We start from the raw sequence: 67493 nt of genomic DNA on the forward strand, positions 1-67493 counted from the left end.
ATATATATATATATATATTAAAATTATGTTTCCAAAAACTGTCTGCTGTTTTCTGCTGCACAGTTCAACTGGATTTGTTTTTTTCTTTTTGTTAGTTTTACTTTATAAACAATCGATAGCAGCATGCAAAAAATGCAAAAAAAAAAACCAAAAAACAAAGGAGCAGCTTTACTGCAAAATAAAATATTTCACTACATGCAGGACCATTATATTTTCTTATATTTCTAAAAGTAAAACAAAAAACCTATCACATAACCTGTAACAGATGAAAGAATTTAGACAGTTTTTCAACTCTCAGTAATGCTGCAGTGATCATTTGACTTAGGGACCTGCAGCGGAGTTTGGGCCCAGACATGGCTAATGACGTCAGACTTAAAGACCGGATTGCCTTCATATTAAATAATTTTTTGAAAAATTATTTTTAAAAATATTTCTTCACATCATTATGCGCCTGCAAGTAGAGGTGACATGGGCCGCGAGATTGAGACACAGGCATTAGAGCCTCTTAATGCGTGTTTTGTCCGGTGTGGAATTACCAAAATATAGATAGGGCGTAGCCTAACATATGAATCAGGAAAAGACCGCCGTGTAATCCATTTATTTCAACAAAGTAACTGTATTCTGAATACCACCTTTTTAAACGGAAACTGTAACTGTAATAGAGTTACTCATATTTTTTATTTTAAATACGTAACGCCGGTACATGTATTCCATTTTTCCCCAACACTGTGTCCACCCTACTGTTATTCATTTTATATTAAGATTTAAAAATCTAGTTGGTATTGGTATGGCGAGTAGCCTTCAGTAATATTAATAAATCACACAGCAGTAATGTAGTTGTAAAAAGCACGATAATATATTACGTAATCTAAAGTATTCAGAATATGTTACTCTCATTGAGTAACGTAATGGAATACGTTACAAAATACATTTTGGGGCCTGTATTCTGTAGTGGAATACATTTTAAAAGTAACCTTCCCAACACTGATAACTTGCATAGTTCATATTTCTGTATAGCTTTAATATTTATATCCTGTTCATAGCCTGCACATAGCTTGTACACTCACTACAGCCTGTACATACTTATGGTTATAGCATATTCATAACATACCTTCATACCGTGCACATTGTAACATGCCCATAATAGACCCATATTTTGTACCCTCATACCTATAACAGACCCATTTCTGTATCTATATATCTATATTATTGCTAATATATATTTTGTAATATATCTATATTATGGCTAAAGCACTTTCTGGATGGATGCAAACTGCATTTCATTGCTTTGTACTTGTGACATGTGCAATGACAATAAAGTAGAATTCTATTCTATTCTACAATAATACATACAGAGAAAAATCCAACAATCATATGACCCCCTATGAGCAAGCACTTTGGTGACAGTGGGAAGGAAAAACTCCCTTTTAACAGGAAGAAACCTCCGGCAGAACCAGGCTCAGGGAGAGGCGGGGCCATCTGCTGCGACTGGTTAATAATAATAATAATAATAATAATAATAATAATAATGGATTGCATTTATATAGCGCTTTTCGGTGCCCTCAAAGCGCTTTACAATTGCACTATTCATCCACTCTCACATTCACACACTGGTGGAGGCAAGCTACAGTTAGCCACAGCTGCCCTGGGGCAGACTGACAGAAGCAAGGCTGCCATATCGCGCCATCGGCCCCTCTGGCCATCACCAGTAGGCAGCAGGTGAAGTGTCTTGCCCAAGGACACAACGACCGAGACTGTCCGAGCTGGGGCTCGAACCGGCAACCTTCCGGTTACAAGACGAACTGCCAACTCTTTGAGCCACGATCGCCCTATGTATGTGGTTGGGGTGAGAGAAGGAAGACAGGATAAAAGACATGCTGTGGAAGAGAGACACAGATTAATAACAAGTTTGATTCAGTGCAGAGAGGTCTATTAACACATAAGGAGTGAATCTAATAAAAGATATGGACACCTCTTCCATCACTGTTATATACCTGTCAGCAGTCTTCTGTCATGCACATACCCACCATACACACTTGTAAAGTCCAATTAGAAATCTGGTTTCTCACAAATACTGTAGAGAAATCCACCTGGGAAATCAGATTTCTTTAATCCTCTATTTCCATTACGGTAACAAGGTTTGTTGTTTACGTGGCAGGAATAAGCTGGAAAGCTGGAGTAGTCCGGTTCCTTAAGGGCATGTAAATACAGCAAATGTTAGTCTGATCAATAATGTTGATTGACGAATGTTTGTTGAACAATTTGACCAGCTGAAACAAAGCACATTTGGTCACTGCTGGGACATTTAAGATTCTCATCAAACTCCAGAAATCAATCAGGAAGCCTGCAATCAATGCAGCACGCCGACGATCCAGAACAGTGGAAGTGCCCTTTAATGGATCTGGACCCTAATTCATTGTGGCAGTGGCAAATGGACGGGCGGGTCTGATTGTCTCTCAGCACACAGCTGGCCTTCACCAGCACACACACACACACACACACACCTACATACACCTTGTCTGAAAGCATTAGTTTCTGGATAGATTGATTAGCATGCTGGAGCACATCTGAGCTCTCTGATGAAATAGAGGAGGATCACATTGGGAAAGCTGCTGTTCAGTTAATGAGACAATTGATCAGCGAAACCTGTTTCAGGCTGCGGCTCAATCCTGACACGTTTCACCTCCCATATGTTTAAACTGTTAAGCACATTAAGAAGAGGGCATTATTGAAAGGCTTTTTAGGAGTATGTGAGCATCCTGCTGTGTTTCAGAAGCTGGATTTTTATTTTTTTAATGTGAAGTTAGGAGAGCACAGGCAATGCTTAAATACCTCTACATTTGTCTGTTTAGTCACAATAATGCTGGCTTTAGTCTGAGCAGGCACAGCTGCTCACTCTGTGCCTGGTGATGTCTACAAAATCCATCCAACCTCCATTATCATTCCCATCCCTAAAAAGACTGGCGTAGACAGCCTCAGTGAATACAGACCTACAGCCCTCCCGTCTGTAGTCATGTAAGTTTTGAGCAGGTAACGTCTCAGCACATCGGAGACTGTCTACCCCTACTTTACACTCTGTACACATATAACTGCACACAACCAACCCATCCAACCAACATCATTGTCAAGTATGCCGATAACACCATCGGCTGGCTGGGCTCAACTCTGATGGAGATAAGACAGCGTACAGGGTGGAGGTAGAGAACATGTGCTGCTGGTGCTCAGAAAACAACCTGAAGCTGAATATTCTTAAAACAAAACAACTCATAATGGACTTCAGCAGGCACAGACAGGTCCACTCCCCTCATTATAAATAGAGGATGGGTAGTATCTGTCTCCACCTTCCAATTTCTGGGCACCCACATATCTGCCAACCTCACCTGGACCCACACCACCATCGCCCTGGTAAAGACGGCCCAGCAGCAGCTGCGCTTCCTCCGTGTCCCGAGGAAGAATAACCTGGACCAGAAGCTGCTGCTGGCCTTCTACCACTCCTCAGTGGAGGGCGTGCTCTCCTCCTGCCTGGTGTTTGGTACTCAGGGGCCACGACTGAGAACAGGAAGGCTGTGCAGAGGGTCATTAACACCAGCTGCCCTCTGCCACCCCTGGAGGCCATCACCAGATCCTGCTTTCTCAGGAAAACCAGGGCCATCACAGGTGACCCCTACACCCTGCCCACCACCCGTTGGACTGGCTGCCCCCTGGATGGCACCTCCAGACTCATTAACAGCTTCTTTCCCCTGGGCATTCAGACTGTTAAACATTATCCCCCCACACTCCACTCGTACCCACTCGCCTCATCAATCTGAGCCATGGTCTGAGTAACCCTCATCACTCAGGCCACTCACATACAGACTCTATACTCAGACATGTCTGTTCTTTGCACTACTTCCAAGCACTTTGCAATGACTTTCTCTTGTTTTGTATATACTTCTAATATTTGTTTTTTATTGACTACTATTTATATTTTATTCTGGCACAGTTGGTGTGGAGCACTCAGTTTTTTTGTACAGGTACTATGACAATAAAGGGTTATTCTATTCTATTCTATTTAAGGGGGAGACTGTCCTGACACCAAAGAACCAATCAGCAGGCAAAGTGGTAAACATAGCCGGTAGTGATTAAGTCACACAGGGAGGTTAACAAGCAGTTTTAAGCTGTCAAACAGAATTAGAAGTTCTTATTTGGGCCAAAATAAAATTTTTGCTATTAATATAATTTTTAATGTTGCAGTGGCTGGTGACATTATGGCTCTCTCCCCATTTATTTGAACAAGGGCTTCAAAATAACCTCCCTGATTCTAATATGGCTGTCATGTTGCAGACCTGCTGCCCTTAACGTTGTTGGAAAGCATCTTTGAGATGTTGGAATTGATGTTTTACAGCATGTAGCGGTCGGTAGTTAACGTGAAGGGGACCAGATGACAGAAAAAACAATCACAACAGACTTCAGTCGTTTCCCAGAGCTCTGAATATATTTCTCTTTATAAATACCAAGGTTCAACACACATGAACATCGCAGCCCCCCAAAAAACCTCCTTAAATAGGCACCTCAGACATGGTGAGTGTGTGCTTCACCTTAGCAAGGGAAATGCTACCCTGCACCCTCACACAGTGAAATAAGATTTTTTTTAATTTCCACATTACCTCACTTAAACCCCCATCCCTACCCCCAAATGCAATATTGTGCAAAAGTCATGAGCCACCATCCCCTTGTATTTGCTACCTTTCTTTGCTCTAAAAAAATGCATGTAGTAAAAACTCTAATTTGCTGACTGAACCAGTAACACAACCCTGGGCTGATGTTTACATTTTTAGTGTCTGAATTTATCTAATAACATCAAATATTGTAGATGGCATCATCAGAGCAGGCTCATGTAGGCTGACTCGTTGTCTCATTATACTGAGAGATGAAGAGCAGATATCTAGTATGAGATGTGATGTTACTGCAGATTTGTCCTGCTTGCTTCTCTGCTGTTTACCTCAAATTAATCTAGAGGAAATGACCCAGGCCAGACACAAAGTCTGGCAAAAATCCAATTTGGATTTGACTCTTAACAGTTTCTGTCATTATGTTTAATAAATGTCCAGTGTTGGGAAGGTTGCTTTTAAAATGTATTCCATTACAGATTACAGAATACATGCCCCCAAAATGTATTCTGTAACGTATTCCGTTACGTTACTCAATGACAGTAACGTATTCTGAATACTTTGGATTACTTAATATATTATCATGCTTTTTACAACTACGTGAATGTACTATTGCTGTGATTTATTACTGTTACTGAAGGTCCGAACCGTAGTAAAGGGACCTCTGGCTAATACCTCGGGTTCCATGTCGGGCTGTAGCCGAAAAATAGCTTTACTTTGTTGTGTGGAGAGGCGTTGAAAGGCTGCTCCAACGGAACTTATTGTTTCGGAGGAAAACACGAACACAGTGTACAGTCGAGTCTTAATAGCTTACTTACAACTGGGCTCGTCAGGCACTCTTTTTGGCTGCAGTGGTTATTATTATATTTACATGCTTCCTGCTCCCGTTTCTGCTCGATGACAGCTTGTACTTTTCCACTCGCCTTTTTCTCCCTCCTCGCGCTCACAGACACATAACGAGTATGGCAGTCCATTCTCCCTGCAGCACGGACTACACTGCCCATGATGCTACATTCTTTAGAGAAGTAGCATTCTGACAGCATTCAGCTTAGCACAACAACAACAACAAAAAGACGCTCTCTCACCCAGGAAACACGCAGAGAGAGAGCATCGCCCTGTAACCATGGCAACCGTAACGCTGCCGCCTGGAACAACAGAACATAGCTGTCAAACAAAACCCAAACAGTCCTGACCCACCACAATATGAAACAGGAAAGTACCGCCGTGTAATCCATTTATTTCAACAAAGTAACTGTATTCTAAATACCACCTTTTTAAACGGTAACTGTAACGGAATACAGTTACTCATATTTTGTATTTTAAATACGTAACGGCGGTACATGTATTCCGTTACTCCCCAACACTGTAAATGTCTTACAGGCTTATAACTCCAGCTTTGCTTGCAGCAGCAGCAGCAGCAGGGTTAACAGGGTTAACATCAAAAAGCTGAAATATCAGTGATTTACAGGCCAGTAGTAAATGAAACGGTGAGGCTGCTCCAGGTAGATCAGATATAGCCTGCAGGTGACTATACTTGATTTATTAACTCACGATGCTCACTGGTAATCACAAATATGGATATTGACCACGTTCTTCACAATACTCAGACACAATGAGTAACAGCTGGGATCAGCAGGGACACTGATTGGATGAAACACTCCAGGTTCATGAGTCCAAATTCAATCAAAGGTGCTTGACTTAACTAATTCTTATGTCAGCATCGAAATGAAGATCCTTATAGGATCAGTTTAGCCTGTGCTGGTTTAAATCGCTCATTTGTCTTCACAAAGCAAGGTCCTCACAAAGTTGAGAACATGAAATTGTCCAAAATGTCTTCGCTAAAGCACAAAGAGTTCCTTTCACCTGAACTAACTCCCGGAAAACACCCCCACACCATAATTCCCCCTCCACCGAACTCTACACTTGGCTCAGTGCAGTCAGAGAAGTTCCGTTCTCGTGGCAACCGTCAAACCCAGACTCGTCCATGAGATTGGCAGATGGAGAAGCATGATTGGTCACTCCAGAACATGCTGCTGCTGCTCTAGGGTCCAGTGGTGGTGTGCTTTGCACCGCTGCATCAACACTTTGCATTGAACTTGGTGATGTAAGGCTTGGATGCAGCTGGTCACCATGGAAACACACTATTCTTGAGTTAATCTGAAGGCCATGTGAAGTTTGGAGGTCTGTAGCCTGCATCCACTTTGTTATAATCCCTCTAATACTTAGTAGAATATTTAGAAGTGAGGAAATTTCACAACTGGACCTGTTGCACAGGTGTCATCCACAGTATCACACTAGAACTCATTGAGGTCCCAAGAGCAGCCATTCTTTCAGGTATTTGCAGAAGCAGTCTGCATGCCTAGCTGCTTGATTTTATACACCTGTGGACATGGAACTGACTGGAACACCTGAATTTAATGATTTGGATGAGTGAGTGAATACTTTTGGCTGTTAGTGTATTTATTCTGTTATGATTCATGAGAAGAATATAAACTCAATCACTTGTAGGTGACTGCCATTTGCTTCACCCACACATTGTAAAGATAGTCTATAAATTCACATAAAGAGTACAACCTCACTGTCAGTTAATTTGGAAAAAGCATACAGTAGAGCCACAGATGAAAGGACCCTGCACACATGTTAACAGCTGTACTTCCAAACACAACACGAGCAACCAGTGAGCGTACAGATGAGACTGTGCTGACACATAACTGCCTGCTCCAAAGCAATACTCACACAATATACAGTAAGAGGCACTAAAATACAGCAATGTTTATATATATTAACCTGTTTGTAGCAGTTGTGACATTAGGGTTAGGGTTGTGGGCGGGGGGCACTAATACATGTTTGTTACTCTTGTTTTGCTATATTTCTTTGTATGTATGAAAACGTTTACAACAGTACCTGTTGCATATGAATGCCTCTTAGTATCGCACAGATATAACAAATTGAACTTATAAAATATAAACATATATGAACTATATATATATATATATATATATATATATATATATAATCAAAATGACCTGGTTAAGGTTACAGAACGCCTGCTCAGGTTAAAATATCTTGATTATCTTCATGTTAAACACTGTGGTGGGAGACAAAAGACACACAACATCAAATTCACAAACCTTTAAGTTTCAGTGGTGACACTTCACCACATTGTCTTCTTTGCACAGAAACCTTAAAGGTTTCTAAAAGACTTTAGTGAATGAAGCATTAAAACATTTTCCAGCAAATATTTCTGAATATAAAATAAAAGGTTAATTTAATGCCAGCACAGGCAAGGCAGCAGAGGGCAGCCACTCCACAGGAAGGTTTTTGGGCACATTTCTCATGTGGGGTTGAACCAAATTAAAAGAAATCAAAGCAAGACGGCAGGGTTCCCGTTGACATCCCCGCCAAGATGACAGGAAGCTGCGAGGGGAAAACAACCTGCAGCCTGCTGCTCTCAGGCTCTGGGGACCGGGAGTGACCAGCTGCCACCAGCCTGGGCTGAGGGCCTTAAATTTTTGCTCACACTGTGAACGTATGTCAGGGTGGAGGAAGATAAAGCAGTCACAGGAGGAAAAGACAGGAAGACACTTCTGCTGTCAGCTGATGTCTGTTTTACCCTCGGCAGTGTTAAACCTTATAACGATGGCCTAATTAAAAAATAAAAGGTCTCGTGATGTAGAAATAAAAATGAACTATTTAGGAATAGTGGACATGTAATAAAAGCAGTGAATCAGTCTTTGACTTGAAGGCAAAAGCGAATGGATTTTCTTGGCTTGAGTGTGTTTGTACTTATACAGGGTACAGGTGCAGCTCCTCTTATCTGGTACACCTACCTGGTGTATACCTACAGGCTGCAGGAAGGATATGATGAGTCAACATCCAGTGTCTAAAATCAAATAAAAATAAAAAATCATTTTCATATTTGAACTATAATCACAAGTTCAGCTATCAGAGCTCAAAACAAAAGACTTATAGACAGAGAGCAGCTTTAATATCAAAACACTTTATTTTACATACAAACAGTATCTTACAGCACATTTTTATTCATGTACACAAATGAGGAATGAAGTTAGTTTGTAAAGGAAGCGCTAGGAAAGCAGCACCATCTGCTGGTGGGAGAAGGCTACTGCTGCTTTAGGATCGCGCTCGGCACTGGAGAAGACTCTCTACTTCCATCCTTGGCAAGTTTCGCTCACAGAGTTCAAGCTAAACAAGTCTGAATGCAGAAATGACCTCAGGAGTCATTGGGTAGGCCAAACAGTTTGACGGTGCCCGCCTCCCGGTTGTTGTCGTACTTGCCCTCCTTGTCATCGCAGGCGTAGGCCAGCAGGGGCCTCTTTGGGTGCCAGGCGACTGTGAAGGTTGGAGAGTCACACTGAACTTCCCAAAGCTTCTCTCCTACAACACAAGGAGAAGACGGAGAATGTGTTTAATGCTTAGTAAAAAATATATATATTTCAAATTTACAGCTCCAAACTGTCTCACTGACCCGTTTCCACCTCAGCGATGTCTATGAAGTGATCCTCGGAGGCCGAGGCTAGCATCTTGCCATCGTGGCTGAAGCTCAGAGTCCTCACTGGCCAGTCCAGTCTGCACCGTCAGAGTGATAAAAGAAAGAAACTCTCTGAGATCCAGAATAACCTTAGAGTCATAACGGCACATTTCTATTCCACGATAAAGATGTGATCCATGATGTGTTTTTATTTATTTTTTTAAAAGACCATTACTGTAATTATCTCATGAAACCTAAAACTCTGAAAATAAACAGTCTCTGACCTGGAGAAGCAGCGGACACACACCAGCTCCTCCACGTCCCACAGGCTGACCAACGCATCAGCACTTCCTGTGGCAAAGTACTTCCCTGTGGGGTCAAACTTGATGCAGATGCAGTTGGACGGGTGGGCATTGATGGACTGGATGGGCTTCAACTCGGGATAACTGCGAACAAACCCACCGTTTATTTCATGAGTGCAGATCGTCATTTATATGACGGAGATAATCAGAATACTCTGACACGACTTTGACACCAGTGTTTCAGAGGAGTCCACGTGGCTCGTGCACAGGTGAAGAAAAACGTGAGTCAGTGTAAAATACCTTCAAACCTTTACTTATTATTGACCTGCAGTATTTGCGTGTTCATTTTCAAAGACAGAATTAGGAGCAGATAGAAAACTTCCTCTGTTTTTCTAATAATGCAAAAACACATTTTAAAGCCAAATCACAATGAAGTGGCGACCATTCCCACCAGCTCTGGGATCAGCTTGTAGACATTTTCTCACCTTGATTTGAAAAAAGAAAAATCAAACTCCCCAACCTTTAGTTGTACACTTTCACTCAGCAGCTAGCCTGTGTTAGTGTGTGAGAAGCGACGGAGAACATGACGCTCAGCTTTTCATGAACATGCATGTCAGGAATGAACGTGAGCAGAAATCTGCTCCGTACCTCAGAATATTGATGCAGCCGTTTCCGTTGGTGAGGAAGAACATGTCGTTGTCGTTGTTCCACGAGATCTCATTCACCTCAAACTTGAACTGCTCTTCTGCCTTGGAGCGGTGCGTCTTGGCATCGATGAAAGTCACCACGTCATCTTTGTTCCCCACGGCGATGGTTTGACCATCCGGGCTCCAGCAGATGTTGATGTTTTCACCTTTAGACAAAGATTCAGTTTTGATGACACAGTGATGAGCGAAGTTTAAAGAAGGGTCATGACTCCTGTACGGGTGGGCATTTTGAATGACCGATACAAAAGTGCCCGCTATCATCCCAGCAGACTTTCCTCAGACGGTGAGACTATTGTATCTTTGAATAACCAGAAGGTTTTTTTTATTCATTTAAATTTTGGGGGGCTGACCAGCTGCACAGAGATACGTTGTTTGTTCAAAGAACTGGTTACAACTCGCTGTCTAATGTAACCATGAATGAAGGAATAATTGTATTTTACTATGCTTTACTTATGACTTCATAATCTGGGAAGCTCGACTCAGTAAACATCTTTGCCGCTTTACTGAAATCTATAACTCACAATGGTTTATGTCAGTGTCTTTTCACCATTAGTCACAGTAAGCAGCGCTGCAGCTAAGAGCGCAGGTAGCTCATTCAGCATTAATGCAAGCTGTGTGTTTAGAGGATAACATCAGACAAACAAGCCTTACAGAAGTCTGTATGACAATTATTTTTAATGAGATTTGAAGGATGTTCAAATTACAGAAGCTTCCCGGGAGAAACCACCTGGGAAAAATGAATCAGCAGGTACGGACTCATGAATTCACCATGAACAGGTGACTCTGTAACATTCTGATTAACAAATTTGGATGATGTCATCATACTCGGACTGTTTGCTATTTTCATGATTTTGTTTCATGCTGAACGAACATCCGGTTTAAAGAAGTAGAATCTTTCAAAGCCTTTGAGCATAAGCACTCAAAAATACTTAGGATTACTTTTAATCTTAATCTAAAATCTTCAACTGTCAATAGTAAATGCCCAATTACAATCAAATCAGAGCCTACAATGTTAACAAACTGACATAAATATACAGATGGGGTCATAAAGGATCCCAGTCAGTTACCTGAATCAGTCAGCTTCTATCAGCTACAATAACTCCCAAAGAGAAAATGCAGGCAAACAGCAGCAACCTGAGGTCAGTACTAGCTGCTGACTCTGTTTGCCACAAAAACCAAGAGCCTACCCTTCGTGTTGACGGTGGCGATGCATTTGGTGGTGCGTACATCCCAGATGCGGATGGTTTTGTCTCCGGACGCCGTGACGAACAGATCCGGGTTGGTGGGATGCCAGCAGAGCTGATCCACGCTGTCACTGTGACCTCTGTAGTTGTTCTCTTTCACCTGCAGACAAACATCGCATGTATCAGACATCCATCATGTGCCACTTTACAGAGCACATCCACAAGCAGCCCAGCAAGACGATCACCTGTAAAGTTTTCTCTTAGAAATATGACTCAGATTATCTTGCATACCACACTTTGTGGAAAGGAAAAAAAATTAGCATCCAGCTATGCAAGTTATAATTTAAACTTGAGGGCTGTGACTTTGATCATGTCTCTTTACATAAATATGAAAGTTTATAAATTTGGGCATTTCAGCGATAACAATACTAATCAGTAAATATATACGTAATTAAAATGAATAAAAAATGAAGTAGAAAGCTGGGCTGCAGACGGAGCTTATTGGTTTCTGCTTAATGACGTAAATTCCTAAATAACTACAAGGCTGTTCGGTTAGTGGCAGTTATTGAGTGATAGGGATTATCCAGGGGGGCCGTGTTTTTTGTGACAGTCGGCTCTCTAACGTCAAACATTCATTCATTCACGGTAGCGAGCTAACCAGGCTAACGCTAGCATACTAGCAACATGCCGCTATGTGACTCACCAAACGGTCCTTTTCCAGCACGAAGACGCTCGCTGTTTTATCAAAGGACCCGGAGGCCAGCCTCCTGCCATCACAGCTCCACGCCACCGAGTGAACTTTAGCCGTATGAGCGGGAAATTCGCGGCTTTTGTTGTTATTTTTAAAGCTCTCCTGCATCTCTTGGAAATACTGCGACGCCATCTTGGATTCCTACGTAACAACAGTGGCCGCCGACTGTAGGTGGGTTTAAGGGAGCCTGCGCGCCATCTGGTGGTTCGGAGGGGTCCGACACTTGTTTACTTTGCTCAGACGGTTAACTTTATAAAAGGTCCTGTAACCGTCCTGTAACATAAATACATTCAGAAAACAACAGTAGAAATGAAGTATGTGTAAATCTATCTTATCTGCATTTTTTAATGCAAGGAATAAAATATTTAAATCGTTCTAAATACCAAATGAAAAGGCCTTATTATTGCAGGATATTGCTCATAAGACTGATTAATCAGTCAAATTAGAAACAGAAAAGTTAAAGTTATCCATTTAAAAGAATATATAAGAAATCTCAAACTGTGACATCATTTATTTGAATTGATATGCATTTTCTAATAACTAAAACCAACACAAGAAAAACATAAAGCCAGACTTCACCTTGAAGAAACTTCAGCTGCATAAACCTTATGAATGAATTTAAACAGGTTTCGTTGAGCTTTGGGGAAATGGGCTATTTAAGAAATTTAGAATGAGCATCATCCATCATTTACAAACTGTCAGATCCTCGTTTCTGTATGACAGTAAAATATGAAACAGTTCAGAGCTCAGTCAGTGATCTTCAGTTTAAATCCCAGAAAACAAAAATTACTTCAGCTTTATTGTATTGTTTCCATCATTATTAATAATGTGGAATGCATAACATGACACAACCCATGCACAACACACTGCATGTTTAATAGCTGTCTGGTTTGCAGCCTATATGTGCATTTAATGTGCTACAGCTGATAGAGTTTTATCATACAGTTTAAAGTGGGTTAATCTATACATCAAAGTTTTTTTGTGACTATTTGTGGAAGAACTGGAAAGAAGTGGCACGATTTGCTTTTAGGTAAGTTATTGTGAAATATTTTGCTTTTATTTTCTTCCATTTTTTCCTTCCTTTTGTAAATTCATGCAGAAAAAATGCTTTACTATCTCTCATTTTCTAAAGAAAATACAGCAGTTCTTTGCACATAGGCCTACGTGAACATCAACAGCGTGATAGGTTTGAGTACAAAAATAAATCCACTGATTGTGCAGGGGGAGATTTTTATGCCCTTTGAACTTTACATCATCTTCTCTGACATATATCACATGTTGGTCTATGACTTTAAGATTCAGTGGCAGTAACTCAAAGTAATGCTATATGTTCATATTACCACACATGTGATCTTTGACTCGGCACACATTCATCATATCTTTCAATGATGTAACCACTGCAGGTTTCCAAATTCATTGTTGAAATAAAGACAGAAACCTCTCGTTTTATTTGAATTCCAATTTATTTAAAGTGATGTTTAAAAAAAACCAACACTCCATTTATATCTCAAACACACACAATATCTAGTCACCCCATCTCTGTCAAATATGGTATATCCCTCAGTTAAGAAGCCACTTGGTTACCAACTAAGCAATCGATGCGAGGACCCAAAACCTGCACCATCTGCAGGGGGACTCCCCTGCCATCCGGAGGCCTGTGCAAGGCCTCAATATGCATAATATTCAGGCCTGAGGCAGCTTCTGATGTTGAGTGTGTGGTCCTTTTGCAATAGAGTAAAACACACCGAATGGACGGAACAAAATGCACTTTTTAAATGTGATTCTGTGTTTTAAGAAAAGATGACAAGCAGTGAAAGCGTCACATAAATGTGCCTTGCGTCTTTGCATACTCGTAAAAAATTGTTTTAATGTTGCGGGCACGTGCCAGGAAAGCGGTGTAAAGACAGCAAGCCCTACAAAATAAAAGTCAACTGTTGTGGTGAGGAACGAGGGCGGTGTTTCAGGACACGTGCACACAGGTCTCTGGACTCAGTGCTGATTCAGTGGAGGAAGACATCTCGTCTCTGGTGGACTATGACACGATCTCATGAGTTTTCACGCCACAGACTATAACTCAGGATGTTGAGGTTTAGATGCAGGTGTATGGAGAGGTAGAAAAAGTACACAAGCACCCTAATTCCTACAAAGCACTTCTATTCTTAGCTCATTTAACCAGAAAAACAAAAAAGCGGTCTGTGTCTTTCCTCATCGTTTTCTCACTGAGGCCCCTAAAGTAGGTTTGATGAAGGTCTGACCCATGGACCCTGAGAACATTTCTGTGACATGTATCATTAAAAAGCTTGCGCCGTGTTCCTCTAAACCTGAAATATCAGTCACATGTCACTTCTGTGTTTCCCTCCTTCTCACCTTGCATGACTTATGACGACACACCTGGACTGAAAGGTGTGAGAAGGCAGGAAGCGTTTGTTTTTTTAAACCCTGTCTATAAAAATGACTCCCAGGTGTTTTCATCAGCCTGAGCTCATACTCGGGTAAACGCCTGGACAGGTGGAGCTGCAGGCAACTGCAGGAAGCTGAAAGCAGCACAACAAAACTAAACTGTTCATTTACCTCATCTAGAATTTTCTGAAACATCCAATGCTTTCATCATTGACTAGAACATGTCTGAAAAGAAGCTTCGATTTTAACATCCCCACATTACCAAAAAAACACGCTTTTAAAACTGCAATCATCTGTCTGTTGGTACATTTGGTATTGCTTGGTTTGCCGGAGAACACAGCAGAATCTGTGGTGCACATCTCAAAAGCAACCCATGACAAAGTGTTTCGTTTGTTTGAAAGCAGCAGAAGAAGAGCGTTTCTCCACTATTTGCAACTGCAGGTCATAAACAGAGAAAAACCAGTTATGCTCGCGCCGCTGAGGATGCCAGCACAGGTCTAACTTAACCAGGAGAAAAATTACAGGAGGTGGAGGCAAGGCAGGAGAAGCCAGAGAACTGGGCTCTATAACAGTACAGCGCATTCCTGCTGATGACACAAAGTGACGCTAAGCAGAATCTTTGTGCATCAAATAGAAAAAAATCAACCTAAAGCTTTGCAGTCTTTATACAAGTCAAAGTGTCTGAAGAAAACTGAGTATCTGTGCAAAAATAGTGCAGCTTCCCTTGTACAGTGCAGCCCATCCTTCCTCCTGGATCCACAGGTTTATGTTCAAAAATCATCAGAGAAGCGAGCGGCCGATAAAAGCCGTTGTAGAAAAGCCAACAGTGCACTAACGCTGTTCTTTTGGCTCCTTTGAGACTTTTTGGTGTTTTTAGAAGCAGCTACAAAAATACGAGTGTCAGTTTTATTGAATGTGAGCGCGTTAGCCTCATGTGGTACGTTTGGAGCAGCAGATACAGTCGGTCTTTGTGCCGCTGGAGTTTCTACAATGGCTGATCACCTCCCCTTATCTGAGCCCTGCTTTTTTCAAAAAGTCACCAGTGCATTAGCTCTTACTGCTCTGTTACCTGCGCATCTTCATCTGAGCGAGTTGTTAGTCGGTTAGTGTAAATCCAAAAAAAACATAAATACAAAAGTACAACAAAGTCAACGTTTCCATTTTTGATCTGACACAGTAAACAAAAGGCAAACACTCTGCAAATCATCTGATCTTATCACTCTTTTGTCAATAAACGCACAAACCGAAGATACTCAGAGTCCATCCTAGCACTCTGCGTCTGCGCTGCCGTTGATTGAGCCGGCGGAGAGGGCGGCGTCTGCATCATCACCGGGCACTGCATGGTCGACTCCGTTTGACTTGATTTGATCCTCCTCGACACTGTGGAGCAGAGACAGCAAGCAACATGTCAGAGACCGAGAACAGCCGAGACGCAGCGATCACTGTAATCTGTGGAGACCAGGTCAGCATCAACCTTGTGCTGGAACCTGGACTCTAAAACTGCAGCTATGCTATACATAGCCTCCTTCTTGACTGCATGACTTCAAATATTCTTTTCTGTGTTTGTTTTACACATGCAAAGGTTTTTAGATTAGATACATTAACTTCCAGGGATACTGATGGTGTCTCCACCCGGGTCAGAAAGTATAAGGATGGGATGGAGGGCATGCTTGTGATGAGTGTCGCTCCACCTGTTGATGCAGCCGTTGCTGACTGGAGACTCGGCTGTTTCTTTCTCAGATAGAGAGCTGCAGGACCTCCTCTCCTTGCCCGTGTCCGAGCTCTTCCTCCGGGCTACGACCGGCCCCGAGCCCGACCCCTGTCTCTCTGGGCTAAGCCTGGGCCCTGCTGGGTCAGACGGGGCACTCAGCCAGCCGGGCCCTTCTGGATCTTTGCCGGAGTCGCTGCTGGTTCGCCTTCCATTCAGGCTGTCAGAAGATGAGACGTGGCTCATATGGCCCTCATCTGGTTATCAAAGAGACAGACAAAAACCAAAAAGCAGGTTTTTACATGAGTCTGACTTAAAAAAATGGTATAGAACTTTTATTTAGAAGAAAGAATGTCAGATGTCTGATAATAGAGGGTAGATGTTAGTTTCATCTGTGGCTTTATATTCTCTGACTGCATGTATTGAATTTCTACTCATCTTTATTTTATTTTTATTTGCTTTTTAACACTGTTTTTGTCTTCCTTGAACTTTTTCTCCTACTCAAACTACATCCTACTGCTTACTGCTCGCTCTTCTTTGTGTCAGTTTTTTTTTTTTAGAAATCAGAAGTTTTGTAGATGAATATTTATCCAGCTCAAATACTCTGCACACTTAAAATCAGAAGGTCGTGGCTCTTTTTGCCAAACGGGTCAATCAATGCGAGGAAAGCAGAGCAGAAGTGTTTGTCCTGTGTGCGCAGTGCGCCCTCTGCTGGACACAAACTGACACAGCAGTTTGGAAAGACTTTTGTTCATTAAGCTCTTATTAAGATCTTATATTCATATTATCCTGATTATACTTAAATACTTTTACTTCAGTAAAAAACAACAATAGTACAAAATAATATAGAACTTTTAGTGACAGTATCCTGACCAACACTATGGCGGCTCTTTGAGGTCCTTGTTGGCATTTTTGATAATGATTTTCAATATTTCTAAAGACTAAATATTTTATTGTATGTAATTAATGAAAATAGCTGCAGACGCAACGCTGATGAGCAGCTTGGTGACAGGTTGCTACCTCCTGAGCCGGCCTCGCCCGCCTTGTTGCGTCGGCGTCTCAGGATGACCTCTAGCTCGCTGTCCTTCTTTCCGGGAGGTGACGGTCCCGACTCCTGCGAGCCTCGGCTGGGGCTCCTCTTCACCGTCTCCTGGAGGAGTACACACATTACTGCAGGAAGTACAGTTTTTTAATCTGAAAACAAATTGTTTCCAACCAGCGATGCTACAACTGATCCTACTGCACAATCCTAACTGTCAGGTCCAGAAAACATAAATACTACATTTAGACATTGTTACAGTGTCAGTCAGCTGAACCTGAAACCTCTGTGCTAGTCACAGGTTGCCTTTAACAAACACTTTGTTTGAGCACCAGAGTGTTCATAAGTGCACCCGGCACGATCAGGTGGTGGGGGAAGATGCTCCAGTCTCGACGCACCCAAACGTGTCGTGAGGGTGTGCTGGCAACACGAGGCTGAGACATTGAGTCAGAGTGGATCACACAACTGCTCAGAGCTACAACCTCCTTGGTGGGCTGTTTAGTGTCCCTCCCACTCGAGTGGGAGGGCTGAATGTATTGAATGACATGAGGTCTGTCTCTGGGGGAGTTTTGAATTATCCTTCATGCAGTTACTCGTATTTTCACAGTTAATCTGATGTTTTGCGTTGTTTCCGTGTCTGGCCTCCTCTGCTCTTTGTCTGCTCTGAGCAACTTGGTTCAGCGAAACAGAAACCCGGCACTGTTCGCAGCGATGTGGAACAGAAAACCACGTCCAGATCAATCCTCAAACACCCTGCAGCAGGTCTGATGGAAACAAGCACCATCTTAAGCCTGGCGTATTCGTGGGGTCAGAGCTTACGATGCGCACCGCCCACCAGGGGGCAATGCACTTATTTCTCCTCTTGACATCTCCAGTGTACACAGGAAGATCCATGCAGTTTGTCTGAATATTCTCTTTTCACATTTAACAACATTTAACACGCTGCAGTAAAGCCAACATAAGCCCGTTTTACCAGGATGCCTTTCAGTTCCTCCATGGCGCTCTCCTGCTGTTTCTCCTCACAGGTTGGAGGCTGCTGGAACAAAAACAGAAACATCACACTTGACCTTCATGACCTTCATGTTCCACCGACAGATCTGTGCAGCATCACTAGCAGAGAATCATGGAAAAGGGGAAGAAGCTTCTAGTAACTGAGCAGGCACATGGTGTCCGGGCCATGAAGTGCTTAACAATGGACGTTAAAGTGACATGTTTTAGTGACTGGAAGAGGACCTGCAGTGTGTGTGTGTGTGTGTGTGTGTGTGTGTGTGTGTGTGTGTGTGTTAGTCTCTCTGGAAAGCCCAGAGAGCAACTGTGACTTGACTCACTTTTACTGCTATCCTCTGCAGCAGCACAAAGAAGAAGAAACATGGAGAGGAAAGAGAGGACAGCAATCAGGCAGAGTGCTTTCAGACTGCACGAGAAAAAACAGCCCTGAAAGTATTAACAGACACCCGGATTCATTTTCACATGAACAACAGAGCTGAGATAAAACAGGAAGGATGAATCAGGAAGTACAGATTGATTTTTTACAGCTCATATTTGTGACATTTAATCTGTTACTCTTGTTGAAGGTAAAAAAATCAATGGAAGCTGACAACAAAAGAACCCGTTTGACAATTAGTTTAAAATGGTCATGAGCAAATGCGTCTTCTTATAGAGTGTATGCTTCACTCACATTCTGGAGCATTAAAATACACTATAGTAAATACTGTGATCTTTTTTCTTTACATATTAAGGTGAGCAGGAAATGATAAAAAAATGAACGAGGTTTTCTGTTTTTTCTTATTCTTGGATCAGATTATATGTGGTTCCTGTCAGAGACTTCACCTCACAGCCTTTACCAGCTGATAGATCAAGCTCAGGTGTTTCTACATCCATTTATATATTTGGGAATCAATGGAGGGGTGTCAGTGTTTCTAAAAATACCCACAGAGACAAAAGCCCCAACAACAATGACCCAAGCTTCGTTGTTGGCTTCATATAAGACTAAAGAAGAGACACACAAAGGACACAAAACAACAACAAAGAGAAGAAAACAAGTGACTGAAACGGAGGCAGGTCGACCGCAAAGACACACAAACGCCTGTTATTCCTGACAGGTGACGCATGTCTGTGCCTCGTCATGCTGGAAATGCAGCTCAGCACATTTACTGGTTTAAACTGGAGTTCACATCTGCACTCGTAACTCCAGTCGTGTCCTTGTTTTTCAAATTTAGCTGTGAAAAAAAAGGGTTAGGGTTACGCCTCTCAGCGTGCAGTGCTCCGTCTCACCTTGGTGTCCTGACTCTTGACGGGCCGCAGGACGACGCCATGTTTGATCCGCTCCATCATCTCGTTCACCGCCTTCACTTTCACGTCATCCACACCTTCAGCAGCAGCTGGACAGCCAGAGGGAGACAAACCCAAATTACACCTACTGGATTAACGTAGCGTTATCATTTATTTCTGAGGCTGGCTTTGGCTGAGAACATGCTGTTGACCATAACAATCATGATAAATAATAACAACAACATTCTGTCTATCAATACATGAATATAAAACAGTGTGGTGAAACCCACCAGGAGGCTGCTCAGCCTTCACGGAGGCTTTGGAACCTTTGGAAGATTTCCTCATGATGGCTATCAGAGAGCTGAAGAAACAGGATTCAAAATGAAAAACCAAGAAACAAAAGAAAAATCATGAGGTCAGACTTATGTGCAAATAGTCAAATTTACTTCCTATTACAGCTTCAGCGACATGTTTATCTCACATATGAAAGAAAATCCATATCAGCTTTTTATCAGATTGTTGTTACTCTCAGTATCAGATACGGGAAAATAAATACGTGATTTTAAGTCCTTCTCTTAATATTTATTTATTTATTCATGTGTTTGCCCTCACTGGCAGCCAGGCTTTCTGATTGGCCGAGACAAACGCTGGTCTCTCACCTGAGGGGGTTACATCTGGAGGGGGGAGGCGGAGGTGGAGGGGGAGGGGGAGGAGGAGGGGGTGGCGGTGGCTGTGGAGGAGGGGCGGGAGGCGGCGCGACCCCAGGTGCAGGAGGAGGAGGGTCTGTGCTGGTCGTAATGGCGATTTTTTTCTGGGCCTCCTGGAGCTCGTGAACTGGAGAGGAGAAAACGTGAGCGGTTAAAAATCCTCTCAGCTGCTTCAATGATGAGCTTCAATGATTTTCTTTCATTGAAGCTCCTTCCTAAACTCAGAGAGCAGGATCTGGTCATGTTTTTAACGGTTGTCATTGGTTGCTGGTTTTAGCCCTGACATCATGTGACCCATTTACGAGTATCAGACAGTGTTGTGAGGCTGGAGTCATCCTGTTTCTTTCTGCATCAGCAGAGGAATAAACACAGGAGCCACGAAGCACCGAGACCTGTAACCCTCTTATTTAATCAGCCATCGGGTCAGCTGTTTCCTCCTCACATTATACTACAATAGAAAATCACTAAAAACCGTAAAACATTAACTGTACCATGGATATTTTATTTTTACTTAGTTTTGCTTAATGCGAATTATAAATGTAGATTATTTCTCATTAATCAGTCTGCTGCAGTTCATTTACTTGCTCCTCGTCTTTAGAAGATTCAGGAAAAAGTGCTTGAAAGAGACTCAAAGCTAACATAGAAATTATTGATTATTGATTGAGGATGAATATAAAAGCCAATCGGGGAGCAGGTCAGACAAAAACATAAGTTAAACCAGACTTAAACAGTTAATATTTGTATTATTGTCTCTCATATTCAGCTTCAGTGAGTTTGTGACATTTTACTTGAATATAAGAATTATCTGAACCTCATCTCATGGCACCTGCTTCTGTGTTTAAAAGCTGTGGGGTCTTTCTCTGTATGTCAGAGTGTGGGACCTGATCGGTGCCTCAGATTACCATTCAGCCTGCCTGCTGCTGTATGTTATTCCCTTTTCCTATTTTAACTCATTTTTTCATCTATAATGTGGAAAACTTTCATTCCAGAAGATCACAGTGGGCACAATTCAGTAAATACAGCCTCCCTTTACCTCCAGTGTTCTATACTAGGCACGCAATGATATTAAAGCTTTAATCAACACATAGGGTCAGCTGACAAAATGAGGACTCTGTGGGTGTGCAGAGTTATTGAGTCCACCCCTGCTAATCCTCTGCATATTCATCAGCACGTCCATTTTATTAGGAACAAAAATGGAAAACAGAAGGTTGAAGCGGTCTGATTCTGGTGCAGCTTGATCTGAGCACTAAAACTGGGTCAATTGACACGTGCCACATTGGCTGGAAAAGTATTGGTGCATAAATAACATGTAGCAGCATGAGGCTTCACTGATCCCAGTTTTAACAGGACTCCAGTTTTCATGCAGCTGAAATATTATTCTGTCCTTTGAAAGAAGAGACGCGCCCACAGGTCTGAGAGGACGTGTTTGTTCTATCTTTAGCTTCATCACGTCTTCCTACAAAAGCAACAATCTACTTCACTGTGTTACACTCAGTTTGTTTAGGCGGACTCTTGCCAGCCAATCAGAGATAGTTTTTTTCTGTTGCTATGCTGTGTGTCTCCTGTCTCCTTTTAATGTTAAACTTCTATTTTAATGCTCACCTGAGGACTTGGTGAAGTGCACCTCCTGTATATATTCTCTATGGGACACTCTTAATGTGTGTGCGTCTCCACCTCCACCCACCTTTTTCCTCCAGCTCCTCGTTCTTCTTCAGTGCCTGCTCCAGTCGTCCCTCCGCCTCCTTCTTGTCCACCTCCAGCAGCTCCAGCTGCCTCTGCAGAGCCTCCAGCTGTGTCTTCACACGGTTCTGCTCCAGCTGTTCCTCCAGGTTCTGCACCTACACACAGGCGTAGCACATGATTCAGAACAAGCTACACAGAAGCACCGTTACCAGACTGAAGGCTTTCCAAGCATGCAGCACTGGATGAAAGGCCATCAGACCCATTAAATCACATGACCACCGCATCTCATCAAGGAATAACTAAAAAGTAAAGGACCAGCTTCACCTATGATACCTGCAGAATGTCACCAACTGTTGAAGCAAAACTAAAAATCGAATTACCTGAGTTATTATACTACATGTACCCTTGCTTTGGATTACTGAGGGTTTTATTCACCTCCCAGCACAAGTCGGCTGTTTTAAAACTCAACCTTTAACAACCTTCTTCTTCTTCCAGCTGCTCCCTTTAGGGGTCGCCACAGCTTCCTCCATCACACCCTATCCCAACATCCTCCTCTGTCACACCAACCCTCTGCATGTCCTCCTTCAGTATTTATTTTTCCTTCAGTCAAGGTCATGATGGGACCGGTGTGAAATATGTTACAAGAAATATGTAGTACTGTAGACTGTGTCATTTCAGACTATGTGCATATTTTCTGTTTATTGGGTATATTATTGACTGTCTGATCAACATGCAAACCAAAGAAGAGTATTAGCAAAGAGCAAGCTTCAGTGCTAAACCGATTTAACTCATTTAAAAATCAAAACAAAAATTCCAAAATGTCCAGAAAAGCAGAATCTCCAGGAAGCACCGAGGCAGGACTACAGAAGGAACTGAGAACAGATGGAGCCAATGAGGGTGGAGAAGATCAGAAAAGGAACTAGAGACAAAATGCAAAGCCTGGAAGTGAAACCACAACAAGACACACAAGAAAAATAATATCAATTTTTAATTTAGATATTTAAACTCTTTCAGCACAGCTGAAATATTTCAGCACAGGCACAGCTCTCACTCACCGCTTTGACTGAGAGTATTATTTAACTGCTCTACATGATTTCACAGGTAAACACAACAAAATCACACCTCTGCTATTATCCTTAACCATGCACGATGATCATATTTGCTTGTTTCACGATATCTGCACACAGCTCCAGCAGTAGAAACTCCGCCTTCCTGGCAGTGAAATTAAGGCTGCAGAAGAAGAGGCTTCATATTTTACCTTCTGCTGATGCTGCAGTCGCTCCTCCTCCAGGGTTTTGGTGACGGCAGCAACGTCTTCAAGGGCTTTGAGCAGCTGAACGCTGGGCTCAGCACTCTGCAGCAGTAGCATGCTTTGCCTGTTGGCCTCCTTCTGCTTCACCAGCATCTGCAGAAGACCGAGGACGATGATGAGGATGATGGGAACAAAGGAAGTTTTAGAAAGAGAGAAGGAAATGCCCGTCTGTGAATCTTTACTCTAAACAAACCATCACAGAATCTGCTTTAATCCCACAGACTGTTCACTTTTCAGATCAGTAAACACCAGATTCAGGACATTTCACCAATATTAACACACACATCAGTTACAAGCACAGAAACACAGCTCACTGTTTATCACTGAAGCTAGCAGCAGCAAAGCTCAGCTTTCAGTTCATGGAAACAGTTACTTGGATTATCAGAATGAATGACTTTAGAAAACTGTGGGAGTCACAAAGTGCTCTGGACGAAGAGGAGAAACTCTCAAATGCCGATTATGCAAAATATGAAGATTAAGTTCTGCAGCTGTGGTGAGACAGCAGCCACAGCAGCAAGCATGGCTTTTATGTATTAACGTAGTGAAAGATTAGTCATTGTGTTTGCCAGCTGGAAAACTGGAAGGAGTGTTTGATTCCACCATGAATCATATTTCAAATTTCTGCTCTGCCAAGACAAACAGGAAAAGGCAGATTTTAAGCTTCTTTTGGTGTTTGCCTGTACAGCCGCATTTCTGTGACTCACTCTTTACCTCGTGTGCATAAGTTTCAGCTTTGACTCGGAGGCTCTGCTCCAAGTCGAGCTGCTCCTTCATTCCCTCATACTCCTGAGCTGCCATCATGGAGACTGCAGAGACGGGGGGGGGGGGGGGGGGGGGGGGGGGGGGGGCATGTTTAGAAAGGCACTGATGTTACGCTAAGGGTTTGGAGTTATTAGCATAGCAGCATAAATGTGATGCTGAATGAGGTTACTTGTGCTTTTACTCCAGCTCTCTGCTTTGCATTAAGTTGCTCTTTGCCTGCAGTTTATTTCGACTCACCTCTGTTAAATCTCTTGATGGTTTTACTTTGCTGCTCGACTGTTTCACGAAGCTGCTTCATCTCGGTCTGATCTTTCTCTGACTGCTCGCAGTGGAAGAGCAAACACACAGAAAACGCCTTAAAAACAGAAACTTTATTTCTCTTTCTATTTTTATTTATGAAATCTTAATGACTATCGAGACACTGACCCACAATTTAAGCTTGTATGATAAGAGAAAGGTTTGGACTGAAAAAATGTTTCCAGAAACAAACTAATCACGTGACCCATGATGTCACAAACAGTAATGTTTGTGCTGTGCAGTATTCACCTGTGTAATCAGCTCTTCTATCCTTTGCTGCTGGTCATGAATCTGACAGACAAAATTCTTCTTCTCCTCCAACAAGCTGTTCACCGTCTCCCTCAGCTCTGAGCAAACACAGTGAAGTATATTCATTTATTCAGATTAGCAGCTGAATTATGGAGTGTATTGGAAAACTCATCAAGTGCAGTGATTTAAAAATATATTATTAGCAAGAATGAATGAGTAAAAATGAATCCGTGACAAAAACGTTGTTCCAGAACACGTTCCTGCTGTTTGTGGAAGGTGAACCTCATTTGGTGAGCTGTACCTTTAACCTGCTGATGGTACTGCGTGAAGACGTCGGGGCTGCAGTCTCCCGTGTCTGCTGCGTCTGCGTCGGCCTCCAGCGCGATGCAGTCGGAGATGCTGGGGAGCAGCTCGTCCAAACACGGCCGTGACGTCAGACTCGGGTACTTCAGCTTCCTGTTCTCACAGTTCAGCTGCAGGTCAGAGGTTACAGGGGTCGACAGTAAGAGCAGCTCAGTGAGATTAAAGCCACAGAAATCATAGATCACAAACTACTGGGATCAATCCTGAAGCACACATTTCCTGTTTACTGCATTTAGATTTTAATAGATTTTAATAATAATCTTTGCTCTGGTCTGGATTATTTTCTTTTCATTATACTTCAAATGTCTACTTCATTACTGTTCAGAACAGTAATGAAGCATTGCGCTTTTTACAGCATTAGTTGGTCTGACAGGTTACGTTGCTTTTATTTTATGAGTTGAGATGTTTCTAATGCTCTGTGATGATGATTTGTTGTTGTTTTTTTGTCTTTTAGAACTTATTTTTAGTCAATAATAATAATCTGGGCAGGCATCATGTATGTCAGGCGTCACACTGGACAAACGATCAGTTCATTTATTCAGAAACTCAATCGGCAACAGGAGGCGAGAGACAAACAGTTTGTGGAAGAAATGATAGAAAGTGACAGCACTTTAAGGCATTATTAGTACTTTTATCAACATGAAAATCTGTTCCGTACCTTTAAACTGTATAATTGTTCACCATCATCCCTGTACCTGTTCTAAGTATTTTAGACATATTACTACATCATTAATGTAACCACACAGCTGTTGCAGTGGAGGCATTAATGCACACAGATAATGTAGTCAAATCGTCTCTGTGCACAGTCATCCTGACTCCTCCTGATACTGCCAGCTGAGCCCTGATAATTCTAATCTTAGCATTGATTATTGAGCAGCGTGTGTGTGTGTGTGTGTGTGTGTGTGTGTGTGTGTGTGCGCGTGTTTGCGTGCAACCTTTGTGGCCAGGGCCTCTGCATTCTCCCGACACGACTTCTCGATCTCCAGCTGAGTCTGCAGAACACTCACCTCCTCAATCACCATCTGAGACACTGAGGGAGTACACACACACACACACACACACACACACACACACACACACACACACACACACACACACACAGAGTGTCAGTTTTGCTTTCATACTCTAAATGTTGAGTAATAACACAGCATAAGTAATGCAAGTACATAAATATGGTTTTATTGTTACTGTTTTACACAATATTCACAGAATTAATTGACTTTGACAGAGATCACCATTTTTTAATGTCTGAAGCCAATATTAAAACATCATTTCAAAAAAAAGCATCAAACCTTGAGATTTGTGAATAAAATCAGTGCTCAGCAAATTTTCACTTTAGCTGCAAGCGACTGTTATTTAGACGCACACAGATGCAGTTGAAGCTACTCGACCTTTGAACATATCAAAAATCAGGTTTCCAGTACAGATCGTAACCTTTATTGAACCTTAAGCAGACAATGGCTCTTCTATTAACATGTCCACAGTGAGCAGAAGAGTTGCAGGTTTTGACCAATCAGAAAGACAGATATTTAAACATGTAAAGTGAGTCATTGAAAGGTCCTTTGAGTGAGTATCTGTCTCCTTGATGCAGAGAAGAGAAGAAGCTGTCATGGTCCTGAGCCTGCCGACTCAGTGTTTTGTGTTTCCTTATGCTTTTGTTCATTCCGAGTATGTATTCTGTTGTGATTTGCCATTTGTTAGGTTTCTGTTCTTTTCCTGCCTGCTCCCACTTCTCTGTGTTCCCTCTGTCTGTCCATGGTGTTATTGTGTCTACTTATGAGTCCGCCTGTCAAGTTCAGTGTCCTGTCTGGTTCTGTCTGTTAGTTTCCTGTTTTATTCTGAAAGTTCATGTCTCATGTCAGTGTGTTCAGTTTTACCACTCCCCCGTCTCGTTAGCCTAATTTCTCCCAGCTGTGTCTCCCGCCTGTGGCCCATTCCCTGATTACTCCCCGTGTATTTAAGCCCTGTGTTTTCCTGTGCTCTCTGTCGCGTCGTCTGTTTAATGCCATGTCCGTCTGCATTACTCTGTGTAACCCAGTGTTCATTCTGCGTCTCTCTGCCATCTTTCTTTGTGCATTTTGTTCCTCCTCCCGTGCGTGTTTGGTTTAAGTTTAGTTCTTTAGTTTTCCCCAGTTTAGGTTTGTTTACTCCCCGCTCTGCTCTTCCTGTTTTTGTCACCTTATCACCTCTGTAAATAAACACTCACTCGCACCCCAGCCAGTGCCTGCATTTTGGATCCTTTTCTCAATTCACCACACGACTGCTGCCCAGCCGTGACAGTACGACGCGACCACAAGATGGATCCAGCGGACTCGCCCGGGGAGAGCGACCTCACACGCGCCCTACGCCTGGTGGACTGGGTAACCCACACCTCCAACACACGAGCGAAGGTTGTGGGGATAAATGCCATTGAGGCTATTCTGGATGGAAATCCCTATCTCCACCAGGTCAGGGGATTTACGGACTTAATCTCTGAGCTGCATAAAGCCCGGGAGGCGGTGCAAGCTCGGGAAGTAGCGGATCCTGCCCAGCAACAGCGGACTACGACCGTCCCGAAGCAGCCGTCTCAGCTTCACCCACCGGAGGTTTCACGGCCCGACCCGCCGGAGGTTTTGCCCTGCCCGTCAGAGCCATCAGCGGTGGGGAAGCAACGATCGCGCCGCCGGCGCTTCACCCCACAGCCGGATTCAGGGACTTCTGTGCGACCAGCTGTGGTGAGCTCAAAGGACGCTGGTGCTTCTGAGACTGTGTTTTCTGGGGCTGTTCATGGTGAGAGTAAAGACAGTACACGGAGCTTACCCACCTTCGTGGTAACTGACCTCTCACAAGTTGGCATTTTCAAAACATCCATAACAGTAACTGACTGTGTTTCATCCACTCCACCACCAACTCCAGTTTCACTTCAACCAGTACATCAGCCTTTAGCCAGTTCATTAGCCCAGCCTGCATCTATTCCATTAGCCCGGTCACCCGCTCCCTCCATACTGGAGGCTGTGTCTGTGCCACCCATTTTGAATCCCGTTCCTAGCACCCATTTTAAGCGGAGAGACAAACCCATTAAAACCACTCTAGTTTCTCAGAAACTGGCTAATTTAGAGACTGTTATTCGCCCCAGGGCCTCCCCAGAGGCTGAGTTTCTGCCTTCAGCCGACTCTGGACCCCTGGAGGCCAAGACGCCAGCTAAGAACTGCACCGTGCCAGCGCTGCCTGGGCAAAGCCAGTGCCCTGCGCAGTTTCAGTTACCGGTGTCTCTGCCAGAGGCCCGTGTGCCTGCTGGTCCTGTTCTGTCACTGCCAGAGGCCCGTGTGCCTGCTGGTCCTGATCCGTTCCTGCCAGAGGCCCGTGTGCCTGCTGGTTCTGATCCGTTCCTGCCAGAGGCCCGTGTGCCTGCTGGTTCTGTCCTGTCCCTGCCAGAGGCCCGTGTGCCTGCTGGTTCTGTCCTGTCCCTGCCAGAGGCCCGTGTGCCTACTGGTTCTGATCTGTTCCTGCCAGAGGCCCGTGCGCCCACTGGCTCTGATCCGTTCCTGCCAGAGGCCCGTGCACCTACTGGTTCTGCCCTGTGTTATCCAGAGGCCCACGTGCCTGCTGGTTCAGCCCTGCGTGTGCCAGGAGCCCCTGCGCCCACTGGTTTTTGGACTGTTTTTGCTGGGAGGCCCGAGGAACCCGTCCAGCCTCCTGCCTCGTCTGCTGGGGGGCCCGAGGAGCCCATCCAGCCTTCAGCTACAGCAGCGTCGCCTGCAGCAGCCCCCTCATCAGCTGCATCAGCAACGTCCGCAGCAGCAGCTGTTTCACCCACGCCCGCAGCAGCAGCTGTTTCACCCACGCCCGCAGCAGCAGCTGTTTCACCCACGCCCGCAGCAGCAGCTGTTTCACCCACGCCCGCAGCAGCAGCAGCTGTTTCACCCACGCCCGCAGCAGCAGCAGCTTCACCCACGCCTGCAGCAGCAGCAGCTTCACCCACGCCTGCAGCAGCAGCAGCTTCACCCACGCCTGCAGCAGCAGCAGCTTCACCCACGCCTGCAGCAGCAGCTCCAACACCCTCGCCGTCGCCTGGCCCGGCCTCTGCTTCACCCTCCGTGTCTTCACCCTCGCCGTCGCCTGGCCCTGCCTCTGCTTCACCCTCCGTGTCTTCATCCTCGCCAGCTGCGGCCTCCGTGTCTTCGTCTTCAGCGTCATCAGCTTTGTCTTCGCCTGGTCCAGCTTCAGCCTCAGCTTCATCAGCTTCGTCTGGTCCAGCATCTGCTTCAGCTTCACCCGCTCCGCCTGGTCCAGCCTCCGCACCCGCTTCAGCGTCGCCTGGTCCAGCCTCTGCTTCAACTTCTGCCTTGTCTGGTCCAGCCTCCACCTCGCCTGGTGCCGCAGGGATCACGCCACCTTCAGGTCCCAAACTGCCGCCTCAACATCATCGGTCATTTGTCAGGCCGCTTGTTGGGCATCATCACCACCGTGGCCGGCCTCCGGACTTCTGTTGCCGCCCCCGCCTTCCGCGTGGACGACCTCCTACATGCCGCCACTGCCTTCCGTGTGGCTGGCCTCCAGACTTGCATTCCCGGCGCCGTTGCCGTCTGCACGGTCGGCCCCAGAACTGTTTCCACGCCACTGCCTACTGCGTGGCCGGCCTCCGGACCTGCCCCACTGCCGCTGCCTTTCACACGGTCGGCCCCCGGAACTGAACTGTTTTGGCCTCCGGCGCTGTCGGCCTCCGGGTCGGCCCCCTGAACTTGTCCGTCTGGGCCTTTTTGGACTCTGTCCCTCCGTCCTGGAAAGTTCATGTCTCATGTCAGTGTGTTCAGTTTTACCACTCCCCCGTCTTGTTAGCCTAATTTCTCCCAGCTGTGTCTCCCTCCTGTGGCCCATTCCCTGATTACTCCCCGTGTATTTAAGCCCTGTGTTTTCCTGTACTCTGTCGCATCGTCTGTTTAACTCCATGTCCGTCTGCATTACTCTGTGTAACCCGGTGTTCATTCTGCGTCTCTCCGCCATCTTTCTTTGTGCATTTTGTTCCTCCTCCCGTGCGTGTTTGGTTTAAGTTTAGTTCTTTAGTTTTCCCCAGTTTAGGTTTGTTTACTCCCCGCTCTGCTCTTCCTGTTTTTGTCACCTTATCACCTCTGTAAATAAACACTCACTCGCACCCCAGCCAGTGCCTGCATTTTGGATCCTTTTCTCAATTCACCACACGACTGCTGCCCAGCCGTGACAGAAGCATGCAGAGCATCGTGCACCTGCAGAGTGTCGTTCTGCTCTGAGTATCTGCTAACACAAACAGCTGAAAGAAGCAGGCTTGAGGTTGTTAGACGCTCACAGCTGTCGAACGTGTCACCGAGCCTTTGCGACTCCTGAGTTATTTTAAAATGACCCAGATCTGGAGACTTGGTGAAAAAAATGGAGAGTGAGAGGAGAGAAGTAGCTTTGCTATCGTGTCAAAATAAAGCTCAACTCGTCTCACTGTGCTGTCGTCTCTGCTGCATTCTGGGTGTAACTAGTTAGAGAACTCTGATGATTAATCCCCATAGTTTAAATCTAAAGTCTGTATTTCAAATACAACTGAAATGACAAGTTTTAGTATTGCGACACAGTCAGTCCTGGGCTCTCTCAGCAGCTGGCGCTGGATTGTATTAGAGCCAACAGGAAGCTGCTGCTAACATCCCGGCTCCATTAACACAGTCCTTCCTGATCAATATACAAGCTCCAAATCTAATTATACTCTTCACTCCTTCAGCTGAAGGCAGGAGGAAATGTGTTCCTGCCCTCCTCCTCCTTGTCTGCAACAGAGACTCTGTAATAACTCTGATGTACTGTCCTCTTTCTTTGTTGTTGTTGCAGTAGCATTTAGCATTGGTCAAAATATTTATGGGCATATTTGTCTGTGGTGTGAAACAGAGAAGTGGCATAAACAGATGAAACCGGCACACTTCTGTCAGACTCCAGAGTAACCCACACCTTTGCAGTGAACAGCTGCTGTAGTGGGCAGCATTCAGTATTTTTTGTATTTGTACTTGCTGGTGAGCCTGCATCCCTCTGCTGAAGCTCAAAAGTTCATGTTGGCGCTAAAATATGAAAGAACAGAACTTACTTTTACAGGAATAAAGGATGGAGAGAAATATACACAGACTGGCATACTGAGCAAGCTGAATACATTCTGGTTCTTCTATTTCTACTCTAGTTAAGTGCTTTACACAGCATGCCTTTTTCCTATGGTTGTGCTTTCTGTGTAACATTCACACTCCGGCAACTGCATCAGAGCAGCTCAGGGTTACTATCTTGCCCAAGAATATTTGGCATGCAGACTGGAGCAGCCGGGGATCAAACTACCAACCTTTTAACTAATAGATGACCTGCTCTGTCTCTGAAGCTACAGCCACTCACTCACAGACCAATCACAGTTGAGGTCTGCAGAGCTGAAATGTGTAGTTAAATGCACGTAAACAGCACAGGTAGCATGCTGGGTCAGTTCAACTAGATCAGCGTTCAGGGTTTGTAGAGTACTCAGTTTAAAGAATCTAAAGTTTAAATGAGTCTTACACAGTTACTCCCTGAATCCTTTACACAACCTGCATCACACAAAATGACCTGCTCTTTGTGCTAAATAAAAAAAACTAAAAGTTGAATTGACATGTTTTTGTATGTAAAGTCATAGAAAATGTTTTTTTACTGTCCTGTGAATTAAATTTTTGTCAAATTACAACCAAACTCTCTCACTTTAGAGGCACAGACAGCGTATCTATGATGCATCTGTATTATATTTTATGAACCAGCTTACACCAGCAGCGTCTCAAACAAACATAAAGTTTCATTAATACAAAACTCAGGAAACAAACTTGACAGAAACCTAACAGAAGCTAGCTGCACAATAGATGCTGCTTTGTGGTTGTCACATGCAGTATGACAGAAGAATCCCGTTCACTGTTTCCTAGCAGGAATCTCAATAACCTGTATTTGAGCACTCAGCGTGTGCAGGGTAACACTTTCCATCACCAGCTGAATGCAGACTTCATAACACAGCACATGAGCAGAGCAGTTAATGACAGGCTGCTGCTCCATCATTTGCCAGACCGGTTGTTAGGCTGCTGTAAGTGAAACCTACGCGTCTGCTGGCATGCAGAAACATACATCGTCAGCTTATCCTGAACGTCATCTTTAAAAGATGTTAGCTCAGCCGGCGTGCCCAGACCAGACAGTGATCAGAAATATCATCTAATAACACTTATACACAATATTTTCTCCTTAATTTGTAACAAAAAATAAAGTCTAACTCCTAATTTCACCAATCCATGCATGTCCTTCAAAGCCTTTCCTTCGTGTCCCATTTTCACAAATACATAAACAGCAGTGACGTTTAAAGGTTTTGCTGCATGAAAAAAATCTGCATATGTAAAAAATGTCAGAGTAATAGCAGACAATGAGAAGCAAATAGAAATCCCTCGATGATGACAGTGACCACAAGCTGAACCCGTCTCTGTGTCGCTGATGCCTTCAGGTCACCTGAGCTTATTACATTTTAGAGTGAGGTGAGACCTGCAGGAAACATGACTAACGCTTCTCTGCCTGATGATGCATTCTGGGCACATACCAACAGCTCTGCGTAAACAAAAACAGCTGGATTTAAAGGGCATGCAGGACGTCGCGCTCCAGCTGTGGATCAGTCACTCGGCTCAGACACTGATCTGATCTAAAGACCACCGAAAAATGACTTCCTTTAAAGCAAAGCAACACATTTGTTAGGGAAACTGATCCAGAATAGTAACAGAGCACTGGAGGAGATACTACAACAACTATAGAACTATGTTACAAAACCACAAATAATCATGTTTTTTAATCTGTGTAGATCTGAATCAAACATATTTTTGCTAACAGAAATTATGACATCAATCCTGTTGGGCTCTGTTTTAAATGATCGTCTTCACCAGGAAATAAAGCTGAACTACATCCTCAGGAGGACGCTGAGGAGCAGGGAAAGGAACCGTTTCCTGAGGAGACCCAAAACAAAGCTCTAACACATCTGCCTCTGTCCTATATACATGGACAGGAGGCCTTGTGCTTTGCACTAACATGAGAAGGATCTCTAAAGTAGAGTAATTTTATTTTTAAGGCACAAAATCACAGCAAAATTGTTGGGGCAAATAAATAAACCGACCCAAACAAAATAGTTTCCTCATGTACCTCATCATGTAAATGTTTAGGTCTGGATTTTTATAAAAAATAAAGCAGGCCTGTGATATGGGCACCAACTGACCTGAGGTGCAATTTTCATTCAAGCTACTTCACCCTCGGCTACAAACTGCCCAGTGCAGGCTGCAGGTCACAGCTTGATGGAGCTAACAGAACCACATCATCAGCAAAAAGAAGAGGCGCTTTGTCTGATCCTCCAATTGGCCGTGCCTTGAAATTCTAGGCCCGTAACAATAGATCATATACCCTGGAGTCCCAAAGCACCTCCCTAGGGACACCGTCGGGGGCGGGGAGCTCCTTCATATGGGAAGGAGACATTGCATCCTTGGTTGTCCTGGGAAGCTGAGAGAGGACCAGTGAGCGCTGTGTCTTATATCCCCACGCCCCAAGAAAGCAGCAGAAAATGGATGGATGGTATTTGTTGGTTAACCACTTAACTATTAAGTACATATTTTTCAAAAACGAATAAAGCTAGGTTAACATCATCATTTAACTGTTTCTAAACCTATCATAAGATGAAAGTAATAATGAATAAAGAAAAGTGCTGATTAGAGAGCTCTGACCAAATAAAATCCATCCACACATTTCTGAGCAGCCAAGAGCTGCAAACAGAAAAGCTTCAGCTGCAGAAGATGTTGACCCAGAGTGTCGGCCATGCTTACATAAGGGCCTGGATATGGGTGAGGAAGCAGCAGTGAGGATGACGTGAGATAGAAGGGAGACAGGGAAGGCTTCCGGATCTATTTTTAATCCCTCATTCAATGTTTAATGCTCGTGGATGGGCTTTGGGTGTGTGATTCCCTCCAATCCAGAGACTCATTTAAACCCTCAGAGATCTCTCAGGGATTCGTTTGGTCCCTTTAAACACTGCTTCAGCCCACATGCCACCGCGGATCGTCCTCCACTTGACTTCACTGCAGCTCAGCTGCAGCTCTGCGGGTCAGATGCAGCAAACAGTTCATTCTCAGCTATTTATAGATTTCAAATGTTACTTTACAGGAGAAACCCTCAGCTGGTGCAGTCTCTGGATCTCCCGGTAATCCCACACCTAACAATGTGCAGTGAGAAATGTTAAGCTTCTTCCTCTTCTTTCTTTTATTTTTTTCCTCTATTGAAAAACCATTAATGTGGCTGTTTATGTTGTTTTAAAGTTAAACCATGCATAATTCATTTATTTCTATCTCCACATGTCTGCGAGGATGTCTTTACATATGTGGATATGTGTAGGTTTTATAATCCATATTTAATGTAATATGGTTGTGCCACATGCTCAGCATTTTATCCAGCAGAACGCGATCACGACCCTGCTTGTTATGTCTCCTTCATTTTTCTCGTGTGTGCGTACGCTGACGATAGTAGCTTAAATAAGTGATGAGTGACGAAACGTTTCTCCCACTGAAAACGCTACGTCCAGATGAGCAGAATCAACCTTTTGGTGACAAATTGTAAGCTACCAATATGAATTATTAGGAGTTTAAAGATGTTATTTATTAACTAAATATAAACTGGAACCCCAAAGAGTTGAAATGGCGTACTCATGCTGACTGAGATCATGACAAATTATGAAAAATGATGCATTATTTGACAGATAAGGATTGAAGGATTGAAGAGCAGACGATTCATCTTTTTTGAAAGCATCACAGGAACAGTTTGAAATAAAACACGTGGCTGTCCTCTCACAGACACACTTTGTCCTGCAGAAGCTGTTCTGGGTCAGTAATTCCTTCGAGCTCAGGGCCTCATGAGATAAATGACGTGCTGTTAAAACCTGTGACAATTGAAGCTAAAACAGAGGCAGGCTTTTGTTTTTCATCGACGAACTGCAGCTGGTAAAGCTGCTTTAGTGGCGGTCCATGTTATCGGCAGAAGATTTGCAGGATTAGCCAACGGTTTGGACATTCATCTGTGCGTAACAGCAAAATCCCAGCGCAGAGTGTTAAAACAGGGTTAAAATGCTGGAGAGGACAGAGAGCTGTGGAGTTTAAACTCCAACACTAAGCTAAGCTGTAGATAACTGAATGTCTAATTGTGTAATTATGTTTTAACTTTAGAAGTTCATTGTGAACATGTTCAACAGCTTCTGTGATGAAATCTGACGCCATTGTTATTTTCTGTACTGTTTTTGAGTGTCGGATCCTTTGTGCTCATCGTGTTTATGCCCGGGTCCTGATTTCATGTAGTTTGAAAGTTTCTACCAGAGTCACATGGTCACAGGTCCTCTGTGGACTCTGAGCATGTAATTACAGTACTTCCTGCAGTACTCGAATGCAGGGAAAGTGCAGCCACAGGCTTTTATCTAAGTACAGTAGACTGGATAACTAGGCTGCACATGATAATAACACTGCAGGCGATCAGCCTGTGAAGCTGAGTGCTGCACAGTTGGCCTCCAGCTACATGCAGCATTACAGTAGGTGATGCAAAGCACTGGTGGAAGAAGAACATAGAAATATATTTTTGTCTCTTTTCTAAAGTTTATTTGCTGATGTGTTCACTGCATTTCACATATTCTCTTGTCTTCTGTTCTGTGGAGTTTTTCATTGTTCTTTGGTTTTAACTGAGCTCAAACAAATTTTGGCTGCTGCCAAAATCCCTCCCAGGAAGGCGGGTTTGTCACTCTGCTCCTGTGCTCTTTTACTTGCTCTGCTGCACTGGTTTAATAGAGAATAAATTGCAGACTGTGAGACATCAGTTCCGCCTGCTTCCTACTGGCTGAAAGGTTCAGGAAAAGAGCTGAGGGCGCCGGGTAGCTTCCATTTTAACAGAGAAAATATAAGGTTCAAGAAAAGCAAAATAAAGGGAAAGAAACCTTCTGACAGATCACCTCCTCCTAAATGATGCTCTTCAGTGCTCGCTGCTGCAGGAAACATGTTAGGACCTTTGCAATCTGTTTAGTTATTCCTACTTTAGGGTTTGTCAGCTTGCAAACATATTTATAGAAGTAATCTTGGACTAAACTCACAATTTCTGCCATGGAATATGACACAACGCTGCACCAGACGAGACAGGGCAGCTATGCCTGGACTATCTTTGGTCCAGTCACGGGAAAACAACAGAAATATATTTAGATTTTTAGATTTTTGGAACAATTAATTCTCAACACATTAAAATCCACTCCAAATTAGAATGTGGATATCTCACACACCAACTAGAGGGACAGTTCTACACAAAGTAAGCCTCGTTATAATCACCTGCACACACATTTATGTGTATTAGTAGCATTCTCATCAAACCCATGATCTTCCACGCTGTTGTTCTTTTCTGTGCTTTTTGCAACTTTTATAAGCAACAAACATTAAATACTCAGAGACTGATTTTGTGAAAAGGAACAAATATTTAACAGATAAATTTTTATGCTAAACAATGACAATGGGAATCAATAAATGGAGATAAAGTTAAAACCTTAAAAATACCTTATAAGAACTGCAGTCACAGAAGAAATGTAACAGCAGAAGCAAACAGAGTGATGCCGAGGTGGACTTTTTAACCACAATCATTTTTGAGACCAACTATAATATATAGTTGGTCTCAAACTATAACAGAAATAACAGAAATATGCTTAAATTAAACTTATATAAACAAAAATACAAAAATGTGAAATGTTGAGTGAGTTTCATAATCATGTACGTATTCTGTTACTTTACTCACAGGATTGTAATAAAGTCAGTTAGTTATGTTTGCTCTCAGTGTGAATAGGATCCTCCGTCACTGAGGCCAGTTTATTATCTCACAGAGACTCCGGTTCGGGTCATGTTTTCACTGTTTTATGCTCACTTAATCTCAGACTGGCCTTTGAGTTCCAAAAGAGCTCAAAATCAAGTACCTGCCAGGCAGCCAAGTCTCCCTCATTAAAGCCATTAGAGCACGGTCATCAATTATTGAGGAACAGGTAGAAAGGGCCTTTCAAGGACCACAGTGGATAAAGAGTCAGGCAAGATGAGCCCACCCCCCTCCCACACACACCCTCGTCCGTCCCCAGTTTTCTGCTGCTGAATTATTCATGTCAGGAGGTTTTAATAATTCATGAGAATAACATGACAAGAGCGACTGCTGTCTTCTCTGGGGGAAGGCGGTGAATGAATAAATGAGTGAATGAACGATAGACTGGGTGTGTGAAGTGATGAGACCCATGGTGAAAAGGAGGATCAGCATTCTGCTGACACTGCTGAGGATCTTAGGTCCAGTTTTGCTGCTGATGACAAGTTTGTGACACTTTCCTGGCAGTTTGAGGCTTGAGTCGGATTAAAAGACTAGAATGTTTTTCTCACAGGTTCCCATGAAATGTTCTGAGAAAAATCCCCAAATGAACAGAAGCCTTTCTGATAAAAATTTTAAACACCCAGATTTTAATTTGCACCTGTTAAACATAAGGACTGCAAACAGGAAGGCCTCTTTGTTGTGTGTGTAATGATACGCTTTTGCCGATCATTGTATCATATACTGACTCTACTTTAAACTACAAAATATGAAAGACAATCATTTCCTTCCATTAGGAGCATGCCGTGCACTTTAAACTGCCACATCATTACCATTTAATATGAATATTATTGAGTTTTAGGAGAGGACTGCGATATCTGACAGTCACTGAAGACCTCAACAAAACACCAGCTGGATAACTCAGCTCATATTTCTTTAAACGCCAGTTAAACCAACAAATATTTATTCATTTATTCATTTATTTCATCCCCATTAGCCATAGGCCCCGCCCCAACAACAGCTGCTCGTGCTTGGCTCAGTTAGACAAAATTACAACCGACTGAAAGTCTGCAGACACAACGGCAGCTCTGTGCTCTTAATTATATAACACAAACGGTGCATCAGGGTTAAAGCTGATGCTTAAGTATAATGATCTCTGCAATGATTGCAATCTTAGTTTAGCTTGTAGCGTGTCAGTTTAATCATTCTCACAGAACACTAAGGAAAGAAAAGGCTGTTAACTGGTCATAAACCCAATAACTGGTAACGCTAATTATAACTTTATGATGCCAGGCGGTAAAAATCACCAGTGTGATTAATATAATGCTGCTGGGATCATGCTTGTGTGCCAAATTTAATGCCAATGCATTAAATGCTTAAAAATACAAAAGGTCAGTCTCACTGCAGGATCACGAATGTAGATGACCACGTTGTGCAAATTAAAAGGTCAAATAAAATGTTTGACCTGATGGCAGGCAGGGAAATGTCAGCTGAATTAGGATTTATCCTCTGGGGGCCAAGCTGGAGTTTATCAAAATTCTCAGTAATCTATCCAACAGCTGTTAACTTATGTTCATAGAAGGTTAAAAAATACAGTGTCATGCCCTGTGGTGACACCAGATGTAGAGTATGAGCCCTGACAGCATCATTAGAGTTCATCCTCAGGGGACACTAACTTTGGTAAGATCATCTGAATGCTTCCACTTAAATTAAATTAACAAAGGAGCTCAGTAAAACAAAAATATCCTTAAATCAGACATTGACACCGTTAGATTTAGGAAGAACTGCTGTAGTTAGGGGAGGTAGGCGATGACTCTGAATCGGCCTGTTTTACTGAAACGTCACCTGAGGACAAGCCACAGATGGAGAACGCCTGGTTCTCCTGTTACCTTTGGACAATAACAGCTCGCCCACATACACATAGCTGACTGAACCGACTGACATCACTGACCCGCTTCTCTAAGACACAAAAGGATAATTAAAATGTAATCTTTTTGAAAGACAAATGTTGGCTTGTGTGTTCGTTAATATGGCTAAATCTACAAGAATATCGAATATAAGCCTTTTGAATATGAAAAAGTTGGTAGTCTGAATTTTAGCATCCTAAACTGACATTTAGCACCACTAATTTATCCATCCCACACATAATCAGGTAGCTATGCAAACACTTGACTCCTACATGCTTCTATAATTGATAAACATCAGTAAACCTTCTCTTACCTCTGTGAATAATCATGGAAGGCATGGGAGCCGTAGGTAAATGCTGCCGTTTCCTCAGTTTTAGGATCAGGAGTTAAACTCCTCAGAACAAAAGTGCTCCCCTACAACTGGCTGACTAAACTGACAGTCACCATGGAAACGGGTGACACCCTCTTAAACACACCTGTTCAGAGGACAAGGTGTTGGTGATGTCATACCAGCAGAGGCACAGATGAATAACGCGAAGAGGGAGGGAGGAAGTAAAGGCTCGCTGGGATGAGGTGTCAGGCTGCTCCGTGGTATTTGATATCTGGACATAAGTATTTGTCTGTGTGCACTGAAGGATTAATGGCACCAATTTTTTTTTTTTCACTTTTAAATGATAATTATAGTTTTCTACTAAATGGAAATCTGACAGGTGAAGAAAAATGAGCAATAAGTTAGAAACTATTAATGAATATGGGCTGATCCAGAAACTCTAAACCAGTTTATCCCAAGGTCAAAGTGAGCAGACAGGAAATGCCAGGAGTAGCTGGAGGGTACAGATCAAACATCCACGGTACAAAGCTTGTTTTTAGGACCAGGAAATTTGGTATAGATATCTTCTGTTTTATAAAGTTATAAGGCTTAAAAACCATTGATAAAAATTCGAAGCCACACCCATGTACTTTTAGGACCTGTAACTGGGAAAATATTCATAGTATGAAGGTAAACAAAATTGGATATACAAGTTGTTGCACAAAAAAACAATCAACTGATTCTGATGGGGTATGTGTAAAGGTTTTTCAGAGTTGACTGCTTTTAAAACTAAGAAGATCACAAGACTTGGTATTATTCATCCTCTATAGAGCACTAATGTCTGCAGAATAAATGTCTGTCACACCATTATTGGTTGTTATAGCTGCTGAAGGTTAACTTTGTTGTTTAGCAAAGATTCTTTAATTTCATTTCCTACTTCAAAACACATTTTTTTGTGCGTTTGAGAGTTTGAGAAAGTGTAAACAAGCTGGACTCACCTCTCTTGATGTGTTTGAGTTGTCTCTCTGCCTCGTCTCTCTCCTCCGTCAGTCTGTTGCACTGCTGGAGCAGACAGCAGGGTCAACCCATCAGATCATGTTCCACAACAGGCTGAACGTACAGGTCACTGATATCAGCAGAGTGAAGTTACACCCACACACGCACAACAGTTTACACACTCAGCTGTGACAAAGCAGCGATTTTATCCTGAAACACTTTCAGCAGGCCAACAACGAGCGGTACCTGGAAGCTGGTGCATCAGACAAACAATCATTCAGAACCTACATCAAATCGAGAGTCACCAGTTAACCTAACACACACACCTTTGGGGAAGCTGGAGAAACTGGAGAGAACCAACACAGGCACAGGGAGAACACAAAGACCCCTGACAGAAACACTCACACGTTAGGCGGGTACGAACCATGACCTTGCTGCCACTGTAGAATATTTCTGCAGGATTAGCTGCATGCATCTGGTGATTCTCAAGCTGTGATTGCTAAGATTAACTGGCATTACTTTACTTGGTGACACCAACGTTTAAAATCCAACAATAATATTAATCCTTTCTGAATGTGGCTAATATGAAGTAATGCTTAGAGCACTGCAGCAACAGTGTTAGCAGCTAACACAAGCATCACAAGCACTTCCTTCCTACCACGTCCTCCAGATAAGCGTTCATTTTGCCCGATGCCCCTCTGTGCTGAAGGCTGCGCTGCCCTCTTCCATCGTCTTAAAATGCTGCCTGGCTTTCTGTAATAACACTGACAGCCCATCACCTCTGATAACAGACTGACTCACTCTGCTCCTGCTGACTTGACTTCTGCCATAGAAAAAGCCAGAAAGGCCATAACTGCTTATTTTCGCATCCACTGTCTCTTCTTGTGCTGTGTTTCGGACAAGCAGCTGAGGAGACGCCGCGTTTGAATGTTGGAAAAATGAAAGCAGCTGCAAACGTCACAGATTAACAGAAACTCAACATGCACACTCAAAGACAAATCAACTTTTCCACCACACCCAAACATGTATTTCTAGTCTGACTGAGAAAAACACGCACAGCTGGTTAGAATCTCCCCGTATTACTAACATTGACAGTTGCCTGACATATGAAAGGATTCATGTTGCCAAATCAAACAGGTGAAGCCAGGTGTGTGGTGGCATCGTGTGAATAAAAGAGCAGCCCCAAGAAGCTTTGGGATGATGACGGTTTCTTTCTAGTCAGCTGTCTCTCAGATATGTGTCTGTGCTTGCTCATTGAGCAGAAAAGTCACTGTTGGATTATCATCCCATCATTCATATCTCCTCCCTGTTACAGGACAGAAGTACAGTGCCCTCCTGAGTGACCACAGCCACCAACAGAGTATCTGCAGTGCTGCTGTGCTCTGCACACAATTAATTTAAAATGGTAATTGAACTCGTAAAGCTTTCAGTGATCTCCTGCAAAGCAAAAAACAAAAGTACACAGGTAAAGAAACGTCTCCCTGTGGGTTTAAACAACCTCCAGAGTACAAACGCACTGCATGAAACATCACTCTCTGCATACAGGAGAACACTGATTAGCTTCAAGCTCATTTTCTGGAGCAATGTAGTGAAACAAACATAATGGTTAACATATGACTGATGCAAACTGGCAACAGCCAAACCTTGAAGATTCATCAGAATCAGACCCTCTGCAGGGAGTGCATCGTTAAAAAGATTTACCTTTTACACGCTCCATCGGACCGCTGCAGTGATGTCACACGTGACAAGGCGCATCATAAGGAAATGCCAATACAAGGTTAAAACGATGAACTTTTAGGCCAAATGGTATGTCCACATGCAGTATGTCATTAGCACAGTCATTGGAGGTAACTACTTCAGATGGACTGGCATAAGATGAGCCAAAAGGCAGAAGCTGGGGACGAGTTTTATAGACAGTCAAGGTGAAGTGAATTTTCCTGGTGGCCCAAATACAGGCTCCTTCAAGGACTGATGATTCGAACATTTGGACTTACAGACGTTCGATTTTTATAGTTCTCAGAAATAGGAGATGATGTCTCCTTTGTGGCTTTTAGTGTCCATCCTCGCTTGCCCATCAGCAATTTAAAGATGCATTCAGGCAGTTACTGTCTGCTTGTAAAGCCTGGACAAATCCCACGGTGACCATACTGTACTCATCAGGGGTTTGTGTTCAGGTGGTCATCAGTCACTGGTAAATACAGGAGAAGCATCTGACTGATGCAGCAGCTGGGTGTGATGCAAACACAGACTGGCTGTTTCCACAGAGTGTGCACAGGGCTCAAAGGCATCTTAAGCCTCTATTCTTTCTACTTCTGATCCACAGGAGATGAAGCTGTGCTTGCATCAGGGTGTGGCTGCTTTGGGATTGGAAAGGTGGATTAGACTTTTTCAGTCACCTTCACCTCATGATGCAGGTTAAATGAAACAAAGATGGTGACGGATGAAAGGCCAAACCTGAAGCTTCGTAACACTCTACAAACCGCTGGGTGACTTAATGTTGGTGGCTTCCCCCCTTACTTTTTATTTACTCTGTGGTTGTTCCAACAAATGTTAGTTATTTGACTTAATCTGCCATTACAGAGCAACTTGCAGCTGATGAACCAACTTTTGACTTTGATGAGTTTCACAGAGCACCATTAGTTTCACTCTGTGTGGCCATAATGACCTAGTATTATAGTCGCAGGCAGACTAGATCATGATTGACCACCAAGACAGATAGCTATTTGGTCATTTAGATCACTAAACAAGGTGGTCAGGGACACATTTGACCACATTTTCCACTGAAGATCCTAAAGCTACTTGGTGTTTCTGACAGTGATGGAGGACATTTTGTGGATGACGTACCAACACTTGACAAAACAGAGAAGTAACAACACTGCAAAATCCCACATATGGATATAAATTCTGGGATGTCTTTTTTTCCTTACAATTGGTGCTCGCTCGTCTTGTGATTTGTAATGTAAGACCTATTTGCACACATTTCACCTGCACACACCGATGTCAGAGGTGTAACTTCAGCTACTTGGAGAACTGGGCTAATTTCTGGAATTCTTAAACCTGTTAAATGTTATTCCGTTAAAATCTAGGACCGACAGACACCAGCACTTCCTGGTTTGAGCTCTAAGAACCTAAACTGTTCTTGGGGTGTAGCCCTAAACTGATGCTTCACCATCCTCAGCTCCCCTTACATTAGATTTCACAAATGTGACCTAAAAAGCTCTACAGACAGATGAACACAGTCTGATTGGATCTATTTTGTGTCAGTGACACAGATGTGTTCATGGTGTTCTGATGCTGACAGGAAAACGGTGCTTGATCTCATATCAGTGGTCAAAGTTTGAGGCCATTAAAGGGCGGAATTGCGAGAAAACGGACATTCCTCAGATAAAAAAGCACGAAAAGGACATTCAGCATCCAGCTCGCTTGCTCGTGCTCTCTCTCTCTTTCCTCCAGCAGCAGGAAGCACTTGTCCCACTTTTGCCCGGCTCTACCTGCAGCCTCACACACTGTCAGCTTAGATTTCCCTCAGGAGCACAGTGAGGGCAGCCGGTTCATCGGCACACAGGAAGGCACTGAGGTTGCCTGGTTGAGCGGTTCGATCTCCTGCACTTCCCACTGACCACGACAAAAAACCTATTCCCCACCCACCTATCAGAGCAGCAGTCCCAAGCTATTTGATTCTCATTTCCTTTTAATTTTAATGGAAACAAACTGTTATTATGAATATTTTTTCATTTTCTTTATACCGAGACAATTACAGTATTAAAACATGGTCCACATATGATAATACCTGGAAGGTTAAGCTTTTTTCTTTTGGCTGAATCCTTGTAAACGGTAGGTAGATTTAGCTAAAATGTAGATGCTTTTCTTTCTTTGCAGTGATCATGCAGTGTTTCTTGGATCCACACCTCGCTCATGCATTTAAAAATCCAGCTCGAGGCTTCACAGCTGGGCCTTGATAAGCCAATACAGTAATTACCAGAGTACGGCTAAAGTGTGGATCTTTAACTGTATGATCATGGTTGAGGTGGGTGTCTGGGAGAGTGCCTGAGCCAAATGAAGACCAGGAAATTTAGCTGAAACCTATAAAAACTGCAATACGACCCTAAGACTCTGCTCTTGTTCTTGGATTATAACTTAATTCTTTACAAAGTTCAAGAAGAAACTAAAGCAAACTAGTTTAATATTAGCAGGTTAAATTAGAATGTGAGTAAGACTCTGACTCTTTTCTATTCTTCTTCACCCACAAAACAGCTACAAAGACATTTTTCTGCAGAAGATGGTGCTAAAACAGAATTTTCTGATGAAACCCTGACTCTGATCGAGCATAAAGCTTAGTGATCCATTACTGCCTTTGAACATCAGAGCAAGGCACTGACACACTTTGGTTTGACGGTCCGATTCCCAGTAAGTAAGTGGGCATAAAGCCATCAAAAGGGGGCAAGAAGCAGGTGAATAAGCACTAAAGGTTGATGGTTTTGTTCCCACCTCAACTTTAAGCATATTTTTCGCTCTTGGAGGTCAAAGGGTGGGGCAACTAAATTCCAAGAGCAAGGCATTACCACTGAAATGGGGTCTGGGGTTCACTTCCCCTGTGCCCACCCCTACCATGCAGGTGTTTGGGGTCATAGCCAAGCCCTGGTGGTGTGAGAACATGATTTAAGGCGTTTTTCATTCTGTCTATATTGTAAGGGAGCACGCAGTAAGACACACGGTCCAGAATAAACCGGCAGCCTCATTCACTCCGCACATTTTTACACAAAAAGACACACAGCGTGTTTTAAACCCAGAAACTTCCCCGTGAAGGGAGATGTAGCTGTGCTATTCGTATCATTTCTCCTCACTGACTGGTTCAGTTCGCTTAAATGGCGTGAAGAGCATGATTTAGGGAGGGGTCCGGCTCTTTGATGTCTGAGCTCCACTAGCATAAGCCGGGCGGCGAAATGTTCCACAGAGGCAACAGAGCCGCTCGGGCTCCCGCATGCATGCTCGCCTCTCACACGCTGATTTGGAGTGTCGGAAGTCAGCACAGGAGACGTTTGTGTCATTTTACCTCTGTTTGCATGTGTGCGTCCTCCTCCTCGCATCCCTCCATCTGCGCGGATGGTGAGCAGGGAAGCATTTTGATTGACAAATTATCTTCCAGGCTGCTGATGTATTCTTATCACCAGCTATATTTTTTAAAAAAACAGGAAAGCCGAACAGAGCTGAAATTCTAGGAGCACATGTCTGAACGTGAGCCCATTTTCTTCCCTTTGCAGCACATGGGATGGAGAGAGGCTCAGTACGATGCTGCTGCCGGCGGGCAGGACCCTCTTCCTCTTCCTCCTCCCTTCACTGACAGCGTCATCCTGCTCCCCTGATCGCCTCCTCCTATGGAGGACCACAAGAGCCACACATCGAAATAAAGAATTCTGTGCTTAAATAATAATTTATAAAATGATTTCTGCACTTGTAAATTCATTTTCGAATTGATTTTTAAATCACTTAATCTAAACACTATTTTTAAATACATTTTTCAAAATGAAATATTAATTACGGTGGCCCCTAGAGACAAAGCACGTACAAACTCCAAAACACATGCAAACTCCAAAACACTTGCAAACTCCAAAACACTTGCAAACTCCAAAACACATGCAAACTCCAAAATACTTGCAAACTCCAAAACATGTACAAACTCCAAAACACATGCAAACTCCAAAACACTTGCAAACTCCAAAACACATGCAAACTGCAAAACACTTGCAAAATCCAAAACACTTGCAAACTCCAAAACACATGCAAATTCCAAAACACAACGGAAGTGCTCCAGGACGCTAGGGGCAGTGTTGAGCTCGATTTGCAAAATAAACGGCAAGTTTGTCTGTATGGGACGGTCTAGTCTCCGTCGCGCTTCCCAGGTTGCCTAGCAACCATGATACTAACCGCTTTAAAACGTGTCATACAACTTTGTTTGACAGAAATGAAGGAGAACATGTTTTGTTCATTTGTTTGTTTGTTTCTACAAGAGCTTTGTGTGATTTGATAAGTATCTGAGGCTGAGACCACAGGACAGTAAAACATGATTTTTGGGCTTCATTTCTGTACTGAACAGTCATTTAAGATTAGTTAGTAAATAACAGTTAGCTAATGTTGTTCATGAGACTAAAGTCATATCACTTTGGTAATGTAAATATAATATGGCCAATATTATAGGTATTATATTAATCATTATTAGCTATTACAGCAGTGAACATGAACTCTGTGTCAAATACTGAGCCTCAGTACAGATTCAAGTTGCAGTTATTTATATGTCTTATCACCTTAAATCTTCACTCAAAGACAAGTATCTTTGACAGTGCATATATAGGTGTATCATATATAAGAGACAAATGTTGTTCCTTCAGTATGTTGGCATTACTAAATTTGGGTCATTGCTTACATATATGCGTAAAAACAAAATGTACAAGCTGTGATAACTGTTGTGATAAAATGAAGAGTAGACTGATATATTGAATATTCCTTTATTGGGTGAGAAAATCAGACCATGTCATAACTGCTTTAAGTCATACAGAATAGATATCAGAGCCTTAAACAGGCTGACTTCTGCTAAATGGGTCAAACTGGGCAGAAAGTATACAAACATCCTTATAGAATATGATGTAACACTATAGATCAACTTACCTCAGAATATATAAAGCATATAAACAATTACAGCAATATGATGCAACAAACACAGCAGTACTACTAATCCAAAATACTCAAAGCTTCATAGAACTGAAACAAACATTTTTTTTAGGTCCATTCTGCTGCTGATACATACTTTAGGTTTCTGAATATTAAACTTGTTACTGCCTTTCATAGTGTGTAACTTGAAGGCCTTGAGTACTTTCTCCCACACTGAAAACACTGGGATGATAAAAATATTTGAACATTACCTAATAAGACTGATTCAGGACAGACAATTAGTTATTTCAAACTTTCCTAGCAGTCCTTCACAAACAGGGAACAGTCTGTCTATTCTCTCCATCTGTCAGCTGCTGCTGGCTCTTCCTCCTCCTCTTCCTCACACACTGCTGAGTTTGTCCTGGTGGATCATCAGGGGTGCAAAGCCTCACAGATGATGTGCAGCAGTGGGTCCCTCAGTCTGTCCTCACTCTGGACACTTGCAGTTGTCACACATGGAAATCAAATGTATGATAAGCTGCAGGATTCAAACACAAGTGTAACTTATAAATACATGTTCATACTTTTATTACACAATCAGAGAGAAAGAAAAAGAGAGAGAGTGCAGGACAGACAGACAGGTGACAGTCTCAGGTGTATACACTGCTACAAAACAGCACAAGAGAAGGAGGATTGTGTTATTACGAAACAAGAAGAGTTCCCAGATGGTACAGTGGACACATGTGTGACTGCTGTGATTAAAGCATCTTTCTTTCAGCTTAACGAGTGAACCGTCAGCTCGTTCAAACACACGTTAAAGTCCGTTTGGCTCGACACCACCGAACAGAGGCAGCAATATAACATAGCTAACATTAACAGTGCAGTGAATCCTGCTTGTGCTGTGATATTCAGGACTGCAAACCGAGCAGCATCACTGACTTTCAGCTTGTTGTGTTTGTGGATATATGACTGACTTTAATTATCCATAAAATCATCACATTCTCTGTAAGATTAAGGTATTTCAGAAACTGCTGCTACTGGGATTTTCCCACATAACCATCACTAGTTTACAGAGACTAGAAAAAGAGACAATATCCAGTGGCAGTTTTCTGTGTAAAATAAGAACAATTTGATTGCTTCAAGCTGATGGGAAGAAAACGTAGCTTGTTACAATCAATGCAGAAGAGCATCTCAGAATGCATAACACGTCAAGCTTTGAAGCAGATCGGCTACAGCTGCAGAAGACCACACCGGACGCCACTTCTGTCACCAAAGAAGAGGAAGATTCTGCAGGTCTATCAATATTAGATAATAGAAGATTGAAAAACTGCTATCTATATAGCTAGATACTTGCTTCTAATAAAAGATATTTGAAACGAAAAACTGTTATCTAATCTGATTAGTCTCAATTTTAGCTCTGATGTGAGATTGATGGGGTCAGAATTTGACATAAACAACATGAAAGCATGGATCCATCCTGTCTTCTTGGCACAAAGTAATCTTGAACTTATATGTATGGAGACAGCCCCACCTGCTGGTAAGATTGTGTGGTTTTCAAAAAGTACATCATCAGCAATGCATGATGCAGAGTAACTGCAATATGTGACACTTTAAACTCATTGTTGACACAACTCTCTGTGTTTGTGGGAAATAGATCAGTGTGTGGCTGCAGAATCACATCAAAGCTTGAGAAAGACTGGAAATGATTCGAGTCCGAGTTAAAGGTCAAAGGTCAAATTTTTATTCCACGTCACTAGTGCATGGAATCACATTTCTTGACTTATGTACTATTTATTTATCTTTTTTAACATCCATTTCATTGTTTTTCAGAGCAAAGTTTGGGACATTTTCTTTCCCATCATTAATGAAGCTTATTTAGTAATGTAAACATTAAAAATGATGAAAAGATTGAGCACGAGACTGAGAGACTTTTGAGGTCTGGTGGAGCAGTGGGAGGAAAAAAGATCTAGTTTTGGTGGATTTTCAGATATAAAGCAAGAATGGCCTCATTAGCTGCCAGCATTTGCTATGTAAGCATTATGTGTATAGATGGTTTACTTAGGCTGTGGGACTCACATTCATGTATAAATGTATACATTCGCTGTTATGTAGGCAGCAGTACTTGTTCTTCATTTCAAACAAAGTGGCAAATACAAAGTACTGGGCAGAGCTGCGTTTCAGTGAGATAAATAACAAGAATATGGACAAATCAGCTACAGGTGTTACAGGCCTTCCATGGGGTCTGTTTTTATACAGAAAAGTAGAGACAGGAGACATGAGTTGCGTTTGGTCTGCAGGCTCTTCCTCGTCTGAGGTACAGAAGCGTTGCAACGGCCAATCGCACTCACAACTACTTCCTGCTTGTGGCGTTGCCACGCAATTACATCTTCATAACTTTAACTGAAAAGTGCAATTCACACTATTTTAAATCATTTTAAATAATTAAATATTCCAAATATTTAAAATTAAGCCCATTTTTTAAAAATACGATCTCTAGATTAAAGTACTAATCATCAAAAGCCAATCATTAAATAATCACAAACATACGGGGACACCTTAGAGACCCGCTAACTGTCACTAGCCTTTTGGCAGCTGTAGTTTGCCCATTTCAAAATTGTACCATGGTTTGTAATTATGTCCATGTTTAGTGCACCAAAATCACCATCTGTTAAAAAATGTGTTATTGTTTCTAGCTGGAGGAGCTCCCCGTGGCTATCGGCTACCTGCAGAACCTTAAGGTTTTAAACCTGTGCAACAACGGTCTCACAAGCCTCCCAAGCGAGCTCGGCCTCCTGAATAAACTCCAAACACTGAACCTGGGTCTCAACCAGCTGGAAGCTCTTCCTGCCTCCATTGGTGCACTGGAGGAGCTCCGCCACATTGGCCTTTCTGATAACAGATTCACCCGCTTCCCCGGCTGCCTCTTGAAGCTGAAAAAACTGGAGAGTATCAAGATGGACAGGAATCCAATTATTGCTGAGAAGATACCCACTGAGAAACCAGTCAGTATTTCAGAGAGCTTTTACCTAGTCAAAGAAAGCTTCCTGTGCAAAGAGTGTCTGAATAGGTGCCAAGCTGAGAGGAAGGAGCTGAGGGAGGAATAAATACCACACTGTGTTCTTAACTCAAGAGTGCCTTTCACTTACAGTACTGCATGTTACTCTGATCTGTACTCTGCATTGTACATAGATTCAATTAATATCAGACAGTAACAGAAAACATTGCAATTTCCCTTGTAAGTATATTTAAAGACTTGTATTTTTACACACATTTTATACAATTACCATGCTTATAACTGCATGATAATTAGATACAAATAAAGTGTTTTGACAGTCTATTGGGCCTAGAGGGCAGCAGAGAGCACCCTTATCTCTGAGTACCTGTCACTGACTTTAAACACTTATAAGTAAGAAGTTGTGTGAAATAATATTTCATGTTATTAAACATCCAAACGGTATCTTTTGCATGTGATCATAATTCATCATCATCATCATCATCATATATGGAAAAAATGAAGTTCCTGAAGTCTCTAAACAAGAAAAGAAAGACACAGATTCTGAGTTTGTCTCATTCAGAGAAGGCCTTCCTTTCTATGATGAACCATCACTTTAGTGTGATCTTTATTAGTTTCAGACCAAAATACATTTCAAAAGATATTTTAGATATGATATGATATGATGGTATGTGTGTGTGTGTGTGTGTGTGTGTGTGTGTGTGTGTGTGTGTGTGTGTGTGTGTGTGTGTGTGTGTGTGTGTGTGTGTGTGTGTGTGTACACTTTAGTTTTTAACAATATATACTATATAGTATTTAAAGGAACACACTCCACTTTTTTTGGAAATAGGCTCATTCTCCATCTCCCTGAGAGTTAACAATGCAGCGTCTTCTTTCTAAATCTGTAGGTTAATATGACTTTGGAGTTAATATGGACTTTGGATCTTAAGGGATGGGGTGTGGCCAGGATTTTTGCTCGAGGCACCATATCAGCAGGCCAAAGAAATGCTTGCTGTGTGTGGACACACAGACATGCATACACGTTTACACACACAAACCATCATATAGAAGAGAGATTTCTGAATAGGGATTTTGTTTCTGTTTTTTGTTAAAGAGACATGAAAGACCTCAACTTAAGGTTAAGTGTATAAACTTGAACTTGAAACATCTTTATGATGCAACCGAAAGAATCATGAATCTGAAAAGCTACATGATTTTTCTGGATTTTATTTTTGTCGACTTATGAAGTTATATATATTGTTTTGTATATTTTTGAAATTTCTTAAGGAGAAGATTGCTGATTGGCTGATTGGTCCTAACCAATTACTGTATAAAAGATGAACGACACGACAGCACTTCCTCCCATTGTGCAAAAATGAAGCCAAAATATCCCGATTGTGGGAGCTGCCATGTTCCACTTTTGGAGCCAGAGTCTGCTCAGTAGTAACTCGTGGTGGAGGGTCTCTGCCCACACACCCACTGGACGTGACCGTGAACACGCCCCCTTACACTTTTTACATAGCCCGGCTGCTCTGTCTCTCATTCTGCAGGGTATGATGACTGTTATTTAAAGCTACTAGTTAAATGTTAAATTTAGATTAAAATTTATCATACAAAACATGCACTCTGTGCAATATGGATCAACGTTACTGCTGAAGATGTGAGGACATCTGATCTCTGAAAAAACAACTGTTAATGAAGCTGGAAAAACACACCCACGTCTTGATCCTTAAAAAAGCATATTAATATATAGTAAAAGTAGAATTAAGTAGAGCTTCAGCCTACTAATATTAGTCAATAAAATACATTCTCTGCGTCAAAAGTGATGAGTTAAGGTGCCCATGGAGGCAAGGGTGCCACCAGGCATTTGGCCCCGGGGTAGACCCAAGTCAGGCTGGAGAGATTATATCTCTTGGCTGGCCTGGAAACGCCTTGGTGTTCATATTCATATTAATATTCTTATTCTTCTATGACAAAAAAGTACAAGTGTTCATTTAAAGAAATAAACAGAGCAGTAAGAGATGTTTTTTTTTTTAATTTTTTTCTTTATTTTCATTAGCCGAAGGCCGTATCGTTTGTTTTCTGACCTAGGAGTTGGATAGTCCTGGATCAGGGACTTTTTTGGACGCCCTGTGTCACTACTGCTTCTTCTGGCCTCTTGTTGTCTTTTGGTGTGTTTGGTGTGTTTTCAGAGGTTTCACTCAAGGTCATATTGTTCATTTTCTTAACTAGGAGTCGGATAGTCCTTGGCGAACAACTTTTTTGGGTGCTCTGTGTCACTGCTGCTTGTTCTGGCCTCCTGTTGTCTTTTGGTGTGTTTTCAGAGGTTTCACTCAAGGTCATATTGTTCATTTTCTTAACTAGGAGTTGGATAGACCTTGGCGTCCAACGTTTTTGGCTGCTCTGTGTCACTGCTGCTTGTACTGGCCTATTGTTGTATTTTGGAGTGTTTTCAGAGCTTTTGGTATTGCTTGAGGTCGTAACATCCATTTTCTCAACTTGGAGTTGGATAGTCCTTGACAAAGAACTTTTTTGGATGTTCTGTGTCACTGCTGCTTGTTCTGGCCTCTTGTTGTCTTTTGGTGTGTTTTGAGAGTTTTTGGTATCACTCAAGTTCATATCGTTCTTTTTCTGAACTTGGAGTTGGATAGTCCTTGAAGAAGAACTTTTTTGGATGCTCCGAGTCACTGCTGTTTCTTTTTTCTCAGTGTCTATTCTCATCCTCTTTCTCTCTGGAGAGTAGCTCTCAGAGTTGTTTTTGCTGCCTTTGGAAATCTGACTGTATCGTCTTTTCAACACAGTTTTTTCTTCACAGATTCGTCTTTTTTTCCTTGGTGGAGAGCAGCTGTCGTCACTTCTGCAATTCTGTGCAACATAATTCGGGCCTCGCTTCCTCTTGAGTGGAAGCTGGAAATGTGTTTCATCAGAATTTGGCTCTGGATTTTGGTGGTCCATTGTAGTAAAGCCAGCGTAAGCTTGTTGGCTTTTGCCGTGTTTACTCTGAGACATGTCAGAGTGTTGATGAAGTCTTGAAGACTGTCTTAAAGATTCAACTGTTTTAAAATGTTTCTCAGGCGTACCTTTGAATGCTGCAATCTCAAGTGTTACAAGTAAACTGCATGAAAGTTTGGGCTTCTTACCCGGATTTAAGGATTCACAGATCCTTAAATCCGGCATATGAAATGCCTTTGATCATCATGATGATGTCCTAACATAACGTAACAGCAACATTCTTTTTTTTTTCTTTTTTTTTAAAAATTTGGTTCTATTGTCTATGGGGCTTTGGAGCGTGATGTCACGGCAGGGGGCGTGGCCGCCGGGGCGCCATTTTAGCAGGCCAAACAAAGGGCTAGTGATGGTAAATTTGATTCTTTTTACTGAATCGAGTTTTAATGAGTCACTCACCAAAGTGAATCGGATTTTTGAGTCATTTGATTCACTGAGTCAGTTGACCAGAGAGTGCAAAAAATGTACATTTTCACTCAAACTTAATTTGTTTCCACATGTCGGCAAAGTTATGTGACATTAGTGACGTTTGTACTAATTTGGTTTTAAAGCCTTTACTTTAACATATACACTGTTCAATAGCTGACCTTAATCTTACAGAGAGTGATCAAAGCTCATGTAGAAACAAACAAACAAATGAACAAAAGATTTTCTCCTTCATCTCTGTCAAACAAAGCTGTATGAAACGTTTCCAGCTGTTAGTATCATGGTTGCTAGGCAACCTTGGCAGCGCAACGGAGGCTAGACCTTCCCATTTCACAAGCCTCGCACTTCCGGCCTTAGCGGTCTTTGAGTACGCGGCCCTTGTGGACCGTTAAGGCTGCGTACTTTAAGGCTGCAGACCCTGAATTGGGATACAGCCAGGGTTATGAAAAACTTAGGTCCACATGCTACATTTGCCAAACCTATCAGGAACCTTGGTGTAACTTTTGACTCAGCTCTGACTTTGGACGTGCATGCTAAATCTCTGCTTTGCTCCTGTTTTCATCACTTGAGAAATATTGCTAAGCTCAGTCCCATTGTGTTTTGTTCACAATTGGAAATTGTCGTACATGCATTTGTTTCATCTTGTTTGTATTATTGTTGTTCTTTGCTCACTTGTTTATGTGAAGCCTCTTTGGAGCGTCTGCAAGTTGTTCAGAATGCTGCTGCAAAGCTCCTGACCAAGTTGATGGGTTTGTAGCATAAACCTATTTGCTGGAACGTTCAAGACAATTTAACTACACAGCAAAGCAAGACACGAGTAGGCAAAGTTCTTTATGTTTCTCGTGCACGGGAGAGAACTGGACAAACGCTTGACCCCAGTTGCTCTCGTCCACTCCCCCGTAACACTGCTCTTTTATTGAGGTTACATGAATATACATAGGTTCATTCATGGTCTGGAAGTCCAGCACTTCATCTAAACAAAAGGCTCTTCGAGTAAAACAGATATAGATGTGTTTGCTATACCATATATCAGCAAGAAAAGATACGACCTCTTCCCATGACCCTAAGATTGTGAGTGTGCATGCCAGAACACTCTGGAATGCACAAAGTCTTTGCAGACTACTAAGGATCAACCCTCTACCAACATGACATTGATTATACAACTCTAAGCATATATGAGTAAATATTTCTAAGCATGAATGACAATCAACAATATAAACCTGCCAAAGTCTTCTAAGTACTCCCACGCCACACCCCTGCTGATCCAGCTGCACTGGCTCCCTATTAAATTCAGAGTCCACTTTAAGATTATGACTGACATTCAGGGCTCTGCATGGACAAACACCAACATAAATGAGTGATCTTTTACACCCATACATCCCCAGCAGGTCCCTGAGGTCATGTGATCAGGACTTGTTGGTTGTCCATCATACGAAGCTGAAAACGGAAGGCGACAGAGCTTTAGTAACTGTGGCCCCCAGACTGTGGAACTCTCTCCCTTTGAGCTTGAGATCTGCCGACTCTGGGGTCTCTTTTAAAAACAGCTAAAAACTCATCTTTTTAAACTTGCTTTTGGTTTATTTTTATTTTTATGTTTTTAGCTTCTTTGTGAAGCACTTTGTGATTTTTATCTTGAAAGGTGCTATACAAATAAAAATTTACTTACTTATTTTTGCTTACTTAAATGACCCTGGTGATTATTCAGCCAATTGGTGATGTTTTGCTCAGACGAGAGGATATTGAGACTATATGCATTTTGTGATGCATTCTGATATCTCAGGTGAACTGGGGGAGATCTTCCTACTCTACCCAGACTCCAGAGAACCTCTGTCAAAGCCACAGAGGTAGTGTTACTACCTAGAAAGATTATTAGTTGTACCAGAGATAGTATTAGTATTTCTTTGTCTCTTGGAGCTAAAACTCTCCTGGAGCTGGCTGTAAGTTCATCTGTTTCCACTGCGACCACGATGTTTGTTGAAGCCGGTCTAACCCCCCACCTGACCGGGTCTGAGGCTCTGACCATACTTTCTTCTCTGAACAAAGCCTAACGTGTGTCCCCCAAAAAAGGCCCTTCCTGCCATCCTGTAGGGATAATCAGAAGTGGGTATGAAGAGCCAGTGTTTCCTTGTGACAGTGACTCCCAGCATGAGCAAAATTAATGAAAAAATAAATAAATAAATAAAATCACATCTTGAAGGAGCAGCTCTCATCCAAGTCTCTATACCATGGCCAGGAGTTGGAGACGCTGGGAGGCCTCAAACTCAGTGTTTGTCTGCAGAAAAGTAAGAACTGACATTTCTTTACTTGGTGGTTTGTTCCACAGTTTTTTAGAGACACTTTTCAGATTGCTTGTGTCTCGACTCAGTTGTGGTTACTAACCATAACTCTCTGTTAGGGCTATTGAACAGATTAAAAAAAACAAAAAAAAAAACCAAAAAAAACAAAAAAACAAAAAAAAAAAACAACACAAATTCTACAACTGTACAGATATGGTTAGGAGCACTTGGAATTCACAGGGTAAAAAAAGCATCATGTTTCATCATGTATCAAAATACACCTGTGAGACTGTTTAATTGGACCTGAAACAAGTTAAATATTCTGAATGCAGAGCGGCCAACTGTTCAGCTGTTTGGCTGAATTGAGTGTGGATGGTTCTCTGTTGGATCCAGAGGCTGTTTACAGCAGATGTTGCTCCTGTATGTGGTTTTGTTTTATGTGATTAGTTGTGGGAGAACAGGAAGCTGCTGCTAAAGAATCAACTTCTGATGGAGCTGCTGCCTCCGTCTGCTGCTGCCAAGAGGAATTAAACAGCTTCCATCTCCTAACGAGATGCTGGTTTTCACATCTCTTGAAAACCTTTTATTTATTAACGTCAACTTGAAACATACACACAGAACTTTACTGAAGTAAGAAATGAAACACAATAAGTGCTTATTTTCCTATGATTGTTTGGAGTTGAACAGTCAGCATCACCAATTGCTGGGTAGGCTAGGCAGATCATCAGTCATACCATGTCACTATTTCAGATGATTGCTTTATGTTGTGCACCCTCTGCTTGCTGTTGGTCCTTGTTTGCATTCTCTTAGTTCTGCTTGATCTCAATATTGGCTTTGACACTGTTGATCATGACATTTAATTCAAAGCCTTTATGATTTCAGTGGTTCAGGTCAGAGACCCAAACTGTGATTAGTAGCTAAAAAAAAAAAAAAAAAAAAAAAAAAAAAAAGTCAGGGGTTCCTCGAGGCTCGGGTGTTGGGCCATCTCTGACTTGCTGATTCTCTAACCCAGTCAGACCTCTCAAGTAATCAGATGCAGATCTTTTAACGGTTCTCAGAATCAGATCTCAGCCTGCTGAGGGTGCTTTCAGTTACTGTGGTCTTGTTCTTTGGAATAAGCTGCCTGTTGCAACCATGTCTACTTTCAAAACCTTTTTAATCTCTCACGCGTATGCATAATGAGTTGGTGCACATTTGGCCTGTATTGTGTGACTTTAGCCTTGTTGCCAAACATGGACCACATGTTAGCCCTTGCTGGTTCTTGTGTGTCCCCTTGTATGCTGCTAGCTCTTGTTTGGCTTCTATTGGACCCTGTCTCTTTGCCCTTGTTGATCCCGCTCTGTCAGAAACAGGATGTGAGGCGTTTGTGTTTCTGCTCATTTCCACATGGCCCAGGTCTGGTTTGTGGGTGGTTGTCTCTCAGAGACCAGAACATGCTGTTAAAATTATCTTTTTTCATGACTGAGCATCAACATCAAGCTGTTCAATGAGTGTTTCCCATCAAAATCAAATTTCAGACCTAAGCACAAAGCAAACTCATAGTGAGTCTAAATCAAGTTAGTAATAAGTCACCAATATCATTAGTTTAACTTTTATCAGCTTCAGTTCACCTGAAACTTTGGAAATGGTGAGGACGAGCTCTTCTACAAACATGCTCTTCCTGTCTGACTTCATTAAATTACCAGCCTTTTATTTAATTAGTGACAGCAGCAGGTAATGCAGGACAGCTGCTGCTCACAGCAGGGCACCACACGGAGCACGCACAGGAAACCAACCGAATGAAGGTGGAAAAGTTGTCTAACTCCTTTCAGCTCTGTGCAGAAACACGAACATCTGACCCAAGATAACTGAGTCACATGACCCTCAGGTGATAGGGAATTTCAGCAATCACGGCATGAACTTGTTTGTTTTACACTTATAAGTTCATAAGTTGGTAAAATGTTTCCAGCACCACACATAAATCAATCCACCCATTTTCATCTGCTTGTCCAAAGTGCCAGAAGATTAAGCACAGTGTACCACATGTTCTTTTCCCAAGCATTGTTCCTCCACCTCCTGTTCCAAGGTGCTCCCTGGTCTGCCAAGAAATAATCTCTTCACAGATTTCTGGTTCTTCCCCTGAATTTCCTTACAGTTGGATGCACCTGGAAAACCTACAAAAAGATGCCTGAAACACTTTAACTTTTCCCTTTTGACACGAAGAAGCAGTGGCTCTACTCCACATTCCTTTGTCCAAGCTCATGAGCCCTTCTCCAAGTCTGAGTATCACAGCAAGAGACGTGGAAACCTCATTTCAAAATAAAAAGACCAACTTCAAGTGAATTTAGCTTTAACATTAACAAACATGTTAAATACATAATAACAAATATCGGTTAGTCTTGTTCCACACTCTAGATCCAAATGACACACCCTTGTACTGTAGTAGGACGCTGTCAATATCCAGTGTTGGGAAGGTTACTTTTAAAATGTATTCCATTACAGAATACATGCCCTAAAATGTATTCTGTAACATATTCCTTTACTCAATGTGAGTAATGTATTCTGAATACTTTGGATTATTTAACATATTATCATGCTTTTACAACTACGTGAACTACGTCCCTTTACTACGGTTCACGTAGTAAAGGGACCTCTGACTAATACGGGTTCCGTGTCGGGCTCGTAGCCGAAAAATAGCTTTACTTCGTTGTCTGGGTCAACTCTGCTTGCGAGAGACAGAGGCGTTGAACGGCTGCTGCAACGGAACTTATTGTTTCGGAGGAAAACACGAACAAAGTGTACAGTCGAGTCTTAATAGCTTACTTACAACTGGCCTCGCCAGGCACTCTTCTTGGCTGCAGTGGTTATTATTATATTTACATGCTTCCAGCTCCCGTTTTTGCTCGATGACAACTCGTACTTTTTGACTCTCCTTTTTCTCCCACCTCGCGCTCACAGACACATAACGGGTATGGCAGTCCATTCTCCCTGCAGCACGGACTACACTGCCCATGAAGCTACATTCTGCCTATTAGCTTAGCACAACAACAACAAAAAGGCGCCCCCTCACCCAGGAAACACGCAGAGCGTCACCCTGTAACCATGGCAACCGTAACACTGCCGCCTGGAACAACAGAACGTAGCTGTCAAACAAAACCTAAACAGTCCTGACCCGCCACAATATGAGACAGGAAAGTACCACTGTGTAATCCATTTATTTCAACAAAGTAACTGTATTCTAAATACCACCTTTTTAAACGGTACCTGTAACGGAATACAGTTACTCATATTTTGTATTTTAAATACGTAACGGCGGTACATGTATTCCGTTACTCCCCAACACTGTCAATATCAAGGCCATCTTGTTTTGGATTTCAAAGTAAAAGACCATATCTGGTGTGTGTGTATAAATGATGGCGCAAATGTGTGTACTTCTATGAACATCAACTTGATGTTTGTTAAAATCCATCCATTCTTATCCGCTTATCCTTTTCAGGGTCGCGGGGGGTGCTGGAGCCTATCCCAGCTGTCATAGGGCGAGAGGCGGGGCCCATACGGTAAAAAAAAAAAAAAAAAAAAAAATATTTTGAAATATATTTTGAAATGTATTTCAAAATATATGCGCTAAAATACATTTTTAAAATGTATTTATATAGGACTGGGTACAAGATTTGGCTATTTTTAAGCCTCCACGTTGTGAGTACGCCGTCATTCAAACAAAGGTAAGTCAGCTTGAGTACTGCGAGTAAAATGCGTTTGATTCCCCCCGAACATTCAGATTAGTGCAAGCATAAATTCATTCATGAGGGGGAAATTACAGTGAGAACATGTGGAGGCTCTGTTAGAGGGATAACATAGTGAGTTCAGTGCATTGATGTGACATTGTCCTGAAGGATTTAGTTATTCTCTATGGTTAAAGAAATTGCACTAATAAATTCATAATTATTATAAATAATCCTAATTATACATCTTGCTTCCTTGTTTGTGTCCTGTGTCACTAAAAATACATTCTGTATACCCTGGACAGGTCGCCAGTCTGTCGTAGGGCTTGTTTGTAAGTAAGTAAAACTTTATTTATAAAGCACCTTTCAAGATAAAAATCATAAAGTGCTTCACAGAAGCTAAAACCTAAAAATAAAAATCAACCAAAAGCAAGTTTAAAAAGATGGGTTTTTAGCTGTTTTTTTTTTTTTTTTAAAGAAAAAAAAAAAAAAAAAAGAAAAAAAAAAAAGCGACCACTGAGTCCACAGATCTCAGGCTCAAAGGGAGAGAGTTCCACAATCTGGGGGCCACAGTTCCAAAAGCTTTGTCGCCTTTTGTTTTCAGCCTGGTGTGTTGGACAGCAAGCAAGCCCTGGTCACATGACCTCAGGGACCTGCTGGGAATGTATGGATGTAAAAGCTCACTTATATATGTTGGTGCTTGTCCATGCAGAGCCCTGAAAGTCAAGGTCAAAACCTTAAACTGGATTCTGTATTTAACAGGGAACCAGTGCAGCTGAATCAGCAGGGGTGTGACATGGGAAAACTTGGAGGACTTGGTCAGAAGCTTTGCAGCAGCGTTCTGAACAACTTGCAGACGCTCCAAAGAGGCTTTACATAAACAAGTAAACAAAGAATTACAATAGTCCAGACGAGATGAAACAAATGCATGAATGACCAACATTCTTGTTAAAATGATAAGTTATTAATTGAAATCTAAAGCAAGTTTTTTCTGTGAAAAACTAAAAACATAGAGGGCTAAAATAATTTTGTGAAAAAGTGAATTCCACACCAGCTACAGGAATAAATAACAAAAAGGAGAAACATATACAAAACAAAGAGGCAAACATTAGAGAACAGGTCACACAGCATTTTCTAGTTTGAACTGAATAACAAATAACATGTATTTACAGTGAAAACAAACAGAAATTGGGGTGTAAAATGTAAAAACTTTTATTGATGTTAACTTGAAATATCTGTATTTTACTTGGTTTTAAAACGATTCAAGGTTATCGATATACATTACTCCTGAAACAATGGGATGGTTAACTGCCAGTTGTTAAAGAAGTGAACATTATCGACATTAGTATTGACGGTGACATTTCTTGCGACATTTTCAGTTTTTTCTGTTGTGATGTTTTGAAGTCTCCTTTGGGGCCGCTGTTTTTCTGCTAGGAGTGTCCTGGCAAAACCTCAGTTCTACACCGAGTACAGGTCGATGATTTTCTCTACAAAATTACAAATCCTTTCTGTGGTGGCGTATTCTGCGTTATCAGACCGGAAGTGCTGCCGCTGCTCCTGTGTTTAGCAATTGGTCCAGGAGTGGCCTCACATCATTTGCTGTGACATGACTCCTGACACTGTCTGGATTAGCTGTGTTATTGCCCATTGTGTTTGAATATGTATTTGTTTCCTGAGAATTTACTCTCTCTTTGTTAAAGATAGCGTTTGAAAATCCGTTCATAGATATAAGTGTTGGGCTGAGTACACATGCCTCTAAATAAACTCTGGTGTGACATCATCTGCTTTGAAGTTTAAAGCTTTTCTTTATTTTGTGTTCTTTTCTTCCCTTCTTTATTATTGTGGTCATGATTATTATTTGATTATAAAACATCTGGGCTTGAGTACTGCCCTAATAATATTCATAAGTATTCTTTTTTTTCCCCTATTACAGCTGTTTCTAGTTCAGTTGCTAATGGGAGAAAAAAAACTCAGATTCATGTGAAGGACAAGTTCAAATCGATGTGTTTTAATTTAAAGTGGTGTGTTATGGTCGTATTAACACACCATAACTATCATTTTACTTCTGGTTTACATTAAAAACATGATCTGAATAATAACCACAGAACCGCATTAACACGTCACGCTCAGTGTAACCATTGTTTTCTACAGTCAATGAGTGTAACTATCAGAGTGTCATGTGTCCACTGAAGCTGAATCACATCAGTTTCACAAAATGGATGCTTCCTGCTGCGAGCTCAACTTCTTCTGCACGTTGTGTTTTTATGTATTTGATGAAGAATTTTAGATAATTTCATTACTAATCCTACTTCAATTTGGAATACTATACCTGTGTTCATGTTTTCTAAGTTAGGTGGCACTGAAGTTTTCCTTACCTGTAATTTTGATAAAACCTCTATGAAAATCTCTGCTTTTCATCAAGCTTTTTTTAGCATGGACTCTTATTTACAAGCATAACTTTAGTCCACACAATTATTATATCTGGAATAACAAGGATATTTTATTTAAAAGAAAATCTTTCTTCTTAGATAGTTGGTTTAGGAATAACATTGTTTTAGTCAACCAATTATTTGATTCAAATGGTATGCTTTTCTCCTATGAAGAATTTTGTTTACATTTCAATTTAGCTATAACTCGTCATGATTATACAAAAGTATTTGGCTCAATACCATCAGGGGTTTGTATGCTGTTTATGAATCAACCTAATATCACTTCATTCCACAGGCTGTTGGCAAGATTTGCTTTTCTAAGCAATCTAAAACAATAAATCTATCAGATCTTAATTTCAGAGTAGCATAAACACGGTACCATATGTAATTTTTTTCTGGAACCGGTTGCCAGATGGTATTATGTGGAATGAAGTTTGGAGACTCCCTAATCAGTTTTTAATTACCAACAAAATTAAAGATATTTCTTATAAATTAATACACAGAATTTATCCTTCTAAAGATTATCTTCAAAGCAAATTCAATTTAGACATTGATACTGTCAGGAGTCGCTGTGTGCAGGCAGGAATAGGACCCAAAGTGCAGACTCACGGCAGGCAAAAGTGTATTTCAAAACTCAGCTTTTATTGCTGGATGGCAAAACGTAACAAAAAACCCAAAAAAAACTTACATGAGCCGGCAGACGGAACACACACCATAAATGAGGGTAGATAACAACACGGACACAGAGAAACACAGGGCTTAAATACACAGAGGGAGCAATCAGGGAATGGGTAACAGGAGGGAAACACAGCTGGGGCAAATCAGGCCTAACGAGACAAGGGGAAGCAAAACCAGATACATTAACATCAGACATAGACCTTCAAAATAAAACAGGAAACATAACACAGACTGAACTAAAGACACAGACTCACACGCAGGCACGGCAACAGAGGGAACAGAGACGTGGGACCAGGACAGACACAGACACTGACTGGACACGGGGAAATAGCAGACAGGGGAGACAGCAACTAAGGATTACACAGAGACAAACCATAAGACATAACTCTAACAAAGAGACCAAAGAATAGAATGATAAATAATATATAAACTCAAAACCCTGGGTCAACAACCCAGGCATCCTAACAGATACAAGCTGTAGCTTTTGTAAAACTTCCAAGGAATCTACTATACATCTTTTTTGGTTTTGTAACCTTGTGCAAGATTTTTGGCAGAGTTTGTGTTTTTATCTCAGAAAATGTATTTAAAGGATTTGTACTGTTTTGGAAATATGTTTTATTTGGTCTACACAAAAACCAGACAATTCAACTTTGATAACAGATATATGATTAACTAGTTAATTTTAATGGCTAAATTTCATATTCACAAGTCCAAATGTTTAGGAAGACATCCCTCTTTTTATGTATTCTCCTTTGAACTTGTACAGTATCTTAATTCAATTAAGAACTCCACTAACCCAAAAGCTATAAAAACTATTGGTGTTTGTGAAAAAATCAAGATCTTTCAATCAATTTATTCTTTGGCTTGATTGGTTACTTTCCTCCTAGCATATTTATATTGTAGGTTCTGAAAATTGTTCTTTTATTTGGTTGTCTATGGTATCCAATTTTTTTGTAAGTACAACACCATTAATACGGTACTGTTTAATTCTATTTTGTATTGTACTGAGGTTTAAATAAAGGTTTGAATGAAAAAAAAAAAAACTTTAGATAATTTCTATTCTGTCCTACAGCGACATCTACAGGCGTTATGGTGCAGATACAGGACGTAATTTAGTTCCATCCTGTAGAAAAATGATTTTGCTGTTACCACAGAAAGAATATTGTAGTGTTTTTGTTTTTGCATTGAAAAAGATTCTGCTGATTATCATTTATTTATTTTCCACGGTAATACGTTCTTTAAACACTGTGCTCAGAGTCAATCAACTGAGACACACATGACCAGGTCAGGTACATGAGTGTGAGACTCCACCTCTGCTCTCCCCTCCTGTTTCTGCATTGTCTCTCTGTGTTCGGATGTTTTTATATGTAAAATAAAAATCTTTTCTGCTGCTTTTGAACAGACTTTGTCAAAAATACTTACTTTACTGAGAAAATAGTCAACTTGTTCATTTGGATGTATTTCACTGCACAGAGAACAAACACAACTTTAAATTTTTTTTTTTTTAATCCAAATTTCACTCTGACATCTGAGCACCATTGAATTTCCACAGCAGTGTTTAATTCCTGGTTTAAACCCCCCACAAAGGTTGGATGTGATGAATGGTTTCAATACTGTTAGCTGTCCAGTGGATTGAAGATCCAAGACCACTGAGATCTGTGATACACTCAGATCCTAGCTCATCATTGGCTAGTTTGCTAGACAGTCACTCAGATTGCAGACCTGATTTTCTGATGGAGATTCACCAAACAGTTATACAGAGTTACTATGGTGGGGTTTATGGTCACTGTCTTATGGGTACCACCGCATCATGGAGTTAAGGGAAATGATAAGGGCAGTAGGACAGAGATTAAGAGCAAAATACAGCACAAAATGAAAGAACGGTTGCAAAAGCAATGGGAAGAAGACAGGAAAAGGCAAAAAATCCAAAGGAAAACAGGCGAAATGAGAAGCACAGGAAGGAACAGGAGAGAGTAGACGATTATATCCTGACTCAGATTTGGGCACGCTGGTTAGTATGTTGTTTTTAATAGGAAAACATCGTACAGTAAGTGTGACTGCAATAGAGAAGAAATAATAGAGCATGTTTCAGTGCACTGTCAGAAATATGATGCTGAAAGAAGACAACTGATCGAAAAGCTTGCTAATATGAAAGTGAAACTGGACTTGGTTGATTTATTTCGTAAGAACTCGAGAAGTGAAAGTTATCAGGCCTTATTTAATTTTTAAGGCAGACTGATTTCTTTGCGAGGATTTAAATTTTGTATTTATTTTTTTTTTCATTTCTGTCCACACTCCACACCAGTTGGTGGCGGTAATGCACCATTTTGCTGTTTGGCAACCGCCAATAAACAATATAAAGAAGAAGACGCGCTGTTTCGTCACGTGACTACGGTCAGCGCGATCGTAAATACGGAAGTGCTGCAAGGTATAAGCCGTCGACGCTCTGTTTAAAGGCACTGTGGAACTGTGCCACAAACGTGAGGATGGACAAACGTGTGGCGGTAACGGTGCTCGTAGCTGCCGCTTTAACTCAGGTGAGCTGCGGCTCCTTCGGGTGGAAGAAGGTCAGGAACGTACAGGTGAGCCAAATCCCGCCGGGTACCAAAGCCTCTGTGCGGGTTTTATTTATCCACACCGAAGCTCCCACTGTGCTGTTTTAGGGGACCTCACGTACTAAATGTGGACGGTTCATCCGTGAAACCTGCCGAAGTCGTCGTAGAGCCTTAAAACTGCACGTGCGTGTGGAGGTTCGGCGAGGTCCAGGGTTGAGACTACCGAGCTGTAACAGCTCTTCTAAACTAAACCCGGAAACAAAAACTGAGCTGAAGAGAGTGGATCCACAATGGAAACATTAGAGATAAAAAAATAAATAAACGAAAAGGAAAAACACTACAGTATCCAAGAAACAAACACGAAAGTCGTGAATCCAATGATTCCTTGATTGCTGTGTGTTTGGACTGCGTCACTCAGCTTTCACGTCTGAACAAGTTGATTTTCCTGGAGTACGGAAATGCGGGAACGCTCTGACCGTGATGGGAAATATCTGAGGTTTAAACATAGTTTTATGCATTTTGCAGGTTTTGGGTTTCGACTGGAAGAACTGCGGACTGCCTGATGCTCCAGCTGTGCTGAAGACCCTCACCATGTCTCCAGACCCAATCTCCATCCCAGGTGATCTGACAGCCTCCGCTTCTGGGTCCACGGCCGTTGAACTCAGAGCTCCTCTGTCTGTGAGTACGCTTATCTATGGATGGCAGTGACATGAGGATGCTTTCAGTCGAGTTTCACAAATAATTTTTCATTTATGACTAACATCAAAAGGAGCAGATTTTAAAGGAAGCAGTAGGGTATTTTGTTAGTTTTAGCACTATGTAGCACTTCCCTTTCAGCGCAGCCACAGTGAACAAAGGGCTTAAATGTCTCCCAATTTGAAATGGTTTTTGTTTAATTTTTTCATTAGAGCGAGCTGCATTCAGAACACTTCACATACTCACAAGTTCCAAACACACACAGGCAAATTAACCGGATCAACCAGTTGAGCTGAGATGGAGCCTTTGTCAGCTGTCATCAGGCAAGAGGTGGGCTACACCCTGGGCATGTGGTCAAACACAAACGAGTATCTCAAGGTTAAAATGTGCACTGTGAGTCTCCTACTCATCAGAAAACTGTGCCTAATATTGCTTATAACTAGAGCTGGGCGATATAAGATTTTTTTTTCATATCACGATATGTTTTTTTTCATTTCAGGTGATAACGATATATATCACGATATAAGCCAAATAACTATATTTGTAAGATTTAAATGTGCCGTTGCTCACAAGTAAAATGTGAAATAATCAGCAGCTTGTTTTGATTTAAATATTTATTTCCCATAATAAGTTCAACAGGGTAGATGTACTTAAGGAACATGAGACTTTTTCAGATAAATAAAGGCAAATATTGCAAACTACACAAAAGGCAGCCGCTAAAGCGTTTAAGTTTCAAAATAGAACAAACAAAACAGACTACTAAATTGTCAATTCCACTTAGAAACAAAATATTAATTCTAAAAATAAATCTTAGTTTGTTTTACAGAAGAACAGACAAAATTGACTAACTTTTGTCAATATCAAATAAACTGAGAACTAAAAGGAAATTCTCAATCTCTCCTTGTTGTATAGCTTAGCTTTTCAAACAGTTTTAGCAGTTACTTTAGTCTGACAAAAGCCGAATGACGAATTAGCGCTTCCAGTGAGAGATTGAGCATGCTCCGGTTTATTGTATTTCCAGACTTGCTTTCGGCACACTTTACAGTGCGCGCTACTCTGTTTTTTTTTGTCAGACTTGAAATAGCCGAAATACCTTCACACTAGGGAACTTCTATGGCTCTTCCGTTTGACAATCTCTCCGGCATTGGAACCATCATTGGTTTTCTCTTCGGTAACCTTCGGTCACGCTCTCGGTTGATTTTTCTCTAGTCGGCACACTCATTTCCTCCATTACCCGGGCGGCACGGCGGCTGGCTGCTTCCCAAACAAATACACATGTGTGGCTTGGCACTTGTGCTGTACGTAACAAGTCACGTGACGCTGCGGCTGTGATTGGTTCGGCTCTGCGCTACTTAATTTGGATTGGCTGTTCTTTTTTTTTTTTTTTTTTTTTTTTTTTTTTTAAGAGGACAAGAGCGGTGAGGTCTATCGCAATAGTTAACTTTTTCTCGATAGAAAAATTAATTTCGCAATACATATCGTTATCGTTCTATCGCCCAGCTCTACTTATAACTCTTTGTATTTTGTAGGCAAAATAGAGGATATTTTGTTGATGCTTGACTGAGGTGAATAACTTGATGGATTTTAATTAATGAGTGGGTTGAATAACTTAGAGCTGATGGAAACGGACAAAATTCTTTCTCTTTATTCCTTTAGTTAAGTATTGAAATGTTAGGAAAAACCTGACTAGTTTATAGCAGTGTCATCCTCCACAGGGTTAACTTAAGTAACAGGCACAAGGTTACTCAACAGTGGTTTAACTGTCTGGTATAATATTCTTATTATTTGGCAAAGCAAAAAGTCGTCTTGTCTGGATCTGCCGCTGATCCTCATGAGCTTCATGCGAGCTAAAAAGCAGCTTTCAGGTTTAGATGTTCCAAACTGTCTGTCTGAATCCTACAAAGTCCCAATGAAGTGTGCCTATCCCTAAATCGAGTACAGTTATTGAGTATTTTTTGAACAGTTATTGAGTTTAGTTAGACCTCGGCCCTGAGGAAACAGCTCCTCGTTTTATTGTTTCATTGCCCACGTGTACTTTCACTTTGACAGTTAAAGTTTATGTGGAGTGAAAGGGTCTTGGTTTTAGTCACTTGTGAGTAGGGATGGGTACCGGTATGGCACCGGTTCTGACATAAACGGTA

General features: G+C 42.0%; 3 protein-coding genes across 8 annotated transcripts in view; 1 reads left to right on the top strand and 2 right to left on the bottom strand.

The window, feature by feature from the left end:
• Positions 1–8629: 8629 nt before the first annotated feature.
• thoc3 (THO complex 3) lies at positions 8630–12246 on the bottom strand. Its single transcript, XM_084952980.1, has 6 exons — positions 12035–12246; positions 11335–11491; positions 10089–10293; positions 9423–9584; positions 9136–9236; positions 8630–9044 (listed from the first exon to the last, which is right to left on the bottom strand). Exons 1-6 carry the CDS (start codon positions 12212–12214, stop codon positions 8881–8883), a joined length of 969 nt encoding a protein of 322 aa, XP_084809106.1. The 5' UTR covers positions 12215–12246; the 3' UTR covers positions 8630–8880.
• A 1280-nt stretch (positions 12247–13526) lies between these two features.
• On the bottom strand, positions 13527–45290 carry shtn3 (shootin 3). Of its 6 annotated transcripts, none has more exons than XM_084953032.1 (17): positions 45002–45290; positions 39951–40014; positions 25809–25903; positions 24812–24983; positions 24511–24608; positions 24202–24283; positions 23914–24008; positions 23149–23295; positions 21892–22045; positions 20160–20334; positions 19791–19861; positions 19504–19610; positions 18558–18572; positions 18203–18262; positions 17211–17337; positions 16174–16447; positions 13527–15862 (listed from the first exon to the last, which is right to left on the bottom strand). In XM_084953032.1, exons 1-17 carry the CDS (start codon positions 45068–45070, stop codon positions 15748–15750), a joined length of 1920 nt encoding a protein of 639 aa, XP_084809158.1. In that variant the 5' UTR covers positions 45071–45290; the 3' UTR covers positions 13527–15747. The 6 variants fall into 6 exon arrangements, with proteins under 6 accessions (XP_084809158.1, XP_084809154.1, XP_084809127.1 ...); XM_084953028.1 differs by having other exon boundaries at positions 17211–17340; positions 39951–40011; positions 45002–45289; XM_084953001.1 differs by having other exon boundaries at positions 17211–17340; positions 18203–18265; positions 39951–40011; positions 45002–45289.
• A 19181-nt stretch (positions 45291–64471) lies between these two features.
• gm2a (ganglioside GM2 activator) overlaps positions 64472–67493 on the top strand; it is a 7710-nt gene continuing 4688 nt past the window's right edge. Inside the window, exons 1-2 of the mRNA XM_084953046.1 lie at positions 64472–64683; positions 65182–65334. Of these exons, the coding sequence (XP_084809172.1) occupies positions 64588–64683; positions 65182–65334 (249 nt within the window). The 5' untranslated portion in view covers positions 64472–64587. The remainder of the gene's footprint in view (positions 64684–65181; positions 65335–67493) is intronic.

Source organism: Perissodus microlepis, chromosome 2 (genome assembly GCF_051167445.1).
Source record: "Perissodus microlepis isolate ML-2025 ecotype Zambia chromosome 2, ASM5116744v1, whole genome shotgun sequence".
Taxonomy (NCBI): Eukaryota; Metazoa; Chordata; class Actinopteri; order Cichliformes; family Cichlidae; genus Perissodus; species Perissodus microlepis.

Excerpts from the sequence above, each read along its gene's own strand:
- thoc3 (XM_084952980.1), bottom strand. The coding sequence starts at position 12,214 with ATGGCGTCGCAGTATTTCCAAGAGATGCAGGAGAGCTTTAAAAATAAC. Across the intron at positions 9,585-10,088 it reads GGCTGCATCAATATTCTGAG|TTATCCCGAGTTGAAGCCCA; the intron begins GTACGGAGCAGA and ends GTTTGTTCGCAG. Across the intron at positions 9,045-9,135 it reads CATCGCTGAGGTGGAAACGG|GAGAGAAGCTTTGGGAAGTT; the intron begins GTCAGTGAGACA and ends CTTGTGTTGTAG.
- shtn3 (XM_084952993.1), bottom strand. The coding sequence starts at position 45,070 with ATGCTTCCCTGCTCACCATCCGCGCAGATGGAGGGATGCGAGGAGGAG. Across the intron at positions 40,015-45,001 it reads ACGCACACATGCAAACAGAG|CAGTGCAACAGACTGACGGA; the intron begins GTAAAATGACAC and ends TGTCTGCTCCAG. Across the intron at positions 19,611-19,790 it reads GAAGGCTGAGCAGCCTCCTG|CTGCTGCTGAAGGTGTGGAT; the intron begins GTGGGTTTCACC and ends CTGGCTGTCCAG.